The sequence below is a fragment of the Juglans regia genome, chromosome 5 (assembly GCF_001411555.2).
Source record: "Juglans regia cultivar Chandler chromosome 5, Walnut 2.0, whole genome shotgun sequence".
Classification (NCBI taxonomy): domain Eukaryota; kingdom Viridiplantae; phylum Streptophyta; class Magnoliopsida; order Fagales; family Juglandaceae; genus Juglans; species Juglans regia.
The window spans coordinates 7,528,614-7,599,028 of record NC_049905.1 but is presented as its reverse complement, the minus strand read 5'-3'; the positions used below and the strand labels follow the sequence as shown (position 1 = coordinate 7,599,028).

At 35.3% G+C, this 70,415-nt stretch overlaps 7 protein-coding genes and 1 non-coding gene across 10 annotated transcripts; 2 read left to right on the top strand and 6 right to left on the bottom strand.

Moving 5' to 3' along the window:
- The first annotated feature begins 13,709 nt into the window (after nucleotides 1-13,709).
- LOC109017805 (probable protein phosphatase 2C 24) lies at nucleotides 13,710-16,133 on the top strand. Its single transcript, XM_018999997.2, has 4 exons — nucleotides 13,710-14,380; nucleotides 14,484-14,801; nucleotides 15,324-15,429; nucleotides 15,547-16,133. The coding sequence occupies exons 1-4, from the start codon at nucleotides 13,862-13,864 to the stop codon at nucleotides 15,876-15,878; spliced, it is 1,275 nt and encodes a 424-aa protein (XP_018855542.2). The 5' UTR covers nucleotides 13,710-13,861; the 3' UTR covers nucleotides 15,879-16,133.
- A 5,662-nt stretch (nucleotides 16,134-21,795) lies between these two features.
- On the bottom strand, nucleotides 21,796-31,771 carry LOC108995763 (methylsterol monooxygenase 2-2). Of its 2 annotated transcripts, XM_035690378.1 has the most exons (8): nucleotides 31,561-31,771; nucleotides 30,360-30,497; nucleotides 29,245-29,390; nucleotides 28,765-28,884; nucleotides 28,401-28,613; nucleotides 27,996-28,076; nucleotides 22,300-22,396; nucleotides 21,796-22,048 (listed from the first exon to the last, which is right to left on the bottom strand). In XM_035690378.1, the coding sequence occupies exons 1-8, from the start codon at nucleotides 31,588-31,590 to the stop codon at nucleotides 22,034-22,036; spliced, it is 840 nt and encodes a 279-aa protein (XP_035546271.1). In that variant the 5' UTR covers nucleotides 31,591-31,771; the 3' UTR covers nucleotides 21,796-22,033. The 2 variants fall into 2 exon arrangements, with proteins under 2 accessions (XP_035546271.1, XP_035546272.1); XM_035690379.1 differs by lacking the exon at nucleotides 22,300-22,396 and having other exon boundaries at nucleotides 31,561-31,768.
- Nucleotides 31,772-35,717: 3,946 nt separating this feature from the next.
- On the bottom strand, nucleotides 35,718-41,497 carry LOC109017816 (eukaryotic translation initiation factor 3 subunit G-like). The gene is made up of 3 exons (XM_019000003.2): nucleotides 41,237-41,497; nucleotides 38,566-38,950; nucleotides 35,718-36,409 (listed from the first exon to the last, which is right to left on the bottom strand). The coding sequence occupies exons 1-3, from the start codon at nucleotides 41,495-41,497 to the stop codon at nucleotides 35,871-35,873; spliced, it is 1,185 nt and encodes a 394-aa protein (XP_018855548.2). The 3' UTR covers nucleotides 35,718-35,870.
- Nucleotides 41,498-42,925: 1,428 nt separating this feature from the next.
- LOC109017833 (paramyosin) lies at nucleotides 42,926-48,852 on the bottom strand. Its single transcript, XM_019000019.2, has 15 exons — nucleotides 48,669-48,852; nucleotides 48,429-48,516; nucleotides 48,307-48,353; nucleotides 47,608-47,697; nucleotides 47,406-47,459; nucleotides 46,908-46,985; nucleotides 46,752-46,820; nucleotides 46,527-46,676; nucleotides 46,321-46,447; nucleotides 46,192-46,232; nucleotides 45,674-45,763; nucleotides 45,487-45,591; nucleotides 44,075-44,224; nucleotides 43,419-43,528; nucleotides 42,926-43,300 (listed from the first exon to the last, which is right to left on the bottom strand). Exons 1-15 carry the CDS (start codon nucleotides 48,702-48,704, stop codon nucleotides 43,225-43,227), a joined length of 1,311 nt encoding a protein of 436 aa, XP_018855564.1. The 5' UTR covers nucleotides 48,705-48,852; the 3' UTR covers nucleotides 42,926-43,224.
- Nucleotides 48,853-48,948: 96 nt separating this feature from the next.
- On the top strand, nucleotides 48,949-49,022 carry TRNAV-CAC. The gene has a single exon. It is a non-coding gene; the product is annotated as a tRNA-Val (tRNA).
- Nucleotides 49,023-49,370: 348 nt separating this feature from the next.
- On the bottom strand, nucleotides 49,371-51,536 carry LOC109017843 (pentatricopeptide repeat-containing protein At3g46790, chloroplastic). The gene has a single exon (XM_019000029.1). The coding sequence runs from the start codon at nucleotides 51,458-51,460 to the stop codon at nucleotides 49,499-49,501; it is 1,962 nt and encodes a 653-aa protein (XP_018855574.1). The 5' UTR covers nucleotides 51,461-51,536; the 3' UTR covers nucleotides 49,371-49,498.
- Nucleotides 51,537-52,110: 574 nt separating this feature from the next.
- Nucleotides 52,111-55,329, bottom strand: LOC109017848 (DNA-directed RNA polymerase II subunit RPB7). The gene is made up of 6 exons (XM_019000041.2): nucleotides 55,116-55,329; nucleotides 54,281-54,446; nucleotides 54,154-54,204; nucleotides 53,487-53,552; nucleotides 53,318-53,386; nucleotides 52,111-52,520 (listed from the first exon to the last, which is right to left on the bottom strand). Exons 1-6 carry the CDS (start codon nucleotides 55,229-55,231, stop codon nucleotides 52,458-52,460), a joined length of 531 nt encoding a protein of 176 aa, XP_018855586.1. The 5' UTR covers nucleotides 55,232-55,329; the 3' UTR covers nucleotides 52,111-52,457.
- Nucleotides 55,330-57,627: 2,298 nt separating this feature from the next.
- LOC109017858 (serine/threonine-protein phosphatase PP1) lies at nucleotides 57,628-62,218 on the bottom strand. Of its 2 annotated transcripts, none has more exons than XM_019000049.2 (4): nucleotides 61,670-62,218; nucleotides 58,414-58,973; nucleotides 58,118-58,339; nucleotides 57,628-57,994 (listed from the first exon to the last, which is right to left on the bottom strand). In XM_019000049.2, the coding sequence occupies exons 1-3, from the start codon at nucleotides 61,845-61,847 to the stop codon at nucleotides 58,166-58,168; spliced, it is 912 nt and encodes a 303-aa protein (XP_018855594.1). In that variant the 5' UTR covers nucleotides 61,848-62,218; the 3' UTR covers nucleotides 57,628-57,994; nucleotides 58,118-58,165. The 2 variants fall into 2 exon arrangements, with proteins under 2 accessions (XP_018855594.1, XP_035546194.1); XM_035690301.1 differs by having other exon boundaries at nucleotides 57,628-58,022; nucleotides 61,670-62,200.
- Nucleotides 62,219-70,415: the final 8,197 nt, after the last annotated feature.

The window sequence follows — 70,415 nt, the reverse complement described above, 5'->3', positions numbered from 1 at the left end:
TTGGTTCTAGCCAATCCACCCTTAAATGGAAACTCTACCAAATAGTTACCAAGGAATATTATATAGCTTGCCAGCACATTGACTGCATTTTCAATCCAATGAAAGACAAGGCCAAGCATGCCAACAAGCTCGTCAAAAAGCAAACTCACCCAAACCATCAACACCCATTCAACAAGATGGATGTTGGTCACAACAGCACCAGGTTCCCCATGAACTTGAAAGCCAAGGTCCATTTTTCTTGGACCCAAATATTCAAGTGTAACCTGCCCTGACAATGTGCAAATATATAGAGAAAAACCCATTGTTCCAATCATTTCTAATCCATAGCTTGCTTCAGCTTCAGTATCAATACAAACCATATTGTAAAAATCTTCATCATCCTTTATCACCACAATTAAGATCGAAAACATGACATTATCAGGGTCTAACCCTCTCTCATGCAATTCATCAGACATGTTAAAAACAACCCAAGAATTTTTTAAATAAATTTCATAGCAAAGAGCCTCTCTCATTTCCATAAGAAAATTCCATAATATATTAATCTGCTTACTACTTTCTAGGATATCAACCCAACAAATAACGAAATTACCACTTGTAGAGATAGTCTTCTAGAAGTTCCCAGCTCGATGGGTGGTGTCCACCAAATGGACAGTTCTATTGAAAGAGGTGTGGACTCCTATGGCAATCACGACTGCTTCTATTTCACCATTTTCACATGTGGCAGCATGGGATTCTCTAGTTAGAGCAAATTCATCAATTTTAAGTGGAACTCCTTCGAGAAGACGAATGTCAGCGGCGATAATATCTCCATGTTTAACGCTGATAATGTCTCTTGGCACCAAGATTGCAACATCTTGTTCGCTCCATCCACCATCGGCAAAACGTTTTATCTTAATTTTTTTAAGCTCCAGGCTCACTTGTTGATTCTCATCTCTCAAATCCAACTTATAACCCAGCACTATTATTGAGACTTTTACGTTTAATTTATGAAGCTTAGGGAGCCAGAAAGTACTCAATCGATCAAGTGTAGAAGGCTCCTCACACGCATAAGTAAACACAACTGCATCAGCCTGCCTTAATTCTTCGGCCACTTTTCCATCATCCTCCTCACGAGATGAAGTGTCAATGATTGTAATGGGCACACGTCGGGAAAGAAATCATTTGAAAGCCTCGTCGGAGGCAACACCAGCGACACATTTTCTGCGAAGTTCTCAACCGCGGCCATCACAATGATGCTCGATTTCCCAGTACCTCTATCTTCAACAACCATGATACGCACACCGGTCTGACCGAATGGGTTTGTAGGTTTGGCCGAAGCTTTTACCATTGAAAAAACTTCATAAACCTGTCCCCAAGGAACCCATTGCTCCTTAAGATGGTGGAGACGACGTTGTTTGGAGGGGTCATGGTCATCTTCGTCATCTCCTTCTTCTTCTTCTTCTTCTTCTTCTTCTTCTTCCTGTTTCTGCTTCTCCTCCTCGATCTCATCCTCAAACTTCAAACCCCCCTTCGTAGCAGAACTTTCATCATCTCGGATCCACTTCTCACACTTCACCTGACCATCAACGGTTTCCTCATCCGTCTTCAAACTCCACCCCTCACACCTTAATGTTGACCTCCACAGGTTGTGGTTGGGGATCCAATTGAAAGAATTCCATTGGAATAGAGGTTGGGCTTCGACAATCAATTGTTCCTTTGTGTACTGCTTCAAAAATAAAAAATAAATTTCACCACCCTTGGTAGGTGGTAGAGGCTTAATCTCCAGAGTACTGGTCTTCCCAGTTTGGGTTGTCATGGAAATCTGCATGGTGATCGATTCTTGTTGGCACCGAAAAGCAACGTTCCTTTTGGTAGGAGGAGGCTTAGGAGGGATTATAATGGCCCGATTTTCTCCTTCTACAGTCAGTTTGCCTTCATACAAGAGAAATCTTCTTTTTGATAATCGCCATGATAGAATCCATGTTCTCATCCTATTCTTCATCAAATATCTTTGTGCCCTGGGAATATAAATGAAGAGATTGGAGATTATGTGTTTGTTACTTGAGGAAGTCTAGGGAACAATGTGATTCTGAGTGATCTGCATAGGCCTGAAAATTGGTTGAGGAGAAGAGGGCAGAGGCATTTCTTTTAGGGTAATTTCTGTGGCCAACATTACATTGCCCTCCACCATTGGTGCCTTTTCTACGGCTTCCTCCACAAGTTCATCCCCATCTTTCGGTCCATTTTCTTCCTCTTCTTCGTCTTGCCAGTTCCGTAGAGTCTGCTTTATCTCAACACAACTTTGTTGCATTCTCTTACAATTTACTTGCACTTTCATTATTTCTTTCAACTATAACAACTTATCCAAAAAATTTTCAAACAACTTTGTTTGCTCCTCGTTGAATCTTACCCCGTCCATGAGGATTGACTGCTAGCTGATACCACTTGTTAAGACCCTTCCCTGTTAATGTACTACAATCTGTTCGTAATGTAAAATGGTAAAGAAGAAATTAAACAAACACTGAAAGCCATAAGAAAAGGGAGGTATAGTAGGTGTTTTATAAAATTCCTCAGAGCCACACCATTGTATTGATAAGGATTCTACTTTGAGGGAGAACCAACCTCCTTACACTGAATAAAGAAAATTAGATAACACTTGGCAATTTCCAGAATAATCCCAACAATACTGCCATCCACTACATATATTGGGAAAAATGCCCCTAAACGAAAACCATCAACTAAGGCCATGGGCCACTAAACGACAACTTAGCAACTTACTAAAATTAAAGATCACAACTAGGTTGGAGGCCCATCAAGCCCGGCCCAACTTAGTTGGGTTCATAACAAAAACTTTTTTATTTTATTTTATCTCATCTCATCTCAATTTATAAATAGCTCCTAAGGCCTCGTTTGTTTTTGCAGATGAATTGAGATTAAAGTTAAATGTTGAATAAAATATTGTTAGAATATATTTTTTTAATATTATTTTTATTTTGAGATTTGAAAAAATTAAAAATTTTATTTTATTTTGTATGAAAAATTAAAAAAATTGTAATAATTAAATTAGATAAATTGAGAAGAATTGTAAAAATAAACTAGAGTTAAAACTTGTAATTAGCATTAGTCTTTGAGAGAGTCGAGAGGTGTCCAAAAACGAAATAATTTGTGATTTTACAACTGTAAAGATTCAGCTTCTCTCTTTTTGCCGCTGCTGTCAGTATATCGTTACGAATAATGATACTTATTATTTTTATTATTTTTTTATTACTTATATTTGAAATTCTTATTTTTTTATTATTATTTTTTAAATAAATTTTAATATCTTTAATCATTAAGAAAAAAATTTAAAAAATACATAAATTTATTAATAATCACTTATTTAATTATTAAATAAAATAAAATAATAAAAAAATTAAAAAAATAATTAAAAAAGAATAATAAGGGAGGAATCCTATTGTCACAGCATTGTTATTCATTTTCTAGCTCTAAAAACCACGCTGCCCCAACCTTCTCCAGTCTCATCATGCAAACCACCTGCTGTTGCACGCTATGACCCCAAAACCACTACGCGTGTGCACCACGCCCATGATGACGATAATTTTGTTTACTCGTGTTGGAACCGACCTAACACAAGTCACTACTGCAGCCAACCCCTCTCCCCCAAACTGCCATGGTACCCATTTTCCCCCGTTTTTTTTTGTTATAAATTGCCCTAGTTTTACTTGATGCATAATATTTATTTTAAAATAATTTTTTTTATAATTTAAGTATTAAAAGAGTCATTAAATTTTGAGAAAAACTCAAGGCCAGTCGGGTGAGCATGTTATTTTTACACCCATCAATAAAAATTGGTCACGTAAGAGATGCAAGAACAAACATCTACACTCGCAAGCGCTCTCTCTCTCTCTCATCTCTCTCCTCACTCTGCCATTGCTCACTAGGAGCATCTATTTTTTTTTCTCTCTTCTTGCAGCAAGCAGAACACAACAGTGCAAATTCTTAGTTTTTTTTTTCTTTTCTTCTTGCTAGGAGTAGAACATAGCAGTGCGAACTTCATTCCCCATTGAAAAGAATAAAATAGCGCTAGGAAAGACCAATGGACAGAGAGAAGGTTGCATAAGTGCTTCTAGATCTTAGTTTTTTCTCTTCTTGCTGGGAGTAGAACACAACAACTTTAAAGCTTCTTCGAGGAGGAAGAAGAAGTTGGTTCCGTGAGGCTGAATTTGAGCGTTTGCTGGTGTTTCAATCTTTTTGGATATTTGTTGTCTATCCATAAACATTTGCAAATTCATAAAGAAAAGATGCATATGCCAAAACTCGGTCAACATAGAAAAAAAAAAGAATAATTCTTAATACAGTCCCAAATAAAGGTCTGCAAGTGCAAGCCCCAGTGTGGACTAAAACGGACTGTTTCATTTAATCTAAAAACGACGTCGTCTCCCGCAGAAAAGGACTCTCCCCTTTCTCCCATTTCTTCACGCAGAAACCCTAGACCCCTTTCCTTTTCCCCCCATCGTCTCCTGCAGAAACGGACTCTCCCCTTTCTCCCCTTTCTTCATGCAGAAACCCTAAACCCCTTTCCTTTGCCCCCTCTCCTGAGCAACTGAACTCCCTCTTGAGGACGACGACGCATTCTGGATAGCCGATGGTGGTTTTACTCTGGATAGCCGACGCATTCTGAAGACCGGTTCATTTTCCTCTTGAGCCCCGTCTGAGCCCTAACCGAGTTCCCTTCATGCGTTGTCCCCTTCTTTGCACAGTTGTTCTTTTACTTTTTATTGTTTATTTCCTTGGCACCCATTCTTTTTGTTAGCTAAAAAATGCAATTTTCTCTTTTTGTTGTTTATAATTTTACACTGGTTGATGCTTGTTGTCTTGTATAAATCTGTGTTGATAAATTTGTGTTGTCTTGTGTTGTTCTGACAACTGGAAGCTTGATGCTTGTTGTCTTGTATAAATCTGTGCACCAGGTAATAACTTAATGCTTCTCTCTTGTATAAATCTGTGTTGATTTTGGAAGATTAGTGCTTATGATTTCAATGATTGACTTGTTATAGCCATTAATTTGTTAGTGTCATATCTCAAGTTTGACACAACTCATACTGCAGTGAGATGGAGTCTGGATCCTTGTGACTGCTAACTCTCTGCCTGAGTGTAAATGTGTGCTGGCCAAAGTAGTTTACAGAGTGTAGATGTGTGTTGTCTTCAGTTAGATAGTATTTTACAGCGTAGTTTACAGAGTGTAAATGTGTGCGAGCCCAAGTGGTTTACAGAATGTTATGGGTGTTTCTCGTGATGTCCCTAATCCTCTTTGGACTTTCAAATCTGCCAACCTTGAGTTATATAACACAATTTACAGTTTTTAAAAAGTGGTTGTGCTATGTAAATTGTGAATCTTTATATGATCTTGGAATATTAGTGATTTTGGAAGATTTTGTATAAATCTTCTTCTCAAGCTTGCATTTGTTAAGTAGCACTGATTTTGAAGGAACCAATCCTGTTTGTATTACTAGTTGTGGAAATTATCTTTTTAATTTTAAAGGAACTTTTCATTGTTTTACCTTTACTTTGTGGAAATATTTCTGAGATGTTGTTGGAGCGAAACGACTAGCTGCAGTTTGAAATGGTGGACAAGAGATGGTTTCTTGCTTTGATCTTGCTTTGATATTGCTTCTGTGCTAGCTCCACCTAAAACCTTTGATCTTGCTTCTTTACTGGGGTATTCAAATGAAGCTTTTGGTCCACATGTTCACTTGTTCCAGCACCAAAGCATGTCTCAAGACTGCTTGTGTATACTTGTCTCAAGGTTGTTTGTGTGTACTTGTTTTAAAACAGTTTTGATGGTATACTAATATTTTACTATTACTTGTTTCAAGGCTGTCTGTATATAATAAAGTGCAATATCTTCATCGCAATCACAATCATCATCTTCTTTGGTTGATCGTCATTTGAAAAATGCTCCAATATGTTTATGTGAGTCGACTGCATGTCTCAAAGTCTCGAACTCCTCAAGAAATCCAAGAAGACCTTTTTATACTTGTCCAGAGTACAATAAGGAGGTCATCACTAACAACTTTTCCTTTTATATTTTTAGTCTTCTACACTGTTAAACATTTCCTTCATTTTTCTGCAATATTTTTACAAGTTGTTTCTGCAACATTTCCTTTTTATACTTGTTTTCTGCAACTACTTTATATAGGCTGATTTTGAAGAAGAAAATGAAAGTCCAATTGTCAGGGAAAGAGAACTCCAGCAAAGAGAGAAAGAACTCGAAAAGAGAGATGTTGAAGTCCAAAGGAGAGAGAAAGAACTCCAGCGTGCAAGGGAAGAGATTCGTAAAAGAGAATAAGATATCCAAAAGAGAGTGTTGGTTCTTCTTAATGAACGAGAAGAGCTTCACAGTCAAGTCAAAGATGTTAGTCATGCACGTATGCTACTCTGCGTGTATTGGAAACTTTCAATTATAATATCATGTTGTATGCGACGATCTAGATCAATAAAAGATTAAGTTTGGACTTTTTGTATGTTAGTGTTTTAGGTGAGCCAGACTAGTGACTTTTTGTATGTTAAGTTTGTTAGTGTGTCATTGTAGCCAGGCTGGTGACTTGTAAACATTCTGCATTAATATGCAGCCTTGTCGAAGTTGTAATATGCAGTGTAACCAGACTTATGATCCATTTAATATAATGTATTTTGTACTATTAGTAAGCTGGAATATGCAATACATTACACTTCGAATACAAAGTAAATTTGCATTCTTCATTAATAGAAAATAAAACAAGTACATTGCTAGAATAGTCATTCAGTATCTTCCATTTGTTTGAAAATAAATCAGCTTAATACAAACAACTCTTCTGTACTACCAACTTAATACAAACAACCAGCTTAATACAAACACCTTCCATGTATTGCCAACTTACATTGAAGGAACCAGCTTAATACAAACCACCAATGTACTGCCAACTTAATACAAACAACCAGCTTAATACAAACTAAAACACATAGCAACCACAATGTACTGCAAACTTCCTATTGTCAATTGTCAAGAGAGGTATGATGTTGAGGATCCACCTGTAACCGGATAAAACAAAATATACTTAAAATGACATTTAAGTGGGGTAAAAAAAAATACACTTAAGTAAAAATTCATATATATGAACTACTACTTACTCATGTAAGGACACTTTGTTGTGTGCTAGGAAATAATACCTCATATGTTGTTGCTGCAGCGCCAGTCATGTTCAACATCTCATCTGTTGTTTTTGCAGCGCCAGTCCTGTTCAAGATCTCATCTGTTGTTTCTGCAGTGCCGCTTGTGTTAAAGACCTCTTATGTCGTTGCTGTAGCACCACTTGTGTTGAAGACCTCATCTATCTTTGCTGGGGCATCACTTGTGTTCAAAACATCTTTCGGAAGTTTGGCTGCCTACATTTCAACCACACAAAATCTAAATTAAATATAATTGGGAAATGAACTTAAAAAATTGTATGAGAAACAATGAGAATACATTTTTTCTTCTCCTCTTGGCACCAGTCTTGGACTGTTTATTTTTAGTTTGTGACTTCCTCGTAACCTTTTCTATTGCAAGTGTCAACATCTTCGATGGGGGCCTCCCTTTACTTCTCATAATGCAATGACTTAACACTATTTCGAACTTTTAACTTCAACTTCATTGACCAAAGTACTCTATTTTGCTAGTGCAGGCTGGGCCTTAGTCTTTGTGTAAAACAAATTCATTGCCTGTAACTTCTGCACCATATCCATTGAATCATTTTCATCTTCTGTTGCATTTATGGCGACTTTATAGCATAGCTTAATCAGAGTAGACTACCTACCAGCAGCTGGTTTACCGCTCAAATCATCATAACTGCTGCGAATTAAAGCATACCTACATTTAATGTCTTTCTTCCACCTGTCCATAACGTACTTTGAAGGCACCGATCGAACATCCTTTACTGAGAAAATAGCAAGAATGTGTCTACATAAAATGTCTCTCATCTCAAATAGCTCACACATACACTTTGCCTCATACTCATCTTCGTTGAAGTATGCCTGATATGTAACTCGTTTGATGCTATCTTCAACTTGTAACTGATCATTAACTTGATACGTTGAAATTGTGTCTTCTGTCTTGATGAGAATACAGTGAGAATAAATAATCCACATTACTTCGGACTGTGCTTCCTTAAACTTAGAATTGGTATATAATTCTTGAAATTGCTTCTTCACGGATAAATGGGTAATACATGGAATTGAGCAGTTGAATGAGTGAAAGACTGCTACAATCTCATTCTCTATTTTCTTTCTCAATGCATTGTCAAACTGATCAACGAACTCTTTTAATGTCATCCCTTAATGCACAAAACCATCAAAAAATACATTCATGCTCTCACTCTTCTAAGTTGTGCTCATTCCAACCCAGAATGTATATTTCATATATACAAGAACCCAATGCTCTCTCTCACTATATAGACTGTGAAGCCATGCATTTTCATGCAAATTATACGTATCAATAAACACCTCTCAACACTTCTCAAACTCTTTAGAAGTCTGATAATCATAAACACATTTCTACAATGCACTTTTTAAACCACAACTATATTATAAATGGGAACCTAACTTTTCTGGTAGTTTTCACATGATGTACCATAAACAAAATATGTCCCGAGTATTAGGGAAAACTATTGCTATCGCATTTTTCATTGCCTTGTCCTAGTCAGTAATGATTGCTTTTGAGCTCTCTCATCCATACATTTCAACCAAGTTTCAAATAGCCAAACAAATATATTAGTATATTCGCTTGAAATCAGAGCTGCTCCAAAGAGTATGGATTGTTCGTGGTGGTTCACTCCTACAAAATGAGTGAATGGTATGCTATATCTATTTGTTAGATATGTTGTATCAAATATTACAATATCTCCAAAATACCCATAGGCTGCTCTGCTAAGTGCATCGGCTCAGAAAACATTTTTTAATCTACCATCGTCATCCAAATCCATCATAGAATAAAACACATTATTCTTATATTGCATTCTCTCAAAATATTGACGAAGTGCATCAGCACCTCCTTTACCAAGTCTAAGGTGTCGGGCCTTGTCAATATAATTCCTTGCATCATTCTCAACAAATAAAAGCTTATCAAATCCACCTGCCTCGACAGCTAATGAGTTGAAGCTTTTAGCCATACTTATGCATACTTTGTCATTGATATCTAACTGTCTTTTTACAGACTCATCAATTTGTCGATTACATCTAAAGAATCTTGTCTTTCATGGACTTAACCCATGGTTGTGTGCATTCTCAACAGTTGTTATGCGCAATACCTCACCAAGCAAAATAGCATTAATATTTGTCTTACAGTCCGTCTTTGTAGTCGGACGTGGTTTAGAAACATTTGTAGTACGGTTTCTTATCTTACCACCACGAGCACAACCAAGTGTTAAATATCTAACACTCTCATCCTCTTATCTTTTACTTTTTTGGGTCATTACACCAAATCCAGTCTGTTTTTCATATTGCTTGTAGAAGTACAACAACTCTTCCTCAGTTTTAAATGACATCCCCGGCCTTGAATCCATAACACCATCATTATCATTTCCATGACTGTTCAATGCTACTTTCTCAACCATCGATGGTATATCCTCAACCATTGATGGTACTTCCTCAACCAGTGCATTATCAGACTCCTGTAATATACCATGCACAAATCATTAGCAATGAAGGTATAAACGAAACCCAATGCAACAATTTGTAGTATACCTGATGTTGTTCAATGAACTCGTCTCCCACATTTGAGTTATCCTGACAAGTATTACTTTCAAAAGAAAATAATGATCGCCTAGTAGATGAGGTGGGTTCTATCATCTCCTTAGGATTACTTGAACATTCCGAATAGGGAATTGTAGGAGTAAAAGGATATGAAATTGCTGGTCTAAACGGTACTCTCGTTGGCTGTTGTAATTTACAATAAAAAATCATAAATGTAGCATTCACAAAGTGGATTTAAGCAAGCATAGAAACTTTCAAAACTTCTAAATCGTAAAATTTATCACCTCGTTTCTCCATGGACAAGGGTCAGCATTTGGACGAGGAGCAAACTGTGGAAAAAATGGTGGTGACATCATCACATGATAACCATGCATATAGCTATAAGCTGTCCAATCTGGATAATATAGTTTTATCCTAAAATAATATCGAATAATAATTTATCACTAAATTATAAATCACACAAATAACATGGCTTTTGAATGGAAAAATAATACTTGAGTGAATGCAGTAGTGTTGGTAGGCCTTGTGGCACTGTTGGTAGGCCTTGTGCTTTCTTCCCCTTTTTCCATCGACTTGTACACCAAAAATAGACCCACATATATGTAATATTTAATAATATTTAATAAGTAATGACCCAATTTCAAAAAATAAAAATAAAAATATTTGTGGATTTCAATCTACTAGACCCCATGTTCTAATTTCTGACCTAAAAAAAAAAATAAATGAATGTATATGTATGTCTATTTGTTATCCTGATTTCAGACCAAAATCTTAAATTCAAAAGCTTCAATGTGCATACCATTGACTATTACTCTAAATCAACCTATTTTTGTGAGATGGGACTCACATTTATTATCTAATATCATTATTATATAAATTAATATTGAAAAAAAATTTGGATCCACACACATTCAACAAATTTAATTCAAGCACTGGTTGAGAACATTCGGATTTGGGCAAAAAAGATTTCTTTAACATTTGGGTCACATTACCTCTGATGGATGTGGAGAAGTAGAGGAACACAAGTGGTGGAGGAACCTCGCGTGGGCTAGCTAGGCTGGGTTGGGTCTACGTTACCGATGGTGGTGGTGGTGGTGGTGGAGCTTAGGACGACGCCGGATTTCGAATGGCACAACGCAGAGAAGGTCAGACGGGTTGGGTGAGCGGCAAAACGAAATTGAATAGCTCCCGTATTTGGTTTCTGTCCAAATCGCATGGCATTTTGGCCAAATCATATTATGGGCATTTTAGTCATTTGAAATCTGTTGATATGTACTAAAAGACAAACAGTGTCGTGCACGGGCTTCCTCTTAGAGACTGTACCTAACACTTCCCAAAAAAGAAAAAGAAAGAACAGAGAGGGGGAGAAAGAGAGAGAACGACGGGGGAAGGGGAGAGGAGAGAAAGATAGAGTGGGATCAACTACATGCGAATGCAAAATGTATTTTACTAAGATGTCTATGTGGCAGTTTCTAATTGGTGAGCGTAAAAAAAATTACACATCCGACCAGCTGGGCGTTTCACCCTTAAATTTTTCAATTAGCTTTCAAGATTTTTCTGTTTTATTTTTTAAATCATTTAAATGATGTAAAATGTGTGCTTATACCAATTTGAAATTAGAATAAATTTTAACTAAATTTTTTTTTCCCGACATTTTAACAAAGATAAATAATAGATTTTTATAAAATGAAACATATAAAATGGCATTCTTTGAAGTAAGATTTAGATTTTATAAATATTTTTATTATAATATAGATCTAATATATGAAATAAATTTATATCAATCTAGCAATTTATTCTTATAAGACAGTTGTGCATTTAATAAATATATAAAAAATGGCTAAGTAAATAAATTAAGAAAAATGTTAGTTGAATCTATAAAAGTGATTGATAAAGATGACCGATTGATTTTTTTATTTATTTTTATTTTTTATTTACTTAATAGTTAAGAAATTGAATATTAATAAATTGATATTTTTTCTATTTTAAAATTTTAAAATTTTTTTTAAACATATATAAAAAAAAATGATTAAAGGAAAAAAAACATTTACACTTATAGATTGAATTATCGATTCCTGTAGCACTATTCATAAATTAATCGGTCCCAAAATTTTCGAGATTTATTTTATTTTACTTCAATTTGATTTGAGAAATTACTGTTGAATTTAAAAATAATTTATAAGGCGGGCTTGATGCAAGCCACTTCATAAAAAATAAGACCTATTAGAAAAAGCAAAATCTAATCCTATTTTTTCTGGTGGATTTCAATTTTTATAGAGAAATTTGTACAATCCAACCTTATTTCTCCGCCCATTATCAACGGTTTGTTTTAGAAAATTATAAATATTTTGAGAGTGATTCTGAATGAGAAATTAATTATAAAAAATTTTAAAATGATAAGTTATAAGTAAAAAAAAAAAAAAAAACTATTTTAAGAAAAAAAACAATTTTTATTAACAAGACTCCTTTTTTTACAAAACTTTTGCACAAAATTTATCTATTTAGTGTAATGGTCTAACCAAATTTAAAGAAATAAATATGGAATCATCTCTATTAAAATAGTCAAATACTAATAGCTTTATCTTCTAAAGAAATATTTTATTCTAAAATATTAGACTCAAATACTTTAATATTTCTCACGTTTTATTCTAAAATATATTTGTTTGATAATTAAGTTGAAGAAAAAAATTAGTTAAAAAATAATAATTTAAATAAAAATAAAATTATTAATTAATATATGATTAGTGTATGAATTTTTTTTTAAAATAATATTATTAAAAAATTAATATTATATTATTATTTTGATTTATCTAATATAAAGTTACGAGTTAAATCATTTTAAGTTTATAAAAAATATATACTTTTAAATAAATTTTAGAGATGCGACCTGTAACTTCTAAACACAATTTAGGACGATAAATTTTATTTTAGTTTTATAAAATATTTTAATTTTTAAAAAATATAAAAAAATCTAACCATATCATAACAAAATCAAATAAAAAAGTAACCCTGGTTAGTCCAAAATTGATTGGACAAAGGGTTAGAGTGGTGCCGGGTTTTGTTGGTCACGTGGCATTAATTATGCGCCTCCTGTCAATTTCAATGCCCAGATTACTACAATTGCTCGCCAGCCAGATCTTCCACGTGGAGCTACTTCTCTAGCTTTAGTTAGTTATTCATTCGTGGGCCCCTACTGAAACGTACTGTCCCGTCTGTCCATCTACACGTTGTCCACTCCCTTCTCGCCGCGTGTTTACCGAATCTTATGTTGATTATGTTCTCTTCATTTCTTGCTCTTATGTCTACTTGTAAGGTGTTGGGTAATCTCGACATTTCCGCACTGAATACAATCGGAATGGTAGTTTCAATTCAGAAGTCCACGATTACGCCACGTGTCCTTCGATGAGGGAACCGTCCCTCAGATATTCTATTTACACTCGACGATGGCGACATTCTGGCCCACATGTCAAAATCAAAACTGATACGTAGAACGATTTCATTGGACCACGCGAGCCAAAGGAATAAATTTACAATTTTTGAAAAATCTCGTACTCTACAATGATACACGTGGCAAACATCTAGACACCTCTATTATATCTTTATTTTTATGAACATTATAAAAAAATTTGTCAGGTAAAATGACTAGCCTAGCCTTGGTACAATATGCGTGTCGGAAAAGGGTGTTCACCTAACGAAGGTGTTTAGCTCCTACTGGACCACGTATCTTTGTACCCGACGCAGTTGATACACGCGTTTGCTATTAACGGTGGAGAGGAGAGAGAGAAGGAAGATCAACGGTCAATATCAGTTCGTTTAGGCGGAAGAGCACTTCGTCACGTACGCACAACAGTACGTGTCCGGGCTGCCCGAAAGAGTGACCGCCAGCTGTCCTTTGGCGACCAAACTCCTACGTAAGATTGAAAGGCCATGGAAGTGCTTTAAAAGCTTCCTCGTTAGCGCATTCTATTGTTTTGGATATTTCAAGATTTTTGCAACCACCAAGCTTATAGGTAGACCGGGATTCGTGGTTCGAATTAGAGGCTTTTGAGTCTCTCTCAAGAGTATTTGTTGGTTTTCTAGTTGGTGGTAGAAGCTGTAATTAATTTCATTGAGAATGGCAGAGATCTGCTGTGAACTGGCGAGTGAGAGCAGCGCATCGACCCCGTGCGAACAGAAATCTCGAACGGCGAGGCGGCGGAGAATGGAGATCAGACGGTTCAAATTTGTGTCCAGTGTGGCGTCACCAGTGACGGAGCATGCGCAAAAGCGTCAGAAGCTAGAGGTCTATAAGCCGTTGCTTTCTCGGGAGTGCGAGAACGCTGTGGAGAACTCCGCATTGGATGAGGAAAAACCACTGTTCCTGGTAGAAAACGGAAGATCCAAGACCAAAGAGATCTTAATTCCGAGTCAGTCTTCCAATCTTTCTATGTCGACGGTCTGTACCTCTCCGTCAGCCCCTGTGGTTCCAGAAGTTTGTGGGGAGTACCCGAAGTTCGGCGTTGCATCAGTGTGTGGCAGGCGGAGAGACATGGAGGACGCAGTGGCGATCCACCCTTCCTTCTGTCGCCGAGACCGTGAAACCTCCACTGAGTTGCATTATTTTGGTGTTTACGATGGCCATGGTTGCTATCATGTATGAATTGCCTCGCTTTTTGATATTTTTGGAAAAAAATAAAGAAAAAGACATTTATCTTCGATTTTTATTCGAAATATAATTGCTTTCTTCTTTTCTTTAGGTGGCGACAAAGTGTAGAGAGCGGTTGCATGAGCTAGTGAAGGAGCAGTTGGAGAGTAAGGAAGGTTCATCCACGGAGTGGAAGAGCGCGATGGAGCAAAGCTTCAGGCGAATGGACAAGGAGGCGATTGGGTGGAACGATAGCGTTTTGGCAGCCAAGTGCAAGTGCGAGCTTCAGTCGCCCGAGTGCGATGCTGTTGGATCTACTGCGGTTGTTGCCGTAATGACGCCTGAGAAGATCGTCGTCGCCAACTGCGGTGACTCCAGAGCCGTGCTTTGCCGCAACGGCAAGCCTGTTCCTCTCTCATCTGATCACAAGGTTAGCTTCGATCCGCTTCCTCTTAAAGTTTCATTTTTTCGGTTTTTCAATCCCCAATGGTAGCGTAAATTCTCTCTCACGCAAACTCAGCAGATTAACAGAAACAAACGATAGCTAGTGGTAACTATAATACTTCGGAAAGACTTACAATTGTTAATAAAATGGAATTGAAATTGTATGGTCTATTTTCGCTGAGGAAGATTCAAAACGGAAATCCGAAGACTAATATTGTTTAGCCTCCATTTGATTAGATCTGGTATTTTCTATTCGGAGACGAAGATGAAAAACATTCCCTTCCCAGTTCTTATTCAGTTTCTCGGTAACCAAACGGAACTTATGTGGCTTAAGCAGATTCTCATGAGTGAGTAACGTGATAAATGCGGATTTCACGCGTCTCCCCTTTGTAGTCAACTGTCAGATCACCTGATCAGAGGGTTAAACGTATTTAAGAATTAAAAGAATATGAAATTTTTTTGGAGTGCCATTGAATTGCAAGCTAAGAGTGATTTCTTTTGATAACAGCCGGACCGTCCAGATGAGCTGAAACGGATCGAGGCTGCGGGTGGTCGGGTTATTTACTGGGACGGCCCACGGGTTCACGGAGTTCTCGCCATGTCAAGAGCTATTGGTAAGCGCCGAGAGAAGAATACTCTATATTATATCGCTACTCAGCCAACGGTGCACCGTATTATAATATATGAATATGCTTATGGTCTCACTGTGTTAAACGTGTATGTTACCGCAGGTGATAACTACCTGAAGCCTTGCGTGAGCTGCGAGCCGGAGGTGACGATCACGGATCGGACGGCGGGGGACGAGTGTCTGATCCTGGCTAGCGACGGTCTGTGGGACGTGGTGTCCAACGAAATGGCGTGTGGGGTGGCGAGATTGTGCCTGAGAGGGAAGTCTCTGGCTCCACCGTGTTCGCCGTCTGGAGTGGCTGAAGTTTCCGGGTTCGAAAATTCCGATAAGGCGTGCTCGGAGGCGTCGACGTTGCTGACGAAGCTGGCCTTGGCCAGGCACAGTACAGACAACATCAGTGTCGTGGTGGTGGACCTCAGGAGAAGGGACACGTAGCGATATGCCATGAGTTGTCAACGGGTTGTCTTTAAGATTCTTTTAAAAAGAGTTTTTTGGCATTTGGGGTTGGCTTAGGGCATTTATGGTTTTTTTTTTTTAATTATTATATGTATTTAGGGTGAAGGAGTGGAAGAGACAGAGAACGTGGACAGAATGTTACATGTTGGAACAGAATATCAAGTGAATTTGATGAAACATCTATCAAATATTTTTTATATTTTTAAAAGATGAATGGATCTATAATCTATTAAATATTGTCAGTCATTTTGTGAATATTTTTTTTTTTAAGAATTGTTTTTTTTTTCTTCGACAAATTTACTGCATTAATAAAAATAAAGATTCTTACAAATTCAAAATATAAAATATAAAATACAACAAATCAAATTAAAGAGGGTCTTGCCATTATCAAAATTAAGTAAACTAGGAGGGATAGAGGAGAGGGGTATGCTCCCATAAAAATTGATGGAGGCAGTCCATTGTGATATATTATGTGTATCGATGAATTTTCTTCACGGATTTCATAGATTTTAGTAGGTGTAGCATATCTATAACAATGTTTTTTATTTTCCAATCTGAGTTTGGGACTTCTAGCAAGAGAGCATCTACTATCTGTTGGGAATCATCTTTAATGTGAATTTTCTTCAAGTTCCTACGGAAAGCTTCCTTAATACCTTCTAAAGTTGCTGAGGCTTCACCCACATTTAAGTTTGTGCTACATATGAAATTAGTGATCACAAAAATGGACTTTTACAAATTGTTGCAATGATACTTCCATGTGTTCTAACAGCAACATCAAACTGCAATAGATGACAACCTTCCATTTCTTTTTGTGTGCTGTTGAGAGGGAACCACGATCTTGCAACCCATGCTGATTTGTGCTTCAATAATTGATTGTTGACTAATTCAATAAGGTTACAGGGCAAATGAATAATGGCTTCATAGATGACTCAATTTCTTAAATACCAGATGTTGTCCATGGTTATGAAGTGCTAATTTTAAGATTACTCAAAAAATTGTAGGGAATTTATTTAAAGAAAGAAAGCAATGGGGAGTGTACTTTGGGAATTGGATGTCATTATTAGTAATAATATTATTTGAGTAATATTAAATAAGTCATAAGTTATATAAGACTAGTTTATTTTCTAAAAAAAGAGTAAGATTTATTGTTAAAAAATTAATTTTTTTATATAAATTTTATATTTACTTAATTTTTTAAAAAAATTACGCGATATTCATATATTTTATAATTATAAATATTATTTTTTGTGAAAGAAATTTTCTTAGTGTTTTTTATCTTATAATTAAAAAAGATAGATACATAAAATAAGAACTACGAAAATATATAAAATTAGGAAAAATATAATATATATAATTATTTATATAATTAAGATTGTGCAAGTATCGTTAGTTTAAAATTGGTCAACTTTGAAATCAACAAATATCATCTATAGTTTAGGATACAATTTTCTTTCCTATTATTATAAGGAGTGATGCCTATCTAATTCTGAAAAATGTAATCTAGGCCTTGAAAATTGTGATCTTACAATTTTCTTACCTATTATTTTAAAGACTGATACCTATAGAGTTCTGAAAAGAAAAATGTAACCTAGCTTTGAAACTTGTGATCGGTTACGATTTTCAAAATTTTATAGATGGAAGAAAAGCATGGAAGAAAGAATTACTTGCATGAAAAATGATATTTATAGTTTTAATATAGGTAAGTTCTACGAATTCATTTTAAAAAAAATGATTAAATATAAAATTTATATAAAAAGATATTTTATTAATAGTAGATCCCATCATTTTTTAAAAAGTGCGTAAGACTTATACACTCTAGCCGGTATATAAAACTATTCTTCCTAATATGTGGATAAACTTGTATAGTTTTAAGGCCTATTTTGATTTCACAAATTATTGAAACCATCTCATCCCATCTCATCATCCAAATATCATTCAAATACAAATATTTTTCAATTTCAAATTTTTAATTTTTTCATCTAATCCTTTTTAACTTTATAATTTTTTTTCTCAACCTTTTTTCTCTCTTTTTCCAAAATTTCATAAAAATTTTAACTCAAACTATTTTACTATTATTCCACATATTTCTATAACCCAATGAGGTTTAAGTCTCTTTTAAGTGTACTAAATTAATAATATATATTTTATTCACATCCTCTTTTGACCTCATGACTTCAAACAAAAATTTAGCCTACTGCAGTCCAGTCCATCCGATGCCCCATTTTCTATTATGTTTATGTTTTTTCGAACCGATGATCTTGATGAAGAGAATACGGATCTCTCCAAAAAAAATCTCAAGATAACAAATCGCAGTGCACCTTCAGCTTTCACCGCCTCTAGCTAGGGGTGTTATCCACCCCCGCCCCCGCCCCCGCCCTCGCCTCTGCATGGGTGGGGGTGGGGAACTTTTCCCCGTACCTCGCCCCTGTCCATGCGAGGGTGGGGTATCCAATCCGCTACTCGGAGTGCGGGGGTGGAACTCCATCCCTCTGCCCCTACTTCGGCCTAGTTCAATTATTAGGGCCCAAAACGACCCATGATCTATTTTTGGGTCATTTTGATACCAGAATTTAACTCAAAAAATAAATTATATAAATATAATTATTAACTATATACTAAATTTCAACTAATACTATTAAGTATTAACTAATAATCATCACTAAGGTACTAAGCTATTACAAATTTACAATTATACAAATTAAAAGAACTAATAAACTATTACAAATTGTACTATTTACTATTGTAGCAACTTTACAATTAATTGTAAATTAACAAAATTATAATATTTCAAATTTGATCAATTTGGGGTGGGGGGTGAGTTCACTGAAACTGAATTGTGTCGACTGCTATGAGACTGAGAATGGAGATCATAAAAGTTATAAAACCTGTAATATTAATAAGTCAAAAATAAAACAAATTAGAATTATAAAGTTATAAATATGAAACAAAAATTTAAAATACAAAATATTAAAAGTACTAACTAAGATGAGATTGGATCATTGTGATGAAGATGAGCAAAGATCATTGGGTCCTTGGGATTAGGATTCGACATATGTATGTTGAGAATATAAAAACTAAAAAATATATAAGCAAAATAATTAGATACTAAAATATTATATAAAATTATAAATGTAAAAAATAATTGAGAGACAAATTGTGCAAATCATGGCAATGGTGGATCCAATACACACAAAGTCATACTCTATCAGAAGTAGTCGTAGACGCCGTCTCATGTATCACTATAACAATTAAATTTAAAATTAATACCGATTAAATAAAAATAAATAAATTAAAGTAAAAAAAACCCATCATTTCATGCCTTTATATATATATAATTTTATTTATATATATATATATATTATATAAGCAGGGCAGGGCGGGGGTAACCTCTATCCCACCCTCGTCCCCGCTTTGGGTACCAAATGCGAGCAGGGCCACCTACCCCCCACATCTGGCAGACAGGATAATCTACCCCACCATATGGGGGCGAGGTAGATGGGGGGCAAGGCCCTGCTGCCCCTACCTCCAGCGATGGCTTCATAGCTGTGCAAACTGTAAAAAATCGTCATTTAAGACGACGCCTTCTTTGTAGGGTATGGGTGGAGAAGTGGGTACGTTTGGGTGGTGAAAATACTTGAGAAGTGTTTAGAATGTTTGTGAATAGTTATGAGTAGAGATTGAAGTGAGTTTGTGAGTCCCATTGAGAGTATTTTGAATTGTTTGGATGTGTGAAGTATGTTGAGTTGTTAACTTTTAGGTAGGTAGTTGAAAAATGTGTGAGTCCCATAAATATTATAGTGATTTTATTTTTAGTAATAAATATTATAATGATTTTATTATAGTGATTTTTTAATATTAATAAATATTGTAGTGATTTTATTTTATTTTTAATTTATATATAATAGTGATAAATATTATAATGATTTTATTTATATATATATAATAGTGATAAATATTATAGTGATTTTATTTTTTATTTATATATTTTAGTGATTTTATTTTTTATTTATATATTATAGCGATTTTATTTTTTTATTTATATGTTATAACAATTTTATTTCTTATTTATATATAATAGTGATAAATATTTTTTATTTATATATTATAGTGATTTTATTTTTTATTTATATATTTTAGTGATTTTATTTTTTATTTATATATTAAAATGATTTTATTTTTTATTTATATTTTATAGTGATTTTATTTTATTTATATTTAATAGTGATAAATATTATAGTGATTTTATTTTTTATTTATATATAATAGTGATAAGAGTATTATAGAATATTTGTGAATAATTATGAGTAGAGATTGAAGTAGGTTTGTGAGTCCCATTGAGAGTATTTTAAGTTGTTTGGCATATGAAGTATTTTTAAAAGTACAAGAATACTTAGAAAGTGTTGAGAATACTCTAGTACCCAAACAAAGCCTTATATTTAGTCCTACGACCCACTTATTTTCTTCATTTTAGCAATGTAGTTGTTGTAATGAAGTGTTTGTTGGAAAACTCCGCCTCATCCCCGTGTATCTCGTCTCCTTATCTGATATATTTACTTGGCTATAAAAAAAAAAAAATTAATAAAAAAACACAGGAAACAAATAGCTTGGAGCTATTGCAATTGGGGGAACAAAAAGAGGAGGGAACATATCATCATAGTCATGTCAACAAATCCAGGGAATGGGGCCGAAGAGAGATGGAAATCGAAAGCAGGGATGCTTAGAACACGGAACCAAAGACAAAAAAGTACAATGCTTTGTGGCTTCGGCCATGGCTGGGGAAGAAAAGAAAAAGCAAACCAGTTTGATCAACACCATCCAGAGAAAAGAATAGAGTGACAGCCATGAACGTCCAATCCAAACTTTTTACATGTCCCAGCAATTATCAAGTCATGTTGGATGCCAAAAAGGGATCTAATTCTTTGACAGATACGTAAATCCTATCAACAGAGATTCAGAGAAAATCGAAACACCCCAAGAAGAGAAAAAAATGCTCCACAATTGGTGATTTAACAAGAGAGGAATTATGAAATGAAAACAGCTTTTTAACATTTCAATGATTTTGGAAATAATCTCTTAAGAATTGCATGTATTATAGGAGGGGGGGGGGGGACCCACCCCTGTCCACTCCGCCCTTGTCCCACAACCCCCCCTGCCTCTCCTAATATAAAAATTAAAACTATATAAATATTTATTAAATAAATATATTGTATATAGATATATACAACTTGTTGAAAACTTGAAATTATATTCAAGTTACTAGATTGTCTTAGCCTCCTAGGCCACTCTTATATAAGAAACCAAGACAATATGATAATCATACTTGAGCAATGTGAGACTTAATATTCTAATAAGTTTAAATTCTTTTTGTATTTATAAATTTTAATATAATTTAAATTATATTATAATTTGGGTCTAAAATTTTTGTTTAGACCAAAAAATAATTTTTAGACTCAATGGATTGTGGCTTGGGCGGGGGGGCGGTTTTGATCCCCCCCCCCCAGCACCGGGGCGGGGGGCCCTGCCTCTGCCTCTCAAGGGCGGGGTTGCAAAACCCCTACCCCGCATGGTGCAGAGTGGGGTGCGGAGAAGGGCCCACCCCACCCCGCACCATGCAGATATCACCACTAATGTATTATGTCCTAAAGACATGAACCAGTAGGTAATATGAAGTTCCATATTACCAGCTTCGGCACCACCCTCGATCGCCTAAAAGAAAAATGGCCACCGAGCATTTACATTTTAGGAAGTCTGACAGTCGGGCAGTTAACATCCCCCATGATCCAACAGGAAATTATTAACCGAGTCACTTGAGGGAGTAAATAATATGAAATTAGCTACCCACAGAAAAAAAATGGATATCTATCTTGATCTAGCAGGACAAAAAAGAAAGATATATGCAGAATAAGCTCTCCACTGATTCCACATAATGTCACACTGTAAACAAAAAGCAATCTAACACAAAAAGGTGGTTTCACATGAGATGAGGCAGGGACAAAACAAGACCTCTAAGATGGCCTTTAAATGAGGAAGCAACATCTTGATGCCCGGTTATTTAAAAAGAAATTTGTCACTTTTGCTTGCTTCCATCTTCAATTCCACCATTCTTCAGAGCTTTTAACTTTCTGTAACCTTTATCAGTTCCAAATACCCTGAGAAATCATACAGAAGAGGCATCACATATGGTCAGTATACTTAAACGCTCTACTCTAGGTGTTCATTACTATGAATGAACAGAATAAGCATTAAGCACCAAAACCCAACAGGAAAAGCATGTAAGAGTCTTCTAGGCCAATCCAATCTGCTCCTTAATTACAATCTGAAACCAAGTTGCATTACAGAGGAAAATGGAAATGACAATAAACCAGGAGAAAAAAATGACATTAGATAAAGAACATGTCACCATCACACTTGTACCCGCTACCCAGTTCTCTCTATGTTTATGCAGACACCTTTTCCATGATACATTGATAGTCTTTGTCCACATCAAAGAGAAACGACTACAAACAAAGAGGAAGCAACATTTGGTGCATCGGTACTCATCTTATAATAAGCATCAGATTATGGGAAGGCAATGAACATAAAAGGCAATCTTTACCAAAGAGACTTGGGATCACCAACTGAAGCATGGAGAGAACATATTTAATACCTGATTCGTAACTCTTACCAAATGCTACCCAGCACTATGAAAATTGTGTGCAATTCAACAGAAAATTTAACATGGTTAATCCAAGATGTGGTAAGTAGGTAAAACCATACATGATTGATTGACTACTTATCAGAGATAATCCTAGTATTTGTAACAAAATCATCCAAGACAGAAGGTCTTGGACAACAATGTTCACATGTATTTTCGTGCATACATGCAAACAATGAAGGCAAACATAATTTAGGCCTTCCCTACCCTTGCACAACCCTTTTCGACAAGAGACCTTTGGACCACCATGTGCCTGTGTACTTTGGTGCATACAGTTTTGTGCAAGGAAGTTGTCACTGTGCATTAGTAGCATTTCCCAGTTACAGAGAATAACACCTTGCCAAATCCCTTTTTGGTTTTATATTTTACAAGAAACTTATCGTGAAAGCAAAGAAGGTCCAGTTATTCTATATCAAGCAAGATCAATTCATAGAACTAGAAATATGATGCCACAGACCATATTCTAGATGCCACAAATGGTTGCAGATATCTAAACAAAATCACAATTTAGCAAGAAAAATGGTCGAGGACTTGAACTCATCCAGACCACTATTTGATCCTCCATGTAACAATTTTTTTTGGAGGGGGGGCAATGGGAGGGTAAATACACTTTCCACCTCCGACAAACAACATGTTTTACACATTGCACCCTAGGCTACCAAAATTGACATATTGCACGGCCTAATAAAAGTCCAAGTCACAGGACTTATACTTCAAAAGGACTAGTTAATGTTATAACTGAATCCCTTTGGAATCATTATAGACAGCAAGAATTTCTCCCTCCCATGCAATACGCATTTACCACCCTCTTATACTCAATCCAAGGTTCTTGCCAAGCAATTTTTTTAAGGATATTTTTTTTTTTTTGATCAGTAAAAAGTAAATTATCATTAATATGAATGAAGATAGGTAAGGCCTATGTACACAGGGAGTATACAATAGAAAACACCTAAATACATTCTTCAAAAACTATATTAGAGCTAGGAACTCATGTACACTGTTTCCATTAAGAACAATGGCTGAAAACCATAATAGTAAAGTGTGTAGAAAAAAATTCTGAAGCTCCTCCATCGATCGCTCCCTATCTTCAAAGCAGCGTGCGTTCCTTTCCAACCAAATACACCACATAATGCACAGCGGGATCATCTTCCAAGCTGCAGCTACTTGTGTACAACCTTTTAGACCCTTCCAACAAGCAAGCAAGTCCACCACCTTTGCCGGCATAACCCATGCGACATCTACCCTACGAAATATTCCATTCCACAACTCTCTCGTCACCTCACAATGCAGTAATAGATGGTCCACTGATTCTCCATTTTTTTTGCACAAATAACACCAGTCCGTTACTATGAGTCCCCTCTTTCTTAAATTATCCGTGGTTAGAATTTTTCCAAGTGCCGCAGTCCACACAAAAAAAGCCACTTTGGAAGGTACGCGTGACTTCCAAATACTTTTCCACGGAAAATATTCATTACCTTGTGATACCAGAATTTTATAGTATGTCTTGACTGAGAACTTCTTGCTGTCTTTGCCCCTCCATTGTAGCCTATCATCTTGTGTCGTTAATCTTTCTGAGGAATATATCATGCTAAAAAATTCTGAAACAATAGACAGCTCCCAATCATGATTAGCTCGAGTGAATAAAATGTTCCACTGAAAAGAGTCTTGGGCAGTCACACATAGATCCGCTATAGAAGCCTCCCTGTTAGTCGCAATATTATATAGAGCTGGAAAGGCTCTCTCCAAAGAACGCTCTCCACACCAAACATTCTGCCAAAACTTGATGCGAGTGCCCTGACCAACTACAAATCTAACATTATTTTCAAAGCACTGACATCCCCCCCTTATATATCTCCATAGACCCACACCATACCCCCCCTTACTTCATTAGTGCACCATCCCCCCCAAGCACCTCCATGTCTCGAAACTACCACTTCCTTCCATAATGACTCCCCTTCTTCTTGATACCTCCATAACCATTTTCCCAAAAGGGCTTTATTGAAAGTCCTCAAATTGCGCACACCTAAACCACCACTCGAAACTAGAGAGCAAACTTTGTTCCAACTAGCAAGATGGAATTTAGTTTCTTCCCCCAGACCATCCCACAAGAACTCCCGGAATAATTTCTCGATACGATGCACCACCCCTACCGGCAACGGGAATAATGATAAGAAATAAGTTGGTAGATTGGATAAAGTGCTATTGATCAAAGTGAGCCGCCCTCCCTTCGATAAATACAACCGTTTCCATCCTGCCAATCGTTTCTCTATTCTCTCAATAACCCCTTCCCATATACCTCTAGCTTTGAAAGTGGCACCCAAAGGAAGACCCAAATATTTCATTGGCAAAGAACCCACTACGCACCCCAACGTTTCTGCTAGTGTACTGATATGAGGCACCACTCCTACCGCCACCATCTCGGATTTGCCCAAATTGACCTTTAGACCTGTCACCGCCTCGAAGCACAACAAGAGTGCCCTTAAGGCTTGTATTTGATCCACCTCCGCTTCACACAAGAGAAGTGTATCATCTGCAAATAAAAGATGTGATATCATGACAGAGCCAAAAGTACCATTGCCTGCCACAAAACCCGCTATATAGCCTCCTTCAACAGCTGCCTTCACCATCCGGCCTAGTGCCTCCATAACAATAACGAAAAGAAATGGAGACAACGGATGCCCTTGCCTCAGACCGCGTGAACTACAAAAGAAACCCACCGGATTACCATTAACAAGCACTGAGAAACGCACAGTAGTTATGCAATATCGTATCCATGAGATCCACTTGTTACCGAAACCACATCTCCCAAGTAGGTAAAGGAGGAAATCCCAGTTTACATGATCATAGGCTTTTTCCATATCCAACTTACAAAGTATGTCTGATTTACCTTCCTTTAACCTCTGATCTAGACACTCATTAGCAATAAGAACTGAATCAAGTATTTGCCTCCCCCGTACAAAGGCATTTTGAGACTTTGAAATGATTTGTTCCATAACCACACTTAAACGATTAGCCAGCACTTTTGAAATAATTTTATAAATCCCACTCACTAAACTAATGGGACGAAAATCTTCAATTTCCAGCACTCCCTGTTTCTTCGGAACAAGAGCTATGAACGTTGCATTGAAGCATTTTTCGAATTTTTGGAAAGCATGGAATTCAGAAAAGACCCGCATAACATCACATTTCACTATCTCCCAACAATGTTGAAAAAACCCCATCGAAAACCCATCCGGTCCAGGTGCTTTGTCTTTGGCCATGCTACTAATGATCTTCTGTACCTCTTCTTCTTCAAAAGATCTTTCCAACCAACTTGCACTTTGCATGTCAATGGACTGAAAAGGCAAACCATCGAGCTTTGGCCTCCAACCAGTTGGCTCTGTTAGCAGATTCTCATAGTAGTTCACAATATGATGCTCTAAATCAGTAGGAGAAGATAGAACTTGATTACCTGACTGAAGGGACTCAATAGTGTTGTTACGCCTATGAGAATTGGCCACTCTATGAAAAAATTTCGTACATTTATCTCCTTCTTTTAACCAAAGAGCCCTGGATTTTTGGCGCCACGATGTTTCCTCCATCAACAAGACCCTCTCTAATTCAGTCACCACTACCATTTTCCGTAATAGTGCCTCTTCCGAAGCATTTCCCCTTAACGCCTGTTCCTCCAAGACCTGAAGCTCCTCTAATAGACTAGTTTTCTGATTTTCAATATTGCCAAAAACTTCTATGTTCCATCTCCTTAAATCTTGCTTTAATGCCTTAAGTTTCCCAGCGAGAATGAAACTAGGGATACCCGAGAACTGATAAGAAGACCACCAAGAACGAACTTTCTCAACAAAGCCATCCACTGCTAACCACATATTTTCGAACTTGAAATACTGACGACCCCTATTAATACCTCCACAATCTAACATAATTGGGAAATGGTCCGAGCAAACCCGGGCCAACCTCTTCTGATACCGCTCCGAATAGTGGGTTTCCCAAGAGGGAGAAACAAGAAACCTATCAAGTCTTGACCACCCCCTATTATTAGACCATGTGAACTCCCCCCCTGCAAGGGGAAGATCCATAAGATTCAGATCAAACATGAACTCGGAGAACTCTTCCATTGCTATTGAGTGGCCATTATTCCCTGATCACTCGCTTGGAAAACGAATGATATTGAAATCCCCACCCATACACCACGGCACATCCCAAAGATGATATACACCCGCTAACTCCTCCCACAACCTTCTTCTTTCTCTATAACGATTTGGTCCATAAATGCCTGCAAATGCCCATTCCCACCCATCAATTACATTTCTAAATAAACAAGCCACCGAGCAAGTCCCAACACACTCCTCCATCACCTCCACAATTCTTTTATCCCACATCAAGAGCACCCCCCCAGAAGCTCCTTCCGAAGCCAAATATGACCATCCCACATAAGGACATCCCCAAATACTACGAATAAGACTTCGCTCAACATATCTTAATTTTGTTTCTTGAAGGCACACTATATCCACCTTCCACATTCTCAACAAAGTTTTTATGCGGGCGCGTTTGATGCGCTCATTAAGCCCCCTCACGTTCCAAGATAGAATTTTAGGTTTCATGGACAATGGTCATACCTCTCCCTTTCGTTCTATCCCTACTACAACTACCCTCCTTCCCTTCATAATTTATAGAACATTGTAATCTTTTAAGCTCCCTTTCTCTCTTACTCTCTTCAATGGCTATAATGAGAGCCCAAAACTGCTCTTCAAAACCTGTACAAGACACCCCAGTACATAATTGCAATTCATCCACTTTCTTGAGAACCCAATCAGGGATAATGTCAGAATTGGGGCTAGGAGGAAGCATTCTTAATGGTTCAGCCTCTCTATTATCCATGCAATCCCCTTCACAAAACCCCAACTGCATATTAATACCTTCTAAACTTGCTTCTCCATCACTATTTGAACCAACTACTTCATTAACCTTTGAATTTGAAGGATATTAAAACAAGGATTATATTGATGATACAAACAGGCATAGCCTAAGTACACAGGACTTATATAAGTGCGACACCTAAGCATGAGAACACCTTGCAATTTTGTTGTAGGTAGCACAGCTCAAGTCTCACACTTAGATTGACTTTGATACCATTTGTAGCAATCCAAGGAAAGTCCAACCATATCTCAAAGGGCTAATAATGGGTTTTTATTAGTAGAAGACTAGTTAATGTTACAATTGGAGTCCATTGGAATCATTCTAAGCTGCAAGATCCACTCATTCTTAACGAATGTGAGATCCCTTCACCACCCTTAACCAATGCAGGATACTCTCACAACCTTGGCTCGAGACAATAGACAGTGGTCTAACCAAACAATACAAATGTGCCAATGCTTTAAGCAGTGTGGAAAATAAATAAGACTTACCAGTCCATGTAAGTAAAAGTTGACGAGTAGTTGCCAGACTTGGTATAAAGCAAACGGTGGTGATAGTCATGAAAATCGGCCCTGGAAAATAATGGATCAAACATTTCTGGATAAAAGGTAAGGAAAATGATATTTGGGCCCCTCAAAGTTACCGCTCGGGTATTTTAATTTTTTTTTTCCTTAATGGTTAAAGAAGTGACTATTAATGAAGTTGTGTATTTTTTTTCTTAATGGTTAAGGATGTTTAAAAAATGTTTAAAAGAAAATGAAAAAAAAAATTTGAAATGCACTAGGGGGCATGCCCAGCAGTACATGCTGGGCAGCCCCCTAGCATTGTCCAAAAGGTAATTATGGGAATTAGTCAGATGCTACGAAACCACCAAGAGGGAAAACCTACACACTTACCCCCCATACAAAGGCAAGAAGTTTGAGAGGCTCCATGGAAAATGGTACCCACAATGTGCCTCAACTGTCTCCAATACTCTCAGTACCATCCATAACCACAGAGTCATCAAATGGGGTCCAGTGATAGCAGGACCAATAATGGTCGCAAAGCCAAGGAACAGTATCTCAGCAGGGTGAGCATATTCCGAAGTCAGTCCAAAAGGTGTAGCATATCTGTACAAGTTAGTAAGCCCATAAGAGCAACCAATAAGCACCTAACAAAAAAGATTGTTTTTTTTTTTATAAGTAAGATAGTTTTCAAAGAAAATTCAAAAGATTGTTATAGACCTAAACACTTGATAAAGCACTTATAGCTTGCACTTACTCATGATGAACACTGTGAACATATTTGTACATCCATTTTGTATGCAGAACCCGGTGTCCCCAATAGAACACAAAATCCTCAAGGATGAAGTAAAATATTATCTGTGTTAAAACTACATTCCTGCAGAACCAAAAGCAGGGATCTTACTGGCTGTACTTTAGACAAGATGGAAATGTTACTGTCCAAGGAAAATATTGATGAAGGCCATACATATAATACTATGGCCTCGTTTGTTTTTACAGTTCATTTCAACTCATCTCATCTAATCATTACAACTTTTCCAAATTCTCATACAAAATAAAATACAAACAATTCAAACTTTTTCAAATCTCAAAACAAAAATAATATTAAAAAAATATATTCTAACAATATTTTATTCAACTTTCAACTATCATCTCATCTCAAAAAACAAATGAGGCCTATATATCAGTGTATATATCTCAGAAACAAAGCTTTAGTATATAAAGAACCTGAAAATACCAGGACGGCAATGGAAGACTACTTCGCATGCCCATGTATTTGAAGACAGGATATGAGATGATCATCACTGGAAGATTGACACCAAAATGATAAAGCAGCAGACGAGTAACGCATTTCTCCTGAGCTGCTGGACTGTTATTCTTTGTCTGTATAGAAATATAAAACCCTAAATGACATAAATTCAACAAGATGGAGAAACAAATTGAGTATCTTTACCATGTACCGGTTAGTGGCAGCAATAAAAATTGCAAATAGAAAAGTTTGGGTATTCAATTGCAGAGGACACAACATGGATAATATGTCCTTAAAGCCACTATCTATATATTAATGGTGTTTGTAATGCTAACGCTAACAAACATATATACTTCTATGAAAAAAGCCCAGTCAAGTAAAACAAACAAACTACAATTACATACTTAAGATATATATGAATATATCTATATGGGTTCTAATACCATAGAAACCTACAGACATCTTATGCAAAAGCCCAGTCCAGTAAATCAAACATATAAACATCAATATACGTTGTATGGAAGTACCAAAAAATGACACGACGATTTTCAATAAGAGGGGTTATTCCCTATGATAAGGGTCGCACATCGAAATCCTTAGCAGCTTGAAGACACTGGTGAACTCTTGACAAGACTAAAAACATACTGAAAAAGAAAGAAAGCAAGCATCTTGCCATGCATACCATGTTTGGTCGTTAACTGGTTAGACATTAAGAAGAACACCACAGAATAGATAAAAGCAAAGTTTATGACTCGAAAACAACACTTTTTTATAAGTACTCGAAAACAATACACTGTCAGAAGAACCTCCATAAGAGTATCATTGTAAGAGAAAGGCAAACATTGAACTTTCATAGCTACCTTCACAGAATAAGAAGAACAATAACACAATTCTATTGCAGAAAATGAACACTGCCCGATATGGCAGCAAGTTATTGGTACATGCATTAATTGTGCACTGGAATCTTTTACTAATGTTCTTTCTGCCAAATATATCTAATGCTCTGGTAAGAATAAAGTTAGTCACCATTTCAGGATTCAGCTTCAAAAAATATGAAATTACTGAATTTCTTCAAGAGTAATGACAAGGAAAAAAAACCAGACCTGAATTTTGTATTTGCTCAGCCAACCTGCCCTCTCAAGATATATGAAAGGAAGTCCAGATAAGAAAAAAACACTTTCATGGAGAAAGAAACTTCCAAGACATGCCAGTTGAAAGTCACTGAAATGTGTGATCAGATACTGCATCGCCAAAATAAAATAAATAGTAGAGATTTAAACTAAAAGCTCATAACAAATAAGACTACAAGCGCATGAAGAGAACAGAATTTAATGTCCATAGCTTGAATAATCATCATTCCGCAACTCAACGTTGGTGAAATCAGACACAATTCCCTTTGACAATCGAAATTCCAGAAAAATTCTGAGCGTTCATACTGATGAATGGTTCAAATGAACACTAACTAGCTTATTAAAATAAAATAAAAAAAAATCATTTTAAAAATAAAAAGGGAGAAGCACATAATTCCACATCCTTGAAGCCCATAGAGTACTATGCCACCAATACAACTAACTGATTCTTGTGTCTAAGCCTTGGACCAACGACTTCATAGGCGTGAGAATTAAAATGAACACGTTTGGCATATTAAAAAAAAGTGTAACATCCATCGTCAACGTGGCTAACATCTTGAACATTCTCCATGCATTTTTCTTAGAAGAAGGAAACATTACAAAAAAAGAAATGATGTGCGCTCAGATAAACTACTATAATTTCTTCTTTTTATTTTTATAACTAACTGTTTCAAACTTCTTCAATTCCTAAAGGGGCAACAGAGTCTGTGATGCAGCTCAGCTAAAAGTCTTCCGGTCGGGGCCCATAAGCTTAAACTTCTTAAAACCTTGATGCACAGGGTTCTAGATTCTACATTTATCTGTCCAAATAACTTCGTGTATAGGGTTTCGAAATAAAAGCAGTGTATTACAAACGCCGTTTGACCACGTAGGTACATATAGCTATCAAATAAACCGCGCTCGCAATGTCACAATCCTTGACCAAAACAACAAGAAAACAAAAGAAAAGAGACAAAAGAAAACCCAGAACCCAAATCTTGCAAGGCTAAAACTAGGATTTTCGAAACATTACTAAAACAAGGAATCAAGACAAACCCATGATTTGACCTGCATTATAAAACTAACAATACCCATCAAAAGAAAATAAATCTAGGGCAAGAATTATCAAATACAACTGAAGATAAAACAGAAAAAGTTGGCCAAATTGCCACATAAAGGTTATAAAATGCAGTACCAGCCACCCATATTCGATGATCGAAGCCATTGCAAGCTTGGAGACTAAAAACTTGATCTTTTGCAAAGAGCAATGCGACAAATATTCTAGAGAGAGAGATAGAGAGTGTGTGCCGAATGCTTCAGTAACGAGGAGGCATATGACGGAGCAACCCACGAGAAGAGACCGACTGCCAAAGGGAATCTGGCCCCTTGCTTTGGAATATGTGTTTAAAACAGGAATCGGTGGTGGCAAAGAGAGATACGTATTCGTGCAAATCATTGCTAACTTGAGTTACTCACTTGGTTGGACCACCTGACGAGTCCAAAAAAGTGTTTTTGAACATGCTTTTGGATTCAGATGCTACTTTTTAATTATCTGAAATTGAATTATAAAAAGAAATATTTTTTTTTATATTTTTTAAGGTGAGATTCACTTATTTTATAAAATGATTGTTCGAGATTTATCTATTTGAAACTTGTTTATAAAAAAAGTGAAACTTATACATTCTAAAATATAAATATAATTTATCATTTATCAATCCAAATCATGAAGATATATATAAAGCTATGTTATTTTTATAATATATATATATATATATACCTCTAATTGATGCAAGTGTAATTTACAGCTTAGAAAAAGATAAAAATGTATTCAAAAGGCCAAAAAAGGTGAGGGGAGATGGCATGTTGATTGTACGCTTTTTAAAGTTGGCAGATGAAGATGCCATCCAGCTTATAGAGGTATGTATAAGGGATTCGGCGATGATCCTCGTGCTTACGTTTGAAAATCACTTTTGGCCCTTTGGGTACATGGCATTTTGACACGTGTCTAGAAGTGATAGTTAGTATATTTTTGTAATGACCGAATTAATTAAAAAAATAATAATACTATAGGGTGTAAATTTAAACTGAATCGGAGTTTGATTCGTTCTTATATTATGAAAATCAGCCGGATTCAGTCCAATTTTGATTTTGTAATTTTTGAAACTGAATTGGACTAGTTGAAAAACATATATATATACAAATTAATTATATATCTTATACAAAATATTTTTTATATATAAGTTTTATATATAATATATATAATTATATATCATATATCAAATAATTTTATATTATAATTTATAAATTATAACATAAAATATTAATCTTAAATATGAACATTTGTAATTTGTCTGATCATATATTATTAATATAATTATATATAAAATAATGTTATTATAATTTATAAAATAAAATTTTAATCTTAAAGATGAAAATTTAATTGATCATATGCTTTAAACATAAAATATATATATTAAATTATTAATAATATTTTATCATAAGAAGTAAGAACCAAAAAGAAAGAAAAATCACTCAAATATTATAATTAAATTTTGATGGCCTAATAAATTCTCAATATTTTTTTTATAAGTACATAAGATATTAGTAGATTAGTAATACTAATATATATTAGTATATAATTTATATTAATTACAATTTACATTTTATGACCTAATACCAATAGTCTAATACTATATTACTATTAGTAATATACTTTAAGTCTATGTATAAATTAATATATAAATTACTATACTAAATAATCACATATAAAATAATGATATAGTAATACTAATACTAAATTACAATACTAATACTATCACTATAGTCTATCAATAATATAGTTCTAATAAATTAAACTCACTATAACAAATACTAATATATAGTTATTTTTATCACTATAATTAATACTAATATTTATAATAATATTATAGTCTAATACAATATTACGATTAGTAATATACTTTAAATCTATATATAAATTAGTATATAAATCACTATACATTTTAAAAAAAAAAAGAAAATCGGACCGGAAACCGGAGGTACCGGTTTACAAGGATAACCGGTACATACCGGTTTACAAGGATAACCGGTACATACCGGTTCGGTCCTAAATTTTATAAAAAACCGAATCAGACTGAACTGGTTACACCCCTAATAGACACAAAGGAATCTCATAAATGGATTCCACATACTGATGTGACAGTGTGCCACGTCTCCCCTTATTTTGTTTTTCTCTTTCTTTCTCCCCCTCCCCCTCGTGCCCGCCACCCATGCCATCTTCATGTGCCCTCTCTCTGTGTCGGCCATGGTGGTCAGCAACCACCTTAGGGTGGGCAAAAGACGCTGTCGATCTAAGCGGCATCGCTGGCGTGGAGCTCACGACAGCTTGGCGCACATGTTGGTGCACATTTCGCACACTATGTGCGTGGTCAACCGCTGCATGGTTGCCGCTAGGTGACCGAGGTGGTCGGGATCTAAGCCAACAACTTGCGTGGATGACGGTCGCCGTTTTGCTCGTTTGTGGTGGTCGAGAACCACCCCGGGAGGGAGAAAGAGAGAGGGAAAGGGGCGCACACTGTGTGCATGGTCGACCGCTGCGTGGTCGTCTCTAGGTAGCCAGGGTGGTTGGGATCTGAGTCGACGACTGTCGACTTGCGTGGTCAGGAACCACCTCGGGCGGGAGGGAGGGAGAGAGAGAGAGAGAGAGAGAGACGTGGCACACATCAATGTGTGGGATCCATTTATGTCTCTAGCAGTCCTCATAAAAATAATTAGTTGATTTCCATTTTTTTCATTTTTACATGAATCACAATTTTATTTGAAAAAAAAAAAACTGAATTTTTTTTAAAGGAACGATTTTTATTATTTTAGTAAAGAAAATTAAGAAATTCAAATTAATACAGACGCTAATCAATGTGAGTGACCTGCTGGTTTCGTGAAGCATGACATTTGTGAGCAAGAATTTTGGTTAGACACATTTTAATAAAAATGTTAATCTAAATTTAACTTTTGGGTATTTATATTTTGTAATTTTATTAATTAGTTCCTAGTGTACATCATAAATTACCAAACATGCATTTTGGGTATTTATAATCGTGCAACCTAATAGTACTCTAGTCCATTGAAATTACATCCCCTTTTTCTTGGAAATCAAACAGTGCATGGATCATCATCGATATTTCCTAGTTCCTACCTAAATAGCGAAATTGAAAGATTGAGAAGTTGATTATAAATCGGATGGTAAATTGAGAGGATTATGTGTATTACTTCCTTGGAATATAAAGGTTAATCACGATTCACGACTTTATGACAATAAAATAAATTAAAAAACAGCATAGGTTTAAAGAGAAAACAAATATTTGTGTTGAATTAGAACTACCTCAACTGGTTTCCAAGTTTCCCTCTTTTGGCCTGAAATATGATGGCTCATCTTCCATAACATCCTATAAGATTTCACATCATTTAGGCGATAAATTACAGAGACTTAGTGTATGAAAGTGGATGAAGAGTAAAATTAACACCAGCTTGGATGGCTAGTCTTACAACTAGGGGTGGCAATATGTGACACGACCCGTTAACCCAACACGAACACGACACGATAAAAACGGGTTAGGATTTAACCTTAACGGGTTCGGGTCAAAACGGGTTGACCCGTTAAGACACGATTGCTTAACGGGTCACTAACGGGTCAACCCGTTATAACCCGTTATGACCCGTTAAGAAAATTAAATTTACCTTTATACCCTTAGACCTAAAGGGTAGGGAGGACGCTCCACTTCCTTCTTCAAGTTCTAAATTTGTTTAGATCTGTGTTTTTAATTTTTTATTATATTTGAGATTGTAATATTAATATATATACATTGTATGTTTTGTCTATTACATTTGGGATGTAATTTTAATAATGAATATTATTATAAATTGTATGGATCATATTTGTTTGGATTGTAATTTTAGACTTGTAGTTAGTTTTTTATTTTTTATAGATATTATTTATATTTAAATATTTATATAAAATCAATTAAGTCAAACGGGTCGTGTCGTGTCGTATCGTGTATGTCCAACCTATTAACGTAAACGGGTTGAAACGGAACGGGTCGTGTCGTGTTATGTCGTGTCAATTTATTTCTTATTCATTAACGGGTCATAACGGGTCGTGTCGTGTCAACCCGTTATCTTATCGTGTCGTGTTCGGGTTTAGAATTTTGACACGAAATCCTTAACGGGTCGTGTTCGTGTTGACCCGTTAAGTGTAATGTACATACCTTGACACGACACGAACACGACCCGTTAACACGATTTGACACCCCTACTTACAACCATCGACCAAGTGTTTCTTCTTTTGACAAGCAAACATAAAACTATCCGAACAGAGATTGGAAAAGAAATAACGACCTGCCAAAAGTCTCATTATAAATCTAGGTAATTGTCCTCAAAAGCTGATGAGAGTGAGAGAGAGAGAGAGAGAGAGAGAGAGAAGGGCCGGGGATGTTCGGGCTGGCCTGTGATCTAGTTTGCTCTTGGTGTGGCCCATTCAACTCTAAGGATTAAACTGTCATAACCATAACCATTGAGCTTGTTGATGGCTCTCTGAGCATCTTCCCTGTTCACAAAGTTCACAAAACCAAATCCTCTGCTCATGCCAGTCTTTTGATCAATGGCAACATAAACTCGGCTTACAGCACCAAAAGGCCGGAAGAGCTCCTGCAAATCGGGCTCCCGGGTGTCCTCTGAGAGGTTGGTGACCCGAACAGAGTTTTCATCGTTCCTGCGTCTCATATCAGATCCGGTTCTCTCTGCCCCTGCTCTCATGCCCGGAGGAACATATGCTCCCTTGCTTGCCCCAGAAGCAGCGGTTGTGGCTTCCGATACAGCAGCAGGCTTATCAACAAATCCCTCAGCCTGTGGGGCAAGATCCTTGTACGGGCACCTTGAGGTCCAGTGGTCACCTTTCTTACCACAAGTCCTGCAGACCATGAGGACAGCACCTCCTTTACTAAGTTGAGCCAATGAGTCTCCTCCAGCCTTTGGTTCTTCTGGTTTGCTACCTGTAAAGGTTTCCAAGTTGTTAATAGACATAAGAAAGCCCTTAGCCACATCAATACTGCTACTATGCCGCCTCATTTTGCCCCCTTATTTTGACCGCTCATACATTTAAAATATTTTTTTTCTTTTACTTACTGATTAAGAAAGTAACTATTGGTGTATTTTTTAAAAATATTTAAATATGTTAACAAAATGTAAAGAAAAAAAGAAGAAAAAAATAAAAAGTGAAATTTGTACTAGTGGGCACACCCAGCGGTCAAAGTTGGGCGGCACACTAGCACTACCCTAGCCACATACTTGGGTTTGAATAAAAACAACATATAAGGAGATTTGAAACTAATGAAGCCATGAGTAATATGGTACCAATAGAAATAAATTCAGAGGTTAAAAAAGAAGGGTAGTGATAGGGTTACTATCCTCTTACTACCCATTTACTACTTATAGTGTATTTGAAGCTTTTTATTTTTTTATTATTTTATTTTAAGTATTTTTTTAACATCCTTAATCATTAAAAAAATTAAAAAATATATATAATTTTACTAATAGTCACTTTCTTAATCATTAAGTAAAATTTAAAATTAAAAAAAAAAATCAAATACAAAAAGAGTAGTAAGTGGATAGTAGGAGGGTAGTAACCCTATCATTATCCAAAAAAATAACTTGTCCATGGAGGGTTGCTTGAGACAGATAAGATAATTATTCATATACACCTCATGTTTGTGTCCAAAATAAGTGGTCTATGCATTTGGAAGTGTATATTTAGCATACAAAAAAATACTTGGTGTATGTGGTATACTTCTTACTTAAAAAAAAAAAACAAAAACTAGTTAAATCAATATTAAATTTGTTGCATACACTTTGTGCACAACCCTTTGAAGAATCACTAACCCTTTTAACTCTAGGCAAAATGGCACCGTTGTTGAACACTCTAAAGGACAAGTGAGGACAACCATGGAGGAAATATTAAGGAATTTGATCATCTAGGCACTTCTGAGATTCCGAAGAAAGAGGAAAGAAGCCCATGGTTCGAACATTGTGTTTCCTTCCCTTATTTTTGCCTTTTATTAATCAAGGGGTACACGCAAAAACTCGGAGCAATTAATGAGAAGAAATCTACATTAAGCCCACTCTTGGGCTGTACAGTCTACAGAAAAGTGGGTGCGGATGGGAAACATGCCCCCTTTCACCCAATCCTCAGACCCCAAATTCCCTAGTTCTATGGATTGCTACTTTACTTTCAAACCCCTGTTCTATCATACGATTCATACCCTAAGTAAGTACTCACGAAATACTTCTCTCCACCAGATTTCAGCAATCATGTTTTGCAAGTAGGTAAAACTGTCTCTTATAAAAATAAAATAAAAAGTACGTAAAACTGGAATTCCTACATGCTAAAAGTTGTATGCCATTGTATACACCTACCCATGAAAAAGGAGGCATCTTAACCCCAAAAAGAAAACAAAAATTCATTCAAACACAGTAGAAAACTTAAGGTATATTAAGCAGGTGATTCTATCACTTGTCCTATGATTTTTTGAACATACAAGACGTTAGTAGGGGAATTACGGTTTCTAATTTCATTTCTGGGAGAGAGTTTTCCAATAAATAGATTAGATTTCCCAGCTCCACTCATCGGATGTTGTATAAACTCCACAAGTGACTATGTGGATGAACAGTCAAAATACTAATCGGCCACAAAAATGCCCTATATCGTCCACCAAAAGAAACAGAACCTAGCTAAAAGATCTATTATAATTTTGCATTACAAACTTCAAATTAACAATGCCCTCAACTTATAAAAAAAATTAACAATCCCTTTCCCAGAAACTTTAACCTGTCAAACCAAACTCTATCCAAGCAACTTCCTAACAAGTTTCTCTTAGGATAAACAGAGAGAGTTAGAATTCTCAATGCCCAAAACCCTAATCGCCACCAAAAAAAAAAAAAAAGTTTCGCCAAGTCTACCCACACAGAAAAATACCACGCTTCTCCAATAAGCTCTAAATCTAAAACAGTTTATCACACCCCAGATCAAGTAATGGAGACAGACTAGAACATATTAAACCACTTGCAAAAGAGAGCTTGCGCACATGGTTTATGCCTGTGATTGTACGTGACACAGAGAGAGAGAGAGAGAGAGAGAGAGAGAGAGATGAACCAGGAGCCCGAGGGCGCTCGAGGAGGATCTCCTCGGTAGAGACCATGGTGAGCCGGCTACCGACGTCCTCGTGGACGGCGTCGCCGAACTTGGGCCAGGATCGGCGCTCTACGGCGCGCTTGCTAAGGCGGGCATTAGCGAGCTTGCGGGTGCGGGTGGTGGTGGTGATCTTGACCTTGTTGCCGTCGTCATTGAACCTGTACTCTATGACCTTCTTGATCCCGTTCTCGTCGGGACCAATAACCTGCCGCGGCGGAAGTAGGAAGTCCAAGTACTCTCCGTCGTCCTCCTCCAGCTCTCCCCATCGGAGCTTTGTTTGCTGCGCCGTGGCCATGACTTCGATTTCCCAAAGAAAGAAGGGACAGACGAGAGATTCAGGCCCAGCCTAGGGCTTTTCTACTGGATTATTATGGGCCTATTGGCGGCTTTGGAACTTACTATGGGCCTATTGGCGGCTTTGGAACTTATGGGCCTTCTTCAAATTGGGCTATGTGTGGCTCTAACATTAGGCCCAACAACTATGGTAATTATTACTTTCTCTTTCCTCCTCTTATGTTCTTTTTTTTTTCCTTTCTTTACTGTTTAGTTGATACTTAGAGCATTCTCATTGGATTAGCTAAAAGCTAAATTTAATGAGAATTTAGCTATTAGGTCATAAAATCTCTCACATTGAATTAGCTATATTCCAAATATAACTACAGTAAAGTCTAAACTAATTTTTAAATTTGGAACACACTATCCATTCATCAAATCTTTTTTATATTATTTCTTTCTCTCTCCTTTTAATATCAATTATTTCTCTCTCCATTTTAAATGACAATTGAAAAAATATAATTAGAATACAATTACTAATTAATATATAATATTATGAATAGTAAAATATGATAAAATAAAATAAATTCATAATTAAAAAAATTAAAAAATTTTCAAAATTATTAATTACTCATTACTATATAATGAATAAATGGATAATCCAATTTGGAGATTTGATGTGAATAGTCAAAGTTAAATTCATCTTATATTATTTTATTGTCATATAATGAAAAAATGGCTATTCCAATGTAGAAACTTATGTGAATGTAATAGCTAAATGCTAAATTCATCTTGCATTCATAAAAAATATACTTTAATTTAGCTAATCCAATGAGAGTGCTCTAATCGGTGGCAAAACTAGAAATTTTTTTGAGCGGCCCAATTTTTCTACTGTGTGGCACGTTTATATAAAATAATAATAGATAAATCTTAATTTTAATTTTATAAAAAAAACGATGAAAATATAACTATATTTAAATATTGGATTTCGATAATTTATTATATGCGTGCAGAAATAAAATTTTAAAACACAACTTGACATCTATTTCAGATTTCTAACGATAGTGTTTCTTGAAATAAAATTAAGACCTTATTATTTTTTGTAATGAAATATTTACAATTTATTTTTTCATAGAAACTATCAAGTAATCTTTTAAGTGTATAATACTATAATTAAGACTTTAAATAAATTATTTATTTTTCAATGAAATATAGAGGATAAAATTTCTCAACTTTTTTTCATATTGTTCATCAACCTTAGATAATTTTTCTTTTATTTATTTAATTTTGGATTCCACATAAAGAAGTGTAATATTGTATAATAATAAAATTTTGGAATACATATTAATAAGTTTATTATTTCTCACAAATGTCGTAGTATTAATATTTTTGAAGGGTCACATCGTAAAAAAAAGATAATATAGAAATTATACAAAATTTGGAGGTTATGAAAAAAAATTGGAGAGAGACATTTCTATCTATATAGAAATTTTAGAAAATCTTAAAAAGCATGTGGGGATTATAATTTCTTTTTTTTGAGGGGGGGGGGGGATTTTTTATTTACATAAAAATTAGGAAAAAATATAGAGTATTTTAATTTTAAAAAAACTGGGGGGCTATGAAATATATTTAATTTATGTGTAAGTGAAATAAAAGTGGGATCCACCATTAACAATTGGATTTTTTTAAGAATGTTCTACAGTTGTCTGCTTTTTTTATTTTTCAAATGGAGTGCGTGAACTTACACATATTAAAACTATATAAATCATTTCTCATATATGTATACGCTCATTTGCATCATTTAGTTTTGTAAAGGACAAGACTATAGGATTTGCATCTAAGTACACCACTAAGGCTAGATTACTTTTATGTGTGACTTTTTTACAATAATTCATTCTCAATGCAATTTCACAGGATGAAGAAAAGGTAAGAGAAAATGAACTGTCATGTGAAGGAAAGCACCAGAATACAGAAGAGGAAAAACGTATATATATATATATATATATATATATATATATATATATATTAACTGTAATAACAGGAAATTGGAAACATAAAATCCAGATTCACATCCTCTCTTATTACACAATGTTCCACACATCAAACAAAATCATGGGTTCTTGATCTGTCTTCACCAGCTTACACAATCCACCACAGTGTCCACTCCCTCAAATCTTTCCAATCAAAAGTACAAAACAAAAGACAAGAAAAAAAGAAGAAAGGGAAAAAAATGAGGAAAGTAATTAAAGAAAACCAACATGTCATCTCCTCCTTTCAAAAACAACAAATATTTTCAACAGTCATAATGAAGCAGAAGGGCCACAGCTACAAACTATGGGTAGCATCACCCGCTGCCAACCACACCACCGCCATGAGCACTACCATCACCACAAGCATCAATGTTGGCTGCATCCATTGCAGGGGCAGCTATGACAGCATCAGGACCAGCATTATCGGCGTGATTACCTGGTGCCATAGGAGCATGTTCTTTGGTTTTGCCGCCTTTCCGGGGCTTGTCATGGGAAGCTTTCTGCTGTGGAGAACTATTACCTGAGTCTCCATGGTTGGTTTCTTTGTGCTTGAGGCTTGGGATGCAGAAACATATGGTTTTGCTCTTCATCACTGGATCTTCAGCAAAAACTCAATTACACTTGTTTCTCGTGGCTTCGTTGCTCAATAATAAACACTTCAAAAGGTTCCCAAAACATTAATTATTACATGATTGCTTGGCTAACAAGCATTGTTAGCATAAATTAAGGACTTTTTTTGAAGAATAACTCATGAAACTTTTTCTTTTTATGTTCTTCATGTTCTCATAGTAGTACAAAGCTTTTTCATTACCTGGTTTCCATCATGTATTTTATGGATATCAACGGCTACATGCCAGCCAGGCCAGCTATGCAAGAAAATTGCTTTTAGGAAGCAACACAACCTTAAATGATTGAACTACAGTAATTAACCTAGGTTAAGCCAAAATGCTGTGAAGCTTCATCAATAATGCTTATAAAGCTAGAGATTCCTTAAAAAAGTTGAAATCCTCAAAAGATTTCGGGTATAATCTTACTAAAGCAGCATTAGGAGGAATGATTTTCAGAGAATTAATGGATGCCACTCATTGCTGAGAACACCATTGATGCAGGTGCATATGTTTTCAACACTATTAGACAGGCTGTAGTTGTCTGACATAAAAATCATTTGGTCTTTAAACAAATGATTGTTCTAATCCCCCCCTAAAACCTCATTCTCTTCTGATTGACTGGAAATAGTTGTGCCTCAGATCCACCCCTACCTTGCCACCCTCGTACCACCTTATGTACAAGTACAACCTAGAGGCTAATCAATTTGACCAAGTGTTAATCCAGTAAATAAATTCACAATTTCCGAAGTGTTTGTTTTTACAACTCATCTCACCCAATCATTACAATTTTTTCAAATTTATACATAAAATAAAATAAACATTTGAACTTTTTCAAATCCTAAAACAAAAATAATATTAAGAAAATATATTCTAATAATATTTTATACAGCTTTTAACTTTAATCTCAACTCATCTCATCTACAAAAACAAACGAAATTGAGTTGTTTTAACGTTTGAACTCATTTTTAAAATGATAATATTAAGGGCACGTTTTAGAATTTTGTGAATAACAATAAAATGGTTTGAGGTAAAATATTTTATTATAATATTAATTTTGTTTTGAAATTTATAAAAATTTTATTGATTTTTGGGTTTTATTTTGAAGTTTGTAAAAATTAGATTAATTTTTATTTGATTAATGATTAGATAAAAAAGTTATAAATTAAAAATTAAAAAGTGTTTTATATTCGAATGATGTTTGAAAATAAAATTATGAAAATTTTTGAAAATTTTAACAATTCTCCTTAGACTGCGTTTAGATGTTGAACTGAGTTGAGTTGATTTGATAAAATATTATTTTTTAATATTATTATTATTTTAAGATTTGAAAAAATTGAATTGTTTATTATATTTTGTGTTAAAATTTAAAAAAATTATAATGATAAGTTGAGATGAATTGAGAAATCAAACGAACCCAAGTCTGTCCAATTAATCAAACTTCAGCCAACATTCAGGCTCGAATTCTGTAATACTGCACAGTAAGAGGCAACTAGTTTCTGCCACTAATCGTGGTTTCTACCAATACATTTTTCCTTTTTCAAAAAATATGAATTGTAAATTTGTAATACAAAATTTCTCACACATCCCTCATGCCATCTCTCATTTTTTGTTTCTAAAGAAAGGAAAAAAGAAAAATGCCAAACACATGGATGCTCTTGTTTGATGAGCTCATGAAAAATATCACCACATAAGTGCTCACAGTCTGGCATTCACCGCACGGTCACAGAACCATCTTGCTTCATTTTAATGAGACTGCTTTCAATGTTCCGGAGTACTGGTTTATAGCTGCAATTATTATTATTATTATTTTTTGGTTTAGAAAAAAGAAATAAACAAGGGAGCTTATGTAATTCACAACAGATGAATTGATTTGATGAACAGAGAAAGAGAGGGGGGATCTTACAGGCTTGCAAGACCATTATACGCTTGCGAGAGTTGTTGAAGTCGGGCTGAGAGCTGCATAACCTCCGCTGACAGTGCTTCTGCTTTGCTCTGTTCGTGTGCAAGTTGGACCTGTGAACATGGCGTCAAATAGACTGCAAATTAAGTTATTACAGAACAAGAGCCCTGATCATGCAAGAATTTTCAGAGAGGTATCCCCTCTCAGATCAGTTTTAATGCTTTGTCGTGAAGTTTAGTATTGGACTTGCTCTACCTCAACTCACATCCACATTTCAGAAAGGATTAAGCAAACCCAGTATCCCCCGTTTGGTTGTTGGACTGTACTGAGATCAATTCAGTTCAGTCTAATTTTAAGACGAGTCTAACATCTAAACACCCAACTCTCAAATCACTAAACTCATATCAACTCAAAACCTCTTTACACGTGGGACCCACAACCTTTTTCAATTCAACACCTCTTTACACGCGGGACTCACAACCTTTTTCAAATTCTCATAAATATATCTAAACTCATTTTAACATCCAAACACATCTAAACTTATCTTAAGTGGGCATCACAAAACTTACTCCACCATCTCAACTCACTACTATTCATAAAAAATTCAATTCATCTCAACTCAGTTCAACATCCAAACGCAACATTAATCAACCACTAACCTTGAGAGAGAGAACTTCAGTAGTAGTAGGTGCTGGACCAGTCTCGTTCACCCCATCTCTATAAGTTCCAGGCAAGCCCTTAGCCTGTTCTGTTCTCAACTTATCTAGAGTTCCACGGAGCTCTTCATTTTGCTTGAGACAGTCTTTCACCTGCAAAGTCATGTGTTGGGCAGGTTATAACTTTTAGAAAGAAAACCATCGATAATACAGAGCAATTACCAACAGAAATTATGTCCACTCTTAAAATAATTAATAAAACTTAGAGCTTAAGCAAAAAGATAAATTAAACAAACTTAGATAAATACTAGAACCAATAATCAATAGGAAAGCTTGAATACCTTTTTAGTGTTACCAACAGTTTAAACCTAAAAGCTCAATGGTTGACTAATTACCGCAAAGATAATGGACAATAAGATGTATCAGCCGCTGTATGGAATGAAAGGAGGCTGAAACATTGCACAAACTCAAGAATCAAAATACCGATTCATTCTGCAGATAAATTCTCGAAGGACACCATATCGGTTATGCAGTCCTTAAAAGCCTTCATAGTTAACATATCTTTAGTGCAAAATGATCTAAAATGAACCTTTTGCCATCTGCTTATAACATTGAGTTCAAAGGTCTACAAAAATTACAATAAAAAATTTTCTTTCCCCATTTCTGTGAGTAGTTTTATTAACCGAATAATCCAAACCCATCATTTTATTACTCCGGATCTCCACAAAGAATTTGAGTGTACCATCAAATCACATAGACATGTGGAAACATACGTGTGTTGTTCCCCAAACTTTATGGTTTATGTTCAACACACCAGGTCACAGATTATGTAAGGCTGGCCAAGAAAAGAAATATATCCTCTAAAATGCATTTTAAATAAGCACTAACAGACGTTATAATCCAAAACATACATGCGTTCACATGAATCATAATGAACTTGTTGTCCTAAGAAAATTCCCAAATGCTTTTGCAGCCCAAGATGAAAAAAAAAATCATAATTATCTAACAATGACAACAGACCACCATTAGAGGCTCCACGTTTTGTGTTTTAAATTCTGCATGCATTTCATACATGAGCCTCACTTTCTAGTACTCTAAAAACAGCAAGTGCAAGTTCATGACTCGAATCCTCTAGTGTACCACATAATTTTTTTACAAGTACAATATATACACTGATTACAAACAGTTCAATCTCCGCTATTTTTATAAATTCCTGTTTACTGATAATAATAAAAAAAAAACTGTTAAATCTAATCCATAAAAAAAGGCAATGAACTAATGCATTGTAGCTAAAAGGGAAAAAATTCCATGATCTTTCAATAAGATATACCTACATGAAATTAGAACATGATTCATCAATCAGAACGTCCCTAATTCCACAAACCAAATTGTGTAGAACCCTCACTCGTTAGTACCTGATTCTCCCAGCGAACTGCTATGCCCATTGCCTCTTGATAAGAACTCGAGAGATTAGAATTTTCCTCAAAAAGCCGCTCTATCTCTGAAGATTGGGAATCAATCTGATGAAAACATAATGAATTATTTTGGCCATCACATGGAGAATGTGTTTTAATGAAGGATCACAGAAGGGGTAAGACTAACCTCGACCAGAAGCTTCTGTCTACTACTCTCCAATCTCTCAACCACTACAGCCATATCGTGCAGCTGCTTCTCAAGTTTCTCCTTGTCTTCCTGCAATATATATATAAAAAAAAAAAGTAAAGTACAGAACAACAGAAGCTCCAAAACACTCACTGTCCCCGTTAGATACATAAATCAATGATAAATTTTTTTTTATATAAGTAATCAATGATACAAATATCACCAGCAGATCAATTAAGCAAGACACTACTAGGAAAAGTGGGATTAAGTTCAAATGCTGTGGTTATGTTATACTGTGCTTCATACAGGCTAAAGCTGTCAAACATCAGCTCAGTCATAACCATCAAAACACACTGGTTATTGGGCCTATGAACTTGCCAAAAGATCAGCAGTGGACACATTTTCGTTGCAAATAACGAATTAACACTTTCATTATAGTAGGACAAAAATTCCTATGTCGATATCATTATGAACACAACTACCATAAATAAGATCATTAAGCAAAGAAATTCTCTTACCAGTGAAAGCCCCTTTTGAGCCGCTTTTTCTGAGCTTTCTTCTGCATTGCACGAACAGATCAATGATATGAAAGAAAAAAAAAATGACTGAACAATGGAAAACTGTTCATAAATTTTCATGAATGGTACCCGAGGCCCTTCTAGTTAAAGCTGCCAATTTCTCTTCCATTTCCTGATTTTCAGCTAAGAGAGCTGAAGTTCGGGCTTGCTCCTCTGCTAATCGTTGTTGCTCTTGCTGCCTCAATATTGAGACTTGCTATAAGTTTCGAACCACCATTAGAAACTCATAAAAAGAAAGATAAGATAATAAAAATAAACAGTTCTAACGGTCTAACCTGGAACTCAGTTTTTAAGCTAGCTAACTCCTTTTCTAAGGTTTGTATATCTGGGGAATTTCCAATAGAGTTGATTCCACCAAGTGGATTAATTGCTTGTTGCTGTATTGAGTTCAGCTCTGCTCTCAAGGCTGAAGCATCTTCCTCAGCCTATTGAAAGAGAAATCGTAAAAACAAGAAACAAACATGACAATACCAATATATACATAAAAACTGATTGCATACTCGATATTGTTCTTCCTCTGCATCCTTTAACCGTTTCTTGAGCATGCGAAGCTGGGCAGAAAGGTCCTCCTACACTAACGCAAGATACTTTTTAGGTGAAAAATGAAAGGAATAAAAAAATATGAAATGAGAACATATATTGTGCATGGGATTTACCCGCGCAACAACTGCTGCATCTTTCTCCATCGCCACATCCTTTAGAGCTTTTCTCAGAGATGGTACAGTGTTTTGTTCCTGCAATTTATAGCCAAGAAGAATAAAACAAAAAGCTAATTCATGTTGAAGAATTGAACCAAAACATCTAGAACTTTTTTTCATGACATAAAACTTCAGGTGGTATGATGTATGTATGGGGGGAAAAAGTGCACAGATCTAAAACTCAGACAATGTAGAACACCCAGAAAAGGAAGACAGAAAAGATTCTCACCATATGAAAGCAAAGCTGTGTGGCTAATCATTTTTTTAATTTCTCATTAGGTTTCTCGTCTATAAATTATTATTGTGGATCATTCCCATGACTTCCCAAACCAAAGGAATTAAAAAGTATAATGTGTCCACCAATGACAAACACAAGTGGAAATGCACACAGCAATGTTAATCACCACACCCTTCTATGCAATAAATAAATAAAGAATAATGAAGGCCTTCAATTACCAGATCAGTCACACGCTTCTGTAGCATGTCAGTCTCAGCTTCCCTTGTTTGAAGCTTAAACAGAATGTCAGAAACATATCAGATCATTATTCATTATCAAAATCCTTCGCAGCTGTGCATTACATACAGAACAAATATATATATATATACATACATATATATATATATGCCCACACACACATATCCAATATGACAGCCTTACCCTTGAAGTCAACGTCTTGTTCTCTTCCTCCAATTCCACATTCTTCTTCTGTAGGTCTTGTAGCTGAGATACCAAACCACTAACATCGTTCTGCAACGGTGATCAGGAAAAATTGTTTTAGGAACGTTTTTTAGGAAAAATTGCTTCAAACTGCCGCATTTGATTGCCTACAACATGCAATGAAAGAACAGAACCTTTTTTTAACAGTTATTAATAAGTTACGAGCTCAACTTTCACGCCATATAATGGTGGCCGGCAGTAAATGCCATCATTTTTATTTTATTTTTGATAAGTAAAGATATTATATATATAAATCAATAGGAGAGCCCCTAATGACCCAAAAATCCCATGAAACCTACCCAAAATACACCAAGCCCAACCCCAACCCCTTGTTTCCATAAAACTAATAAACTGGAAATAAACGGCAGTAAGTGCCATCACAAGCAGAATGAAATAAACTGTCAATATTCAATTCTTTGTAAGAAACTTTCTATTGTCAAAGCCCCCCATCTTCGGAAAACCAAACAAAAGGTAAGACTAAAAAACCGAGAAATTTTTTCAATGCCAAAATTCTTTACAAATTGGAAAAAGAATGTCGTAAAAAATAAAAATTAGAAAGAGGAAAATTTAGAAAAAAAAAATGAAAAGACCCTATGATGAAACCTAAAAGAAAAAGAAAACGGAGAACTCGGTTCCTACCTCCATGAGTCGATTTGCGCTCTCTGATTTTTTCATCCCAACAATATCTGTGGACCAGAAGAAAAAAGTTATACATTAGGAAAACCTTCATATCATTGAGAGCGAGAGGGGGAGAAAGAGACCAGTGGGAATGGAAGCTTTGCTCAGATCTGGTCCCGAAGAAGTTTTGCTCAATCTTTCGGCTGCTCTCTTCTGACGAATCTCTTCCAACTGTGTACACACGAACACACGCACACGCACACGCACACGCACACGCACACGCACATATATATAGAGGATAAATTAGCACATGAAAAGAATACGAAACTCGGGAAACTAAAAGCGAAAGACGAGCATGGTGAAGAAGGGCGAAGGATCAGCACCGTTCTTCGAGCGAGGGATGCGTGCCGAGCGTCCATGGCAGCTTTAAAGATGACAGATTGCAGAGATTAATACTGATTTTCCCTCCTCAATCGGAGAGGACTCGGCGTTTCCCTGCAATTCTTCCCCAACCAAACTAGACCGCCAAAGGAGACGAGCAAACGTATTTGTTGGAATTTAGAAGGAAGAAGAACAGAAACGTTTTTTTGGAGGCTGATAAGAAAAGTCCAAACCAATGTTTATTAAAGATAATACTTAATTTAATAGACATCAAGAACGGCCGTCTGGGTGGTGTAGTTGGTTATCACGCTAGTCTCACACACTAGAGGTCCCCGGTTCGAACCCGGGCTCAGACATTTTTTAATTTTTATTTTTCACTCTTTCAACACACAAACATGTGGAAGTGTGTTTTCAAGAGGAATAAAATTCTATGCATCAGTTACTATTCACTTTTACACTCCACACCTATCTATAGCCTTTTTTTTTTTTTCCTCATCAGTCACTATTCACTATCACATACCCCACCTCTTATGAAAAATACCCTCACGTCTTAGGAAAAAAAAAGATATAGATGTGGAATGTGAAAATAAATAGTGACTGATGAATATAATTCCTCATTTTCACCATTGATGGGTAATTATTTTTGCCTTCTAACACATACTCAGAGTCTATATAAACTAGTTAATCGAGGAAAAGGGAAAGAATAGAACTGTAACGAAAGATGCTTGTAAAATAATTGTCAAACACAAACTTTGTCCGTATACATTTGAGGAGCCTCAAATATTTGGCGAAAATGCTCACTTTCCAATTATTGTGATAAATGAAGTTAAAACTACCAATAATCTCCACATGAACAAATCCCATCTTTAAAATGGTGAAAACGATTCACATCTCGAACCAGAATCTCTCTATTCGCAAACTTGGAAATGAACTTGGTAACCGAATGACAGTCTTCACATAGCCTTAAGTTTTTGGTAATCCGAATTGTTTCCCCTTTACTTGCATTGATGAGTCCAAAGGCAACAGCAAGCTTTTCGCTATGGCCCAATACAATTCGTTCCTTCTCCTCTGTATCAAGATCATAAAGAACAGCTTTAGTTTGTGGCACGTAGCCCTGCTCCTTCATCTCATTTGACAATTTAAGCAACAAAGCATGGAGTTGTTCAATCTGTGGGTTAAGCTCCTCAACAGACGTAAACGAGTAGATCTTCCTTTTAACTTCTATCCAACTGCGACCAGGGAGCTTTTGTAGTCCCCGAGCTTCTAAGAGCTTCTTCACTCTTTTTACCTCACCCCACATGTTAGCTTCAGCATAAATATCAGTTAGGAGCACATAATTCCCAGCATTCATAGGCTCAAGCTCAAACAGTCTTCTGCTTGCTCTCTCTGCAAGCTCCACATTGCAATGAATCCTGCATGAGCCAAGAAGAGAACCCCAAACCTTAGGTCCTGGTTCAATCCGCATATCTTCGATAATCTTGGCTGCTTCATCCAATTGATTGGCACGGCCAAGAAGGTCCACCATACAAGCATAATGCTCCACACTAGGATATATCCTATGTTCTTTAACCATAGACTCAAACAACATCTTCCCCTCCTCAACAAAACCGGCATGACTACATGCTCCCAAAACACTAACAAATGATATGTGACTCGGTGAGAGTCCTTGTTGAATCATCTCTAGGAAAATTTGAATTGACTTCTTTCCAAATCCATGAATCCCATAACTTGAAATCAAGGAATTCCAGGAAACAACATCCCTCTTTGCCATCCGATCAAAAACAAGTTGCCCCAATTCAAGTTTACCACATCTTGCATACATCGTCACAAGGGCACTAATTACTGGCAGGATAGAGTCAAGTCCCCTTCTAAGGATATAACCATGGATCAGCTTCCCTTGCTCCAATGAGGCAAGAGCTGAACAAGCTTGAAGAACACTGACCATTGTCACTGAATTTGGAACTGAATCGTGGGTCTCAAGAATCATTTCACGGAATAGTTCCAAAGCTTCAAAGGGGCTCCCATTCTTCGCATAACACGCAATCATAGCACTCCATGAGACCACATTTCTCACAGGCATCGAATCAAACACACAACTAGCATTCGATACACACCCAAACCTGGCGTACATATCCACCATAGTAGTCATAACATGAACATGCGATTCATACCCATGTCGCAGAATATGAGCGTGAATCTCCTTACCCATATGGAGAAGCGAAATCAAACACTCCGAAGCAACGCAAGCTTTGAGCACATACGTATACGTGAACCTATCAGATGGAATCCCAATCTCATTCATCCGTCGATACAAACCTAAGACCTCTTGGCCATAACCCGCCAGCGTAAGCGCTCTAAAGAGAGCATTCCAAACATATATCGTTCTCTTACGAGTTTTATCAAACACCTCCCGTGCGTCGTCGATAGAGTCCAATTCGGAATACATATTGATGAGTTTGGTGGCCAGGAAAGGGTCCTGATCAAACCCAGCATCGAGGAGGTGGCGGTGAACGTCAACGCCATCGGAGAGGGAGTTTTGGAGGGAGCAAGAGAGGATTAAGAGCTCGTAGGTATGCTGCGTCGGGTTGGGCTCGTGAGGGAGGACTTGGAGGGCTTGCTTGAGACTGCCTTGTTTACATAAAGACTGTATCAACTGGTTGTAGTTTGTGCCCGTATTCTTTGGGTTTAAGGTGAGGGAACAGATTGGTGGTCTCGAAGAAGAGCGAGTGGGGAAGTAGAAAGGAGTGGAGGTGGAAGACGATTGGAGATTGTGGGGAGAGTGAAGAGCCCACATCACATTCACATGAGAATTACGATGTCGTCTGCTCAGACCGAGGTTACCTTTTCTATTTTTAAGGTCCTTAAATACTCCTTCCTACTCTCCCATCTAACTTCTACATAGAAATATCTATATATTTGGTCAGGTGAGCTGTGTTGTTTAAACTTTTGTATGGATTTTTTATGATTTAGGTAGCCTTCTGTGAGTTTAGGTTCTAAAAACTCAAAAGTAATGTTAGATATAATTATAGAATGCACAAACATCATATAATTGCTTTAAAAAATTGCGAGATTCAGTATTAAATTTTTTTTTTCCATGTACATTATGTTTTTTTTTTTTTAAATAATTACAAAACGCTTGTATACTCACGACTGCAACTATCATTTCTTCCGAACAAAGAACACCACCTCTTGTGAGTTTCACCGAATACCAAGCACTGATTGTAAATTCAATAAAGGGAAATTTTTTATTGAAGTGTTCGGGAACAAAAAATTCAATAAAGGGAAATTTATCCCACCAATAATTATCATCTTGAATCCAAGCATTTATAGCTTAATATTTGATGCATTAGTTTAAAATTTTAAACCCATAAATCCAATATGAGAAAATATTTATTATTGAAAAATTCGAGAACAATAGTTAAGATTTACATATACATATACATATACATATACCACTCTAAAATATCATTACTAAAAGAAAGAAGACCTAAGGGCACATTTAAAGCCTTTCCCTTGTTCTTCTCTTCAAGTCAAGATAATTTCATTACTAACCGAAAGATAAATGCATCTGGAGGGATATGGAGCCCCCAACAATCACCTCAAAACGGGATACAATGCATGAAATAAAACAAATTACGAAAGATAGTACCATATAATTGGTCCAGTATAGAGTAATCAGTTCAAATATTTATAGCATCATCCTAGGAGTGTATTAGCATGAAGAAAAATTATATTTGCAAGCTGGTATGGAAAAAGCGTCCTCCACACCGAAAACATCATTAGCAACTTCGCTATGCCGCTGCCGGATCATTTATCACACCCAAGAAATCATCTTTTATGGTACCAATGCAGAACTGTTGAAAGAGAAAATATATTAGAAAACATGTAAAAATAAAAGCTAAACTTCACATTCATTATCTCAAAAGGTCACTAAAATCTATCAATGTCTCTAAAGCGTCTTTGCACTCGTAAGATTTCATTGACTCTATCCACTTCAAAGTTCTACAATAAAGACTCAACACCAAATGGATTTCGAATTCCAGCTTATATGATTTGAAATTGAGTTGGAATTTTCTGGGGTTTAACCGGTTAAAATGTAATTACATATTCTCCAGATTTCCTTGTTATAAAAAAAAAACGACAGACTTCAAGAATGAAACCTTATGGTCCATTATTTAAAAGGTTTCTTGCATCAACCCCCAAGAAACCCAGTCATACAGGATTACACTGGTATCCTCAAAAACCAACCCTTTCATGTGGGGGAGAAGATGCCACTTCCCAAAGACAGAAAACACAAGGGCCTGGACTTTCAGGACAACATAATATATTATTTTAAAGAATTTTATAACCTACTACTAATGAATTGATAAAGGACCGAAACGTTAGCCATGCTACTGTATGGCTTTAAATTTGTGTTTCATCTTTTCTTGTTGGTTTCTAAACAGTAGGTCTTGAATCCATGATCTCACCGTCTACTCCATTTTAGAAGCAGAGAAAATATTATTTAAGCTAGAGTTCAATGGCATTTTAAGTTTTTTTTTCCCTGAAAGAGAACTGAGTAAATTAACCAACTTAGCTGAATTTTATGGTTGCTACAAAAAACAGCAAGTTGAGGCTTCAAATAGTAACAAAATGATAGAACAGGGCATACAATTTCTGTAGCATCAACTCGAGTCCCAATTATTTTCAGGCGCACTTCACTATCCTTCTGTATCTTGACCTGCAAGAAGACCAAGATTTCAATGTCAAGAATACAATTTCTTCACTAGAAAATTAACAATCAAATTTCCTTCTGAAAATAAGTCGGAACCAAGACTTACTGATCCATCTGAAGTTGTATAATTTGGCATATCTCCAGATTGGAATTCCATATCATCCGGTATCAACTAAAACAAAGAATGGAATGGTAATATTTGCACAACAATCAAAGCAGATATAATCACGGATTAATGCATTTAAGTGAACCCACAAGAATGATGAAAACACTCTAAGAAGCTTTGAGAACCAACAACTAGAATTTATACAAGATGAGAAACCTTAATTGTCTTGCAACTTCAAAGACATATCTATACATGCAACACCAGCACCTATCACTGGGCTGGTGATCAAACTTCATTAAAAGGCACAATATAATTTCAAAAGATGTATACAATAGAGGGAGAAAAAATTCAAGAAAATCATGAAAATTGAGTAAAGTCTATAGAAGCTGTCCAAAGAGATTGTTGAAGGAGAAACTTGAGCCAGTTTAGGGAGAAATAGGAAACAAAATACCATTATAGCCACAGACAATACAACAAAAGAGAAAGGTAATCAACAACCCTCCCTACAAAACAACAAGACAACAAGATACTTTTTTTCCTTTTTTTTTTTTATTAGTAGCAAGACAGCAAGATACTAAAAAAAAGATCATTTGAAATGGGATATAATGTAAAGAAAGTATATTAGTCTTCAGGCAGCAATGTTATATAACGTGAAAGTAACACTTACATGGTTTGAAACAAAAATTTGAACAGGCCCGGCTTCGGCAAAAAATCCCATCTGCGCGAATTCTACTTAGTTAGAAATATCTTTTAGAAGTTATAAATAAAATTAATCCATATTTGCAGATTCACACCTTGTTCACCATGGTAACAACAGCTTCTAAAATCTCTCCCTTAAATGGTCTGAATACAACACATTGATACTTCACTGGAAATGTCACAAACCCTGTCCCATCACGAATCAACCCTTTCCCAACATTCTCTATCCCGGTTATTGCCACCACAAACCCATGTCGACCGCTGCATAAGGGAAGATAATCTTCAGTGGTGTAATCCTGTCTATTTGTTCGGAAATAGTGAAGAGACTATACAATTTATTTGTTTTTTTTTTTCTTTCTTTAAATTATAAGTTGATTCTGTATAATGCTACTGTTAAAACAAAACATTTTTTCTTTAAAACGAAATTGATATAAGGGATCTTGCCCATAAGGAAACCCAATTCCAAAACCCATTTACACATAAATAAACAATTAACAGAGTCCATCTACGAACCCAATTGAATGTAGGTAAACTATTTATATTTTTTTTTAACCTTATATTTTCATATTCATCTGATTTCCCTGTAATCAAATACAGCATTATCGAAACAAAGTGATAATGGATAAAAGAATCTGCAAAACAAAATTAATGAAACCAAAAGCTTTCAAATGATTTTCTTACACGCTTTTTTGGAGCCAAAGGGAGGAAACGAATATTAGGGCTTCTCATTTGAATGAGTTTTCCCGGCAACCAAGCGGAGCAACAGAGAACTCTCAATTCCGTGACTTAACATTTTTGTTAAAAAAAATTATCCTTCAAGTATCGCTATTTAGTTTTCTAAGATTCTCGTTTATTTAGAATCCCGGTTTTTCTAGGGTACCAAACAGAGAAAAGAAAAGAAAGGAAAATCGAAAATTAAGAGGACCTGACCTGCACGTGCCCTCGACATCTTTCATGAGCTTGGAGACGAGGTTCTCGCGGAGGTTACGACCGAAGTGGCGCGGGTGTAGCTGCATGTTCCGCTCCAGTACTATGTGGAAGAACATCTTTCCTCTCCGCTTGCTCCGTCCTTGAACGACCTTTAGAGGTTGCGGGCTTTTGAGTTTTGACTTCTGACTTCCTCACTCAAATTAGCTCGCTTGCCTTCATCCTTTCCTTTTCACTTTTTTTTTTTTTTTCGCCGAATTATCAATCGTCATTTTATTTTTATAATTTTTCCCTCTATTTAAATCCCTAAGATTTCACCTACAATAACAAAATACTGACATATAAAATCTGTATTTATTATTTTTCACGTAAATTAATTAGAGTTTTTTTACTCAATAGTTATTAGAGGTGTAAAATTTAATCGAAAAACTGAAAAATCAGACTGAATCGGCCCAAACTAGTGGAACCAGTCCACTCCCTTAGTTCCAAAATCAGCTAGTACTGATCTAGTTCCAATTCTATACTTTTTAAGATCGGATCGGTTCGCTATTTTATTATTTAAATATTTTAAATTAATTTTTTTAATATTATATATAATATTTTGTATATTACATATAATTTTTATATATAATAATATAAATTATAATTATATATAAGATAATGTTATTATAATTTATAACATAAAATTTTAATCTTAAACATGAAAATTTATTTGATCATATGCTTTAAACATAAAATATATATATTAATAATATTTTATGGCCTAACAAATTTGTATTTTATTAAAATCGAAAAATCGGACTGGACCGAAACCGGTAAAATCATAGGTATTGGTTTAAGAGATTAACCAGTACGTAATAATCAGTTTTTTAAAATGCAAAACCGATACATAATAGTTCGGTCTTAAATTTTGTCTAAAACCGGACTGGTTACACCCCTAACTATACACCATAAATCAACTGAGGGAAAAAATAAAAAAATAGAAGATAAAAATAGATATGTAATGTAGACTGCTGAATAGAATTTTTCAATTAGTTACTATATGAGTTATTATAAGTGTTAAATTTATAATCTTTGAACTGGTTCAAACCTTCTGCAATATGTAAAATTTATCAAGTTATTTCATTTTTTTATATTATTTAAATGTTTAATAAAGTAGTTTGAATACTTATGGGGTGATCATTTACAACATGAAAGATCTATTTTCTTTCAACAAATCGTTTTATAGTCATCTGATAAAATTGAGCTCGAAGATAAAAGCATGGTTTATTGAATTTTGTTTAATGACAGAATAACCTTAGAGATTGTATATACACGACATTGTTTTTTACTCGATTAAGCTTTGTACACGTGTAACATACCCAAACCATATGAATGAGATAAAAAATAATGCTTGTTGCTCATATAAAACTTACTCCTCAAATGACTCTTTTTAAAGTGACATCATTGTGTGGTATCAAGTGATTTATTAAAAAAATTGAAAACTCAAACACAAAAGGGATAAAGGAAAGAAAAATTATTTCTCGTCAGTCACTATTCACTATCCCACATCTTATGAAAAATACTTCCACATCCTATGAAAAAAAAAACTACAGGTGTGGGCCCTATGGAGTGTGAAAGTGAATAATAACTCCTCTAAAGAAAATCTAGAGTTTCAATCTTCATTTTATTGTATTTTAAACCGCCCTTTTGATTTGAATATATGTTTTTATATTTTTTTTAATAAATCACGTTAGTAATGCCACGTCAAAAGGGTTATTTGAACAGTAAATTTCAGATGACCCGGTATCAATACAATTAAATAAATTATTGAATTTTTATCAATGGAACATGGCCATGAGATATTATTTATATCAAAAAGTTCAAACCATAGATTTGGAAAGAAAATACTTCTAAGACCAAAGCCCTTAGCACTTAGCCAACCCCCGAGATGTTATTGAAAGAAGAGAACTTAAAGATTGATTGAAAATCAAATATTGGCAATAGAGAGGGAATGAGGGTTTAATGACCAGGTAGTGGTGGTGGTGGGAGGGCCATATACAAGGAAGTCCAGATGAGAGTGATTGCACATCGGCTGTCACAGGTTCTTATAACATCAGTAACTTGATAACCAACAATTTTCACTTCCAAGGCAACTGGTTATGGTGGCAAATAAGTCGCCGGGGATACTTTCAACGGCAACCACCAGCAGTTGAAAGCGTAAAGCAAACTGCTTCGGGTTTAGGGTTTCAATGCAGAGGTTGTGAAGAAAGTCCCACCCACGTTTCCCATACACATTACAACAGTATTCGGAATTTAGTATCATCATCACATAACGGAAATCACAATAACTGTGGATTTCTTCTGGTGTCTACACTGTCTAGTGCAGGTTAATGCAATGATAGAAGGTTTGGCAACAGTTCAAAGGCACTCATGTTGCAGAGCATGCTGCATTATGTCTAAAAGCATATCACTTGTATGATAAATGGATGAACATTGAATCTTCAAAGACCATAATCGTGTCAAAAACAGGGAAGAAAAGAAAAAAGCAAGTGAAACTATTCGATAACTGAAAATGTTGGCAGATCAAACATTTTTCAATCAGTGACCATAGTCTGTCTACACAGGCAGTCATTTACGAAACCCAATACATTTACTCACACCACAATTTCGGTGAGAGCTTTGACAACTGATTAAAGCGAAAATTCTGCCTTTGCCACCACCCTAAAAGGCAATTGGCTCCTAAATGAGAAGTCATTCAGCTCCTTCTCAAGACATTTTGAACGTGTAATTCATACCTCCAACACAAAATGATACTAGATGTTCAACTGAAGTTTGAAGGAGCTTCAAAGCCAGCCTTTTCATCTTCTAAGTGTTCTTTCCTGAGTGATGGGAGAGGCATTCTGCAAGCAAGGTTTCACGAGCCCATAGCTAATGCATCACAGTTGTAGCTTTTCATACTAACACAAATTGAAAACAAAGACGTTTCGGTAACAACAAAGTTTGAGAATTAGCAAGAGACTTACATTAGCAAGCTTAAGGAGCGTTCAGACTGCAGTCCTCATTGGCTCTGTTCAAATGAACTTGCGCTTTTTATCAGCTGGCTTAAGGATTTGAAAAGAACACATTAAGCTTTCATCAACACTCATCATAGCACCAGCATTATCGAATTCACCACAGTAATTGGGAGCAGAGAATATTGTAACAAGCTGCCTGTGAGCAAAGAATTCATATCCATCCTCAACAACCTGGAACAAGATGCATCCTCGTGAGCTGCTTGAGTTAGAAAAAAAATAAGGGCAAAGAAGATAATGCCACTCACCTGATGGGCACGACAAACAAGGTCCATGTCATTCTTTGTTAAGAATTCTGAAAGGCTATCAGCACCAAAAGTGTAAGAGACTCCACGATCGTTCATTGCCCAGCCTTTGACATCTCTACCAGGATCTGACCAAAGTAAATCACAAAGCAAACCAGAGTCCGGAACATCAGCTGGACGAGGTAAGTTCCTGATTTGATCTAAATTTGTTAAATCAGGGGAAAGGCCACCATGCATGCACAATATTTTGTCGTCTATGAGTGCAGCCACAGGAAGACAATTAAAACAATCAGTAAAAGTTTTCCAAATTCTTATATTGAACCGGCGTTTACATTCATCATAAAATCCATATATCCGATTAATTGAAGCACATTCATGATTCCCTCTCAAAAGAAAGAAGTTCTCAGGATATTTGATTTTATAAGCAAGCAAAAGGCATATTGTTTCCAAACTCTGCTTGCCACGGTCTACGTAGTCTCCAAGGAATAAATAATTGGCATTGGGAGGAAAACCCCCATACTCAAAAAGCCTCAAAAGATCAGTATATTGTCCATGAATGTCACCTGGTAAAAAACATAAATAAATAACAGAGATTAGTATCCACTTTTTTGGGTAAGTACAAAGCTCAGTACTACTCAACTTCAAAGGTGATAAACAAAATGCAAGCAAGTAAATAATCCAAACTCCAGTCACAGACACAACAAAAGATACTCCAATCAAAGAGTTACTAAGTTCTTTTTTTTTTTTTGTAAAATATTATCTATTAGGCACGAAAAAAAAAAACTTTTATATATGGGTGATAAAGTTAAATCAATATGTACAGAAGAATACATCTGACAAACGAAGTGCTTGACGATACAATACTAATAAGCATTCCAATTCCTAAAGTTAATTCTCTAAGAAAAATAAGTTAGCATAGCCTGGCTACTCAACTTTCAAATAAGGCCCTTTAACAAAAAACAAGAAGTATGAAGTCTATGCACTGACTCACCATGCCATTATTACCAGGAATATTCTCTCAAGCAATGAAGGCCATTTCCCAAACTTCCAGCTTCTAAAATTTATGCCACGATTTTTTGCTAAATAACAATAACAAAATATCCAGATTTAACTGATGTATTTAATTTTTTTATTTATTTTTTAATTTTTTAATTTTTTGTCTTCCTATGTGGTCACACTGCTCTATCTCAAAGTGTCAGAAATAAGGACAACCCTTAAAAAAAAATGCTTGTAGAGACTTAATTTCATCATAACCAAGGGTCTAGCAAGCATACTAACCAAGTTTGGCATAACCCACATGCCTTTCTCACTTTATACTGTAGGAAATAGAGCATCATGTATGGTACCACAAACAGTTTTTGTCAATTAGATTCCTTTTTTTTTTGTAAGTACTAGATTATGTCAATTAGTCCTCCAAGAATTTGGAAAAAGGACCGTCTCTATTGAATATAGAGGAAACAAAATTATTAATAAACAGATACCTCTTTTTGATTCATCACATACAACTAAAAAATCTAACAACCAACCAAGTTTTTTACATTTTTCAATGTAGTCAGAAAAATTGTAAAAGAAAAATTATGTTTCATAAATTGGAAAATATTTTTTTTTGATAGGTAATAAATTGGAAAATATTCAAGATGGATAAATGTGATCCCCTAGAAGATAAGGTTGAGACTTGGCATTTTTCTATTCAGCTTTTGATATTATACAACCACTGTATGGCTAAACTAGCATGCATAGGTGACGCTCTTGTATATGTCCCATATACCCAAGCCTTTGTCTACTTTATGCTCAATAAAATTTTGTTTATCAAAAAAAAAAAAAAAGGAAACTTTTGCTTCTATCATAAAGCAAATATTTTTTTCCAATTGAGAATTAGTTCCCTGCATAGCAAATGGTGTTTTTCTTTCTTCTACACCATTTTTCTTTAAAAGGAGAAGGTACATTTTTGGGCAATACTCAATTGGGACCTTAATATGCTGTATTGGAGACCAGGTAATTATTTCAACCAAACTATAGATTTTCCATTGTGTAATCACTTATGTGATATAAGATAAATACGTCATAATTCCAAAGAACCCTTATGATAACTGCATCTACACCTCCAAACAAGATCATAACTCTTTGCATAGAACACCTCAAAGAAAAATCTCTCTTCATTTTTCTCTTCTTCACCTCATAGATGTGAAGGCTCCTCTAGACATCCTAGTAACATAGAGCTGGTTCTTCCACAATCATCTCATGGATGATAGAAGATCCTCTTACATGGCAATAAATATGCTATTAAGCTGGTTCTATTGCAGTATATTATATACATTTCTCTTGAAAATCCTTCACATCTGACACGCTGGTAAGAAGCCTACAATCTTTGAACATTCAACACATACCCCACCCCGCCCCGCCCCGCAGGCACAGCAAAAAGAAACCACTTTTCCCAATAATTAATGTAGAAGGGAGTAGAAAAGGCTTCAACTGACACTTCAAAGTGTGCAAATGTTACCCTCTAAACTTTACAAAACTCCACAGTCGTCACAACCCAATCTTAACTTGACTTCTCCAATCAAGAGTCATTCCAAATGACCCATAGTAAAAGCAAGCAGATTCTGTTTAATTATATTTGACCTCAAGAAAGACTATAGTTTTGTTTGCAATTATAATTTTTCGAAGTTCTCCAACAATATGAACAAAATTTGTTTCTTCCCTTCTTCGGAAGGATCTCATAGCCACCAGTGCATAAACTATATGATAAATGTAAGACTTGTAAGCACCTATCGATCGCTATATTAAGAAAATTTGAAGGCGCAGATTGAACAGACTGGAGGAACCCGCTTCAGCTTGCTTTAAACTTTACGATCATCCAGGACATCCATTTTTCTTCTTCAACTCCGAAACTCTCCTTTGTCAATCTCATTCTATCAAAACCTAGAGCACACATGTAAAAGAGTCCCTCTATCCAAGACCAATCACAAACCATACATGTCTCAGAAGCCTAAGTTCAAAATATAAATCCTCAACCCCATGTCTTACTTTCTTTGAAGTTACTCATAATGCAAAACTCAAACACCCGCATTGAGCCATTCAACAAACCCATTTTGCTCCATCCAGGCAAAACCCACGTCATCCAAATCCCAAGAAACCCAACCCGCAAAAAAAATAAATAAATAAAACCAATCATCGAAACCATAATAAAAGAAACATTTTTTTCACAGGCTTTTTCAAGATCGAGACAAAAGCAAATATTGATCAAAAGAGGACGCACCGCAGATCTTGATGGGGGCTTCGAGCTCCAGAAGATTGGGCTGCTGGAGGAAGATCTCCCTAGAAACAGTGCAGAGCTGGCGGATCTCGGTCTCCATGAGCTGGACCTGCTTCCCTGCCCGCCCCTGCCGATACTCCAATAACCTGTTGATAATGTCATCCAGCACCGCAGGGTCCATAGTTCCCAAACCCCCACAAATTCTAAAGATTTTGAAGAGAACGAAGCGTCGAAGAGAGCTCTCTCTGTTTATATCCGATCTTCTGTTCTTCTTTCGGCCTCTTTGTATTTGTTTGAATTTATTATTTGGAGCGGACTCTTTTTGAAAAATGGTATGGTGGGTGGGGGGAGTGCTTTGGAATAAGAGAAGGTGGAGGAATGAGGCTGATTTTTTTGGGTTTACTGAACTTTTTTAGTTAATGTGCAATAGAAAGATGAGTGCTTTACCATTTTTGCTTAGTTATTTACTATGTGCTGCAAATTGCAATACAAGGTAGTTTAAAAAAATTGAGTTGGGAACGGGGGAAGCAAGGGTTGGCTTTATGTCCGTGTCTTCCGAAAATACAGGACAAGACCAAGAGAACTGGATGAGTATCAAGAGAGCCGACTGCAATTTCAATGCGGCGGAAACGCCTATAATCTTAAATTTTATCAGTTCAGGTCACAACTTCTCTAAAAAGATCAACTTCAATTTGATATTTAATCCTGGTAAGATTTTATAAGGATGCTTGGACCTAAGATTTTCTTTATTTTTTAAGGAAAAAATCGTATCGATTGAATAGGTTTTTTTCTATATTTGGTTTTATTGGAATTTGAAAAAATCATTTTTTTTTCTTTTTAATATTGTTAAATCCAAATGTCCAACTCTTTTTATATCGATAAAAAAAAAAAAAAAAGATAAATGTCAAACTCATAGAATTAGCAATATTTAAAACCTCATATTTTAAAAAAAAGGTTAAATACTCTAGCCAATTACATAAAAATAATTTTACAAACTGACGTAGTTTGATGTGATTTATCAGATTGTAAAGTTACATTTGTTATAAAGTAGATCTAACGGATCAGATAAAACTACGTCAATTTATAAAATTATTTTTGTATAATTCTTTTATAGATGTAGCAGTCTTCTTCTATGTTTTGCCTAAAATAAAAATAAATAAACATTGCATTAACAGTATAATTTATTTTCGATACAAAATTCTTTCATTTTGTTATTATTAAAATACGAGTAATTCTATATATAATCGTGAAGTACGTAAACGTTTTGAAAAAGAGTATGGTTCACTATTAAAAAATTAATTTTTTCATATAGATTTCATGTTTTATTCACTTTTTTCAACATAATTACACGACACTCACACAATAAAATATCTTTTCTTTTGAAACACAAAAGAATCAAAACACTGCCCTTCCTCGTCTCTGAAGCAAATGCATTTCTCCTTAAGGAATATTAAAGCATTGAATCTCACTTGAACATTATAGGACCGATATCAATTACTTGAGAAAGTTATTTTTGGAAAATATTTTTATTGGTAACATTATAATATATATTAGTCTGTGACATATCTTGTGCAAATCTGAAATTTACAAACATTTATTTCTTTTCCAAATCAGAGACAAATATATTTGGTACCGTCAAATATCATATATTATATATTCAAATTTTTATATATTATTGTTCTCGCAACATAATTTCTTGACTGACGTGACATTAAATTATCAATCTCCAAATAAAATATAACAAATAAATTTTAATTATTTAATAACACATTATGTAATGGCACGAGAATAATAACATATTATACCCTTAAACTACCAAAAAACGTAATTTTTTATCATTTATTAACATTTCATGGTTGAGATTGTACTATCTCTTATATCTTTCGTCTCATAATTAAGATTACATTTGAATATTGAGATAATCTTAGTTAATTTATGAATAATAATATTTTATATGTCTATTAAGATGTATTTGAATATAAATATATTGAGATATGTGTTTAAATATATAAAATAGATTCAAATAGATTTATTTATTTTTATAGAAAGTTAAAAAAATAAGATCACATCAATGATTAGTTTTGAAATGGGTTGAACTTTAGATCACTTTAACAATCGTACGTTGAAGGTGTATGTTTTTTATAAATAATTGAAAGCTAACAATACATTTAATTTCGGCAGTTATTGCAACGTGTGAAACCATTTAGCAAAAATATACTAGACGATTAATTTTAAATATTTATTGTTCTCTAAAAGAACTTAAACTAACAATATTAAATATTATAGAATCCAATTAACGCATTTATCTCTCTTTTAACTGAGGACTCAAGCTTGACGAAGAGCGCACAAATATATATTTTTCTGAAGATGAATGTTATGTATCAGTCATTATTCACTTTAACATCTCACACATATAATTTTTTTATAAGGTGTGGGCCTGTGTAGGATTGTTCATCTGGGTAGGATTTTTTCCCGGCTCGGTCCGGAACCTAGAAAACTGAATTTCGAATCCAAATCTGGGCCGGAACCCGAGTACACCCGGTCCGGGTACTGGGTTTTTAACCATGAACCCTTTTTTTTTTTTTTTTGAGTTTGAATGTTTGGATCTTTTCTTTTTTATTTTACAGAAAAATAGGCAAGAGTAATTGATTTGGATATTAACTTGCTATTAAGCAGCATAATTGCATTTTTTATGCCCAGAATATATAAGAAATGAATAAATAAATTTGCAAATTAATGTTTAAAACTGTCATGCAAAATATCTCTTATGTATGTTTGGATCCACCAAGCACCGATCACCAAAACATTGAATAAGAGCAACTCTCAGTTATTGCATGCAGCATTGTTTTCCATGATGCCGTAATTTATTTTCGTAAATTATGCTGCATAATTTATGCTATAATTTAACATAATTTCCTAATTTCTGTAAAACAATAGAATTTTCGTGGAATTTTCTTTTATGCATATATATAAAATTACGTGAGATGAGATTTCTCAATCAAATGAAAAAGGAAATTAAAGCAATTTCCTAATTCTGTTAAGATACCGCATCCAAGTTTTAGCCATTTTTTAATTAGTCATAAACCTCCATTGAAACTAACTAAAAAAAAAATTGGGTTTAACCCGAAACCTGTTCCGGCCCGTGTCCCCGTCTGGGTATACCTGAATTCTCGGGTTAGAATCTGAATGAATACTCTTAGACTCGTGGGGTGTGAGATGATAAAGAATAATGAGAATAATTTTTCTTTCCTAAAAAAGCTATCAAGATCTACTTATATTGCCCAAAAAGGCAAAAACTGTAAAGCAGCAATTTAAGTAGTTACTAAGAATAGAAGATTGGTGAGTAGGATTGTAAGAGATTGATCCCCAATGTATCATCTCATGTGGTCTTGCTTTCATACACTCAAGTGGCAGGAGTAAACAAATTATTAAGTATCCTTAGAATATAAAAAGTGATGTAAGATTCGTAGAGTGTGTAAATATTGTGTAATTTTTTTTAAAAAAATATAAGGTCTATTATTAAAAAATTAATTAATTTTTTCATAAGAGTCTCATATTTACTCATTTTTTTTAAAAGAATTGCACGGTATTTGTGCACTCTACGATTGTAAATATTATTTTTCAAATATAAATGATGTAATACTTTTATCTTATTATAATATGTTATATAATTAAATTTGTTAATATAAATGAGTAATGTTGATATAATCTTAAGATGTTTTAAATTCTGTGTATTTTCATGGAAAAAAATAGAAAAATCTGAACCACATGAAAAAAAAAAACTAATTTTTTTATGATGAATTTTATTTTTTTTAAAATGAGTGCACGAAATTTATATACTTTAATACTGTATGTAACATTATAAACGTTAATTTCATTCCTCTAAAGTCAATAGCTCAAAAAATCATGACAATGGAAGAGCGGTAGCCACCCACTAAATTCATTACTCCAAAGTCAATTGATTAATTTTACATTGACTCTATGCATTGGTTGAATTTGGTGTCAGGTGATAACCTTCTAAGTGGTTTACGATTAAGACAATAAAATTATTTTGCTAAATTATAAAATATTTTTACATCAATTTTTTATTCATTTTTTATTACTTAAATTTTAAACTAGTTTTCAATCATTATTCTTGGTTGAAAACACATATTTTAATATATTTTTAAATTATTTCATTATTATTTTTTATTTTTTATAAATTATTTTATTAACAGATTAATTTTTTACAATTTGATTTTTTAGTCAATCACCCATTAGAAAATTAATGGGAGGTATCATGCCAGTTTTTGACTGACTAATAACAATATCAAAGTTAGTCAATCGAAAGTTAAATTTTGAAGAAAAATGATAAACACACAACATTTTACGCAACAATATTTTAAAATGAGGAGTATTTTTATAAAATACCTTATAAAACTAACATCATTTTATAAAAATACTCTTATTTTATAACATGTGTTGTGAAAAGTGTTGTATAAAGTGTTATGTATTTATCACTACTCAATTCTAAATAGGTTGGAAGAATAATTTGAACCTTTTTTTGTGCAAATATGGATTGGCTTATGTCAATATATAAGCTTAAAAGAGAAAATATACTTACAACCGTTGATTGTGTAACCGTCGCGTAATCGCTTTGAAAAAAATGAATAAAACATGAGACTCACATGAAAAAAATTAATTTTTTAATAGTGGACCCCACTCTTTTTCAAAGCGATTACGCGACGGTTACGCACTTCACGGTTGTATGTAGAATTACTCTTATTGGGTCCAATTACATTTATTAAAAGAAGAATTCGCATACCATCCTCTTATCTCGCATTCAATGACTGAATGATAATAGGCTTGGAGGGTGCTTAAATATGAAGATTCACTAGTCCATAAACTGCTCAAGAAAGAAGAATTCGCATACCATCCTCTTATCTCGCATTCAATAACTGAATGATAATAGGCTTGGAGGGTGCTTAAATATGAAGATTCACTAGTCCATAAACTGCTCAAGACAAGATATATATTTCTCGAAGACTTCTTTTTTTTAGTCTCATTTGGGTCATAACTCATCTTATGCTTGGAAAGGAATTTGGGAAGCTAGAAGTTTATTGCTTAAGTTGTCAATGGAGGATTGGGGATGGGGTCACTGCTCGAATATGGCAAGATAATTGGGTGCCTGTCATCAATCTTTACTAATGGCGGAACATGGCAGTGAAGAGAAGGACCTCTCAGCAAGGGTAGCTTCCTAATGGATATTGAAACAGGCTGGTGGGATGTTTCAAGAGTTAGAGCTCTTTTTAATCCAAGAACAGCTTCAGATATTATGAAGATCCTTCTTAGCCCAAGTCAACATGAAGATGTGTGGATTTGGAGGAATGAGAAGAATGGGGTTTTTAGTGTGTGAAGTGGGTATAGATTTTTCAATTCTCTGCTCCATCAAGATACTGCTGAGAGTTCAAGTGCCAATGATGAGCAAAAAATGTGGAAAGCTATTTGGAAAATGAGGGTTTCCAACAAAGTTAGAGTGTTTGCTTGGAGAGTTTGTACGGATAACCTTCCATCAAAACAGAACCCGTTGAAGAGAAGAGTTGTTGAAAGTGCTGCATGTGATTTTTGTTATTATCCTACTGAGGATGCATCTCATGTTGCGTTACATTGCTTTGACATTAGAGCCGCATGGGTGAAATTGTTGCTTGTCTTAACAAATTTGCATGACATGTGCTCAGTTATTGATGCAATCATGTTCTTATTACATGAAGGGGAGTAAGAGTTACTGGCCAGATTCTTCTTAATTGCATGAGCTTTTTGGTACAAGCGAAACAAGTGGACTATTGAACACTCTCTGTTGGACCCTATAAATATTGCAAACCATGCTATCAGTTTGAAGAAACTTGACTTCCCAGCGTTTGCAGAACCAAGCTTTGCTATGTAGAAAGTGGGTTGTTGGCAGGTTCCTCCACCAGGTTACTGCAAGCTGAATGTAGATGATGCACTGTTTTTTGACCTTCGAAAAACTGGGGTGGGTGCTATGCTCGAGGATGAGAAAGGGGAAGTACTTATGATTGTGAGCAAGGCTGAGCATGAGATCATTTAACTAGAGTCAGTTGAATTTATTAGCCATTTTCCGAGGATTGCAATTCAACTTGCATCTGGGAATTAAGAAAGTTGTGCTGGAAAGTGATAGTTTACTCATGGTGGAAGCACTGTCTGCTAATGAAGATTCAGTATCAACTCAAGGTAATTTACTAAAGGAAGTCAGAAATTTGCTGAGTCACTTTGAAGATTATCAAATTCAACACGTGCTCAGAGGTGGGAATCAAGTTGCTCATTTTCTGGCAAAACATGCATGGTCTATCTCAAACTTGGAAATATGGATGGGGTCTTTCCCTCCTTTTCTATCTCAGTATATTTGGCTAGATCTCTCAAATTTGTAAGCACATTATTTTGATGTCTTGAATGAAGTTCTTATTATAAAAATAATAATAATAATTGAATGATAAATAATTTTGTAATAATTTAATGTCATATTAGAAGATTATGGTAAAAGGAATGATGTATAACATTTCTCTTGTTAAAATGTGTTTTGTTGAGTCACACCGACTCATTGAAAATTATATAATACCACAAACACCCACACATATATTAATAACTGATATGTGGAGAAGTAAGTTTTTTATAAGTTTTTCTTAAGTACATTTAGCATTTTTCTATATATATATATATATATATATATAACTATTTAGCACACTATTGATAATCTTTCCCTGAATTTTTAAATTAAATTTATTTTTCAATATGTGATTCAAAAATTTTGAAATTTAAAAATATAAAATCGACAAATTCATTCAAATAGTTGTAATGTGTTACGGCCAATAGCATCATCCATAAAATACGTACAGTTAATATCTTTTGTTCTCTTCTGTTTGTAGCACTTTTGGAATTCTTCTTAAAAAGTTTTTCTTTCTTCTTGTCTTTGCCCTTTGTTCTCTTCTGTTAGGAGCATTGCTCCGGTCATCCATTATAATTTATATAAAGATTAAAGAGTTTTTTTTTTTTTGTCTAGGGACCGACAAGCAATCAGCACGATGATGTTGAAATTGTCAATGTTTCTTAAAATAAAATAAAATAAATATATTTTTTTCCTTGTAAATTAACAAGAAAACGATGTCAGGAGAATTGTGTTATATTATAAAACATAGACTAACGATGACAAATAAATAAAGAACAACGATCAAACAATTACACGACACACAATTTATGTGGTTCGGTAACGTACCTACGTCTACAGAGCTGTAGAAATTTTATTAATTTAGAGGAGATTACAATCACGCAATCTTAACTCACTCTCTCTAGAGCTTTTTTCTCTTTTACAATATGCACTCACACTTTGCCTCTCTATGTCCACTCTGAAACTGCTGAAAAAGGTGTACAATAGATCAAAATATTACATATTTATAGAAAACGATGTTAGAAACCCGAATTGGAAAACAACTAATGAACATTGGCTCGAGCGAACACTAGGGTTTGTGTCTCACTCGAGCCTACTGTCGCATGAGACTCGAGCAAACTCACCGGTTGCACCTTTTCTGCTCACGAACTAGGCTCCACATGCAACCCAACAATCTCTCACTTGGAGACTGGTTTTCCACATGCTAGCCACTGTTTCCAGCCAAACCTTATCACCTCTACAGTTTCACAGCTTCCGTCTTCAAGGCAGAAAACGCATTGAAGTCAAGCCCGACTTAGTCTCTCACGAGCATCGCCTTCAATCAGCACATCTATTGGACGACTCACTACTCTCATTGCACTAGGAGTATATAGTTTTGAACCGATCCTGATAACCTTAGCCAACTTCCTCACGCTTACATTAGGAATGACAAAACTGACTCCCTTTTGCTTCCTTATATGATTCACGTGACCAAACCTGCTTTTTTGCACTTCTGTATTTTCTTGCATATCAATGGACCCTGATGTCAAATACAAAGAGTTAGATTTCTTACCACACGCCAAGACCAGCGCACCCTTAGTGATCTTCCATGCTCCTCCAGCAAACGCTACTGCATAACCGTTGTAATCAAGCTGTCCCAAAGAAACAAGGTTTTTTTCAGATCTGGAATGTGTCTGACTTGCTGTAAAGCCCACTCGCCTCTGTTTGGAAGTGTGATGCACACGTCACCCACTCTCAATACATCTAGTGCCTCTCCATCAGTTAGGAACATTTTTTCAAAATTATCAGCAACGTAGTTCTAGATGATATTTCAATGCGAGGTACTATGGAACGAAGCCCCTTGAATCCAACACCCAATTATCAATCGGGCTGTGCACTGCAAGGATTAAGGCATCCCATATTTCTCCAGCCACTGCATTCACAATGTCATTCTCAGCACCTTCACGATTCCAGCAGTCTCTCTTTGTTGTGGCTCGGCTTTCCACAACTCCATCAAGTGATCAACTGCCCAAATTTCGTCTTGCTCTTGTCCTTGCTCTTGGAGCTTGACCTGTCATACATTGTGAGCCACTTTTCTGAATAGAGTCAGCCGAATAACCCCTCAGAACCTATCAATCCAACAGATTCCACTCAGCATCGTCCATGCTCTCCGGCTTCTTTCCCAAAAGTGGAAGATGGAGTCTCTTCCTATAGAGATAGTTATCAATCTGCATCCTCTAATACAAGGTTCAACAATTTTGCCAGCGATTATGTATCGCTGGCTATACACAACAAATCGCTGGCATATATCTACCCCAGCGATTTTTAAAT

Coding starts and splice junctions, on each gene's coding strand:
- LOC109017805 (XM_018999997.2), top strand. CDS start 13,862: ATGGCAGAGATCTGCTGTGAACTGGCGAGTGAGAGCAGCGCATCGACC. Junction 14,802..15,323: donor CTCTCTCATCTGATCACAAG/GTTAGCTTCGAT, acceptor TTTTGATAACAG/CCGGACCGTCCAGATGAGCT. Junction 15,430..15,546: donor CGCCATGTCAAGAGCTATTG/GTAAGCGCCGAG, acceptor ATGTTACCGCAG/GTGATAACTACCTGAAGCCT.
- LOC108995763 (XM_035690378.1), bottom strand. CDS start 31,590: ATGGCTTCGATCATCGAATATGGGTGGCTG. Junction 28,614..28,764: donor GTTCACAGTGTTCATCATGA/GTAAGTGCAAGC, acceptor TAACTTGTACAG/ATATGCTACACCTTTTGGAC. Junction 28,077..28,400: donor TTCTTGCCTTTGTATGGGGG/GTAAGTGTGTAG, acceptor ATTATTTTCCAG/GGCCGATTTTCATGACTATC.
- LOC109017816 (XM_019000003.2), bottom strand. CDS start 41,497: ATGAAGAGCAAAACCATATGTTTCTGCATCCCAAGCCTCAAGCACAAA. Junction 38,951..41,236: donor GTGCTCATGGCGGTGGTGTG/GTTGGCAGCGGG, acceptor GAAAAGCCCTAG/GCTGGGCCTGAATCTCTCGT. Junction 36,410..38,565: donor CGAGCGCCCTCGGGCTCCTG/GTTCATCTCTCT, acceptor AAACCTTTACAG/GTAGCAAACCAGAAGAACCA.
- LOC109017833 (XM_019000019.2), bottom strand. CDS start 48,704: ATGGACGCTCGGCACGCATCCCTCGCTCGAAGAACG. Junction 48,517..48,668: donor CATCCCTCGCTCGAAGAACG/GTGCTGATCCTT, acceptor GTGTGTACACAG/TTGGAAGAGATTCGTCAGAA. Junction 44,225..45,486: donor CAGTTCGCTGGGAGAATCAG/GTACTAACGAGT, acceptor ATGACTTTGCAG/GTGAAAGACTGTCTCAAGCA.
- LOC109017843 (XM_019000029.1), bottom strand. CDS start 51,460: ATGTGGGCTCTTCACTCTCCCCACAATCTCCAATCGTCTTCCACCTCC.
- LOC109017848 (XM_019000041.2), bottom strand. CDS start 55,231: ATGTTCTTCCACATAGTACTGGAGCGGAACATGCAGCTACACCCGCGC. Junction 54,447..55,115: donor GATGTCGAGGGCACGTGCAG/GTCAGGTCCTCT, acceptor TCCCTTATGCAG/CGGTCGACATGGGTTTGTGG. Junction 53,387..53,486: donor ATACAACTTCAGATGGATCA/GTAAGTCTTGGT, acceptor GTCTTCTTGCAG/GTCAAGATACAGAAGGATAG.
- LOC109017858 (XM_019000049.2), bottom strand. CDS start 61,847: ATGGACCCTGCGGTGCTGGATGACATTATCAACAGGTTATTGGAGTAT. Junction 58,974..61,669: donor AGCCCCCATCAAGATCTGCG/GTGCGTCCTCTT, acceptor GTTTTTTACCAG/GTGACATTCATGGACAATAT. Junction 58,340..58,413: donor TTGTTTGTCGTGCCCATCAG/GTGAGTGGCATT, acceptor ATCTTGTTCCAG/GTTGTTGAGGATGGATATGA.